The sequence below is a fragment of the Phyllostomus discolor genome, chromosome 9 (genome assembly GCF_004126475.2).
Source record: "Phyllostomus discolor isolate MPI-MPIP mPhyDis1 chromosome 9, mPhyDis1.pri.v3, whole genome shotgun sequence".
Lineage (NCBI taxonomy): Eukaryota > Metazoa > Chordata > Mammalia > Chiroptera > Phyllostomidae > Phyllostomus > Phyllostomus discolor.
In genome coordinates, this window is record NC_040911.2 from 61,204,913 (window position 1) to 61,277,001 (window position 72,089).

Genomic DNA, 72,089 nt, shown 5'->3' on the forward strand with positions numbered 1-72,089 from the left:
GCCCTTGCTGCCTGAATTCGGGGTAAGGAGGAGTTTCTTAGCAAAAGCAAAGTCTCATAGCATTCTAGGTATAAAGCAAGCCTGATTCCCATGGAAAAAACCTCTCCATGGGCGTAGTCCTGTATGCACACCTCACCCAACTGGTTTTCCACATGAGAGATGAGATACGGTTCCATGCCATGTGAGTAGTTTCCCTATACTCCACCTCTTTATCAAAGTTGCTTTAGTAAGCTAATTTATGTATTATTATTATTTTACTTACTCTCTTTAGATAATTTCTAAGCATACTGTGGATAAAAAGTGTTTTTTATATTTTTATTGAACTCCGTGGAGTTACATTGGTTAATAAATTATGTAGGTTTCAAATACACAATTCTATAATACACCATTCATATATTGTATTGCATTCACCACCCAAAGTCAAGTCTCCTTCCAACACCATTTATCCTCCCTTTACCCCCTTCTATCTGTCCCATCTCTCTTCCCTCTGATAATCACCATACTATTGTTTTGTGCCTGAGTTTTATATTTTGCTTAATCCCTTCACCTATTTCACCCACCACCTAACCTCTCTCCCTTCTGATACCTGTCAGTCTGTTATCTGTATCTATGAATCTGTTTTTGTTTGTTGTTTTGTTCATTAGTTCTCACATATAAGTAAAATGATATGGCATCCATCTTTCTCTGACTGACTTATTTTACTTATCATGATACTCTCCATGCTCCATTCATGCTGTCATAAAAGATAAGAATTCTTTCTTTTTTCTGGGCTAGTGAAAGTTACTACAGCTGCCTTGTCTACAAATGGGCTGATGGGCATCTGAGTTGCTTCCAAACCTTGGCTATTGTAAATAGTGCTGCAAGGAACATAGGGGTACATATATAGTTCTTGAATCAGTGTTTTGTGCTTCCTTGGATATATTCTCAGAAGTAGAATTGCTGGATTAAAAGGCATTTCCACTTTTAATTTTTTTGAGGAAACTCCATACTGATTTCCACAGTGGCCGTACCAATCTACATTCCCAACCAATAGTGCACAAGGGTTCTCTTTATCCACATCCTTGCCAACACTTGTTTGTTGAATTACTGATGGTATCTATTCTGACATGTGTGAGGTGATAGCTAATTGTGGTTTTCATTTTCATTTCTCTAATGATTAGTGATGTTGAGTATCTTTAATATATCTGTTGATTATCTGTATATCCTCTTTGGAGAAGTGTCTTATTCAAATCATTTCCTACATTTAATTGTTTTTTGGGGGGTATGAGTTGTATAATTTACTTATAAGTTTCGGTATTAATCTCTTATCAGATGTGTCATTGGTAAATATGTTCTCCCATTCAGTGGGCTGTCTTTTGATTTTATTGTTTTCTTTTTCTGTGCAAAACCATTTTTAATTTGTTGTAGATCTATTTGTTTATTTCTTTTTTATTTGTTTGTTTCCCTTGCTCTAGGAGATACATCAGGAAAAAGATTGCTATGAAGATCTCCAAGATTTTACTGATTATGTTTTCATCTAGGATTTTTATTATTTTAAGTCTTTATGTTTAAGTCTTTAATACATTTTGAGTTTATTCTTTTATATGGTGTAACAGGTGATTAATTTGCACGTATCTGTCCAATTTTTCTTAATGTCATTTATTGAGTAGACTGTCTTTAACCCATTATGTTCTTTCCTCCTTTGTAAAACATTAATTTATCATAAAGGTATTGGTTCATTTCTGGACTCCATTTCATTCATCTCGTACCTATTTTTCATGCTAGTACCATGCTATTTTTGATTACTATGACTTTGTAGTATGGTGTGATATCAGATATTGTGATAACTCCAATTTTGATCTTTATTCTCAAGATTGCTGAAGCTATTTAGTGTCTTTTGTGGTTTTGTTTACATTTTTGGAAGGTTTGTTCTAGTTCTGTGAAGTATGCCACTGGTATTTTGATAGTAATTGTGTTGCAATCTGTAGATTGTTTGGGGTAGTAGGGACATTTTAATGATATTAATTCTTCTTTTTGATAAGCATGGTATATGCTCCTAATGATTTGTGTCTTCCTCAATTTCTCTCTTTAGTATCTTATAATTTTCAAAGTACAGGTCTTTACCTTCTTGGTTAAATTTATCCCTAGGTGTACCTAATTTTCATAGTTGGAGGTCTAAATGGGATTGTTTTCTTAGTCTCTCTTTTAGAGATAAAATTATTTTTCATACAATTCTACTGTGATTTTAAAATTAGACTGTGTTGTAACATTTTGTAACTGCATGATAATCCATCATATGAATTTATAATAATTGAATTTGTATGTATTTTTCCATTGTTACCAACAATGCAGAAATCTTTCTACATAAATCTTTCACAGTTTTGTATTTTATGTTCCTTAGACATTTCTAGAAGTAGAATCACTATTGCTAGGTCAAAAGTTATCAGCATTTATTTTGTCAGCAAGAGTTAAGCTAATTGATAATATGTATTTGGGGGAAATTTAATTCCAGAATATGCCCTCAAGACAGTATGATATTTACCTTATCTGTATCACAGTGTACTGCTGTGATATGATATTATGAAAATCCATATATAAAACAGTCCTTCATGGATTCAATATAATCATTATGTATTCAATATTGTTCACTGTGGGTCAAGGCAAAAAAATGAACTCATTCATTTAGAAATAATCCCTACCTAATAAGTGGGAACAGATAAAATTTTCTGATATTCCTTTCTCAGGAAGCACAGAGTCAGAGAGTGGTATCTGTATTCCTATTTTGTTATTTATTGGCCCTACAGCTAAGGGAGAGGTTTGTGTGGCCCTCTGTATATCAGTTGCCTTTATCTCAAATAAATGAGGTTATGTCAATTACCAAAGAATCATAGTTTTCTTTTTACCTTTGAGAGGCCATTAATCTACCAGAAACTATGATTTTCAAAATCACTGCATTTCATTTCTTATTTCTTAATTATATGCTTATTTCTTAACCACCCTAGGAATTCCACTATTAGGCATTTACTCCTCACCTCCAAATGAAAGAATATATCCACAAGAAGCTTTGTACAAAAATCTTCAATGTAGCTTTACATGATAGCCTGTGGGTTACCAACAGGTTATATTTATGGACTTCTACTCAACATTTAAAAGGAATGAACTACTGATATATCCAACAGCATGAATAAATATAATGGAGATGCTGAGTGAGATAAAACAAACACATATTGTATGATTCCATTTATACAAAAGTATATAACTGGCAAAATGAATCCATTGGTGCTAGAAGTCAGACTGGGATTACCTTGATTTGGGGCAGAGGTGCTTGACTGAAGAAAATTTCTGGTAACTGTCTGGGGTGGTGTGAAAGTTCTATATTTCATACTAAGTGATGATTGTACACACGTGTATACAACTGACAAAAATCATTGAATCAATACTGAAGAATTCTGTATTTCATTGTATGTAAATTTTATCCTCCCAAAATAATTTTTTTAATCACACCCCTTACCTAATGAGTCCAAAAACAGAATTAAAGAGTGTTTTGGATATTTTGGGGCAGGCTTCCCTTACTTGGAAGCACATATTTGGAGTTGTGAGTTACACTCTTGCATGGGAACATGGCTGTGTGCCTCAAAGTCCTCAGGCCAGTTTCTGAGCAGGACCCAGGCCCAGGCCTTCCCGTGTGTTTTAGCAAGCTACTCTCCAGCCTCAGGAGCCTCCCAGATCACTGTGAATGTGTAGGTGAAATGTAAACATGATCTCAGGACTGCAAAGCAGGCTGGCTGAGATGCTTTATAAACCCCAGGTGAGGAATTTGAAGACTTTTTAGAGAAAATGCCAAATGCACTTGCAGAATAGATGTAGCAGTTTAGTCTCACTGAAGTCAAGGCTTAGCTGTTGGCTTGCAGAAGTCCCAAAACTGCCAATGTGCTTTATTGCAATTTTGCAAGTGCTGGAATTTAAAGCCAAGAACAATCCTTTATGAGGATGAGAAACACATGTTTCCTAACAGTGGGACCAAAACATATGACCTTTGGGGAGAAGTATCACAGCTGCATGATTGGGTAATTATATGGGTAATTCCCCACAGGGAAGGAGATATGGAGGCAGGAGGTATAATTCTAAACAAATAAATACCAATTTGAGTAATTCAAGTATTCTGAAAATCCATGGTTTTTCTAAATTTTTTTGCTTGGGAAGCAAGAAATCTACCTGGAAATAGTGCTGTGTGTTTCTGTTGGCTCTCTGTCAAAGAGGATGAGAAGTACATCAGTACCACTGGCTCATACTGAGAGAAGAGGGTCCCCTTATCATTGACAGTATGCTAAAATATAAAAAGATAGTGCTGGGAAAGTTTGAGTGTGAGCCTGTTCTCTCCATTGTGTCCATTGTACAGGGCACAAGGAGCTGGTTCCAGAACCTCCACCAGTGGAGGTTGTTAGTATCATGTTTTGAAATTCACTCCTGAGCTATGTTATGTGGCTTGTGTTTGTTTTACTAACAGTTTTCTAATTTTAAGACTGATTTGTGCTCAATATATTAAACTCAAGAAATAGAATGGCTCAAATGTTTTAAAAATAACAAAACTTCAAAATCTCATTGTTCAGGGAGGACTTGGGTTAATATTTCAATGTAGGCCTTTCATATCCTTATAAATGTATACTACAAAGATATCACCATAGTATTATTACTATTTTGTAGCTCACATTTCCCTCTGTAAAAATATCATGTCAATAATATTCTCCTGCCCTGGCTGGCGTAGCTCAGTAGATTGAGCACGGGCTGGGAACCAAAGTGTCCCAGGTTCAATTCCCAGCCAGGGGTACATTCCTGGGTTGCAGGCCATAACCCCCAGCAACCACACATTGATGTTTCTCTCCCTCTCTCTCTCTCTCTCTCTCTCTCTCTCTCTCCCTCCCTTCCCTCTCTGAAAAAAAATAAATAAATAAAATGTTAAAAAAAAGAAAAAAAAAGAAATGGGAAAAAAAAAAATAATATTCTCCTATAAGATGATTTTTATTGGTAGCATAGTATTCCATAACAATGTATCACAAGTTACCCGATTAATCATCTACAATTAAAACTTAGATTCAGCACAAATTGTTTTGAAAAACTAGATTTGATATTTTCGAATGAAAAGTTCTTTTAAGCACTGGTTAAAAATCAATTTAGAGTAACACTTCTAACATTTTACTAGTTTTTTCACAGAAACTTCTGAGTAAAGATAGGAGTAAAAACAGATTTTAAAATTTTCCTCCTTCTGAAACTTAATGTCATCATCAAATCATCACAAAGCACCAGCACTTATCAAATTAAAAAAGAGGAACTTTGCTTCAAATATATATTTCCCATAATATTCCCAAAGTATAAGCCATTGAAAGAGTAAAAGATTTCATGAGTCTGTGTGCTCAACAGGTGTGTGCTGTGGTTCACACTGCCTCTGACATTACTCTTCAGAGAAGCCATAATGGTAGAGGAAAAATTGTTGACCAAATACATTTTTATCTTCACCTGAGGACATTTTTCACTGCTTTTAGAAAGGAAAGGAGAGAGAGAGAGATAGAGAGAGAGAAACATTGACATGAGAGAGAAACATCAGTCAGTTGCCTTCTCATATGTTCCCTGACCAAGGATTGAGCCCACAACCTGGATATGTGCCCTGACTGGGAATCTAACCCACAACCTTTTAGTCTACTGGATGAAGCTCCAACTAATTGAGCCACACTGGCCAGAGCAATATTCTTGACAAGAAATAAAAAAAGAGAGAGAGTACATGGAAACCATCTGTAAAACAGAGTTCCCACCCAGCAAGCTTGTTGAAAAGTCTCTGAAAGGCACATTTTGCTTTTTTTGAGATTGGGTGGGATAGGAGGAAACTATAAATAATCAGAGATAAGATTCTTCTGTCATAAATAGTACATTAGCAAAACAAAATGCCAAGAGAAACTATATCAGGCAACATCCTTAGAAGGAGCAGGGGAATCCAGGGAGTAACAATAACAATCAGCCTCTCCCCTGAGCACTAGTAGTTCAGATGTTTGCACAAAGAGGCTGGCATAGTAAGTAAAAAGTAGAAAAGTAAACAGCAGGTACAGGATCCCCCCCTGCTGGGTGTGCAGGGCTTCACCCTAGACCAGGAAGCAATCTGAAGCACAAGGGAACCTCCCATGAAACTAGAATATGCATTCTTGTAAGTTGAGGGAACCCCATTTCAAGGCTTCTGATAAAAAGCAAAGAGAAAGCAGAGACCAGGGCTCCTAACAACAAAGCTGTGTGCCATGGGACAGACACAGCTTTAACACTTGAAGGGCCCCAGTCACATGCAGAACACATGCCTTCCTTCTTAAAAGATATAAAGCAATAATTAGTCACTACATCATTAAATATTTTCCATCATCTACATTGACTAATATACATTGACTACTAAAGGCAAAATCAAAGGTATCAGTATGCATTCAACATTTGTAAGTCTGAAACTGGCAAATCTAGAAGATGCTTGAATAATTATAAGTATCTGAGTGTTAGGTTAGTGATGTTTAAAGTGTAATAGTCGGGAATTGTAACCCATCCCATCATTCATCTGATATTGTTTCTGTTAGTATTGACTCTGACTAATATGTAGCTTGTGTATAAACAGCATGTTTGTTTAAGAATCCTAGTACTAACTTTACAATACAGGCTCTGACCTTCAGGCATCCCAGCTTCAGAAGATTTGCTGATCTTCAGCTGTACAGCCAGAATGACATAAAGTTCTGGATGATGTGAATCCAGGATGAGTAAACCAGGATGTTGTACACCAGACCATCATTTACCTTATCAGGACAGATTGTGCTCATCTGCATGTAGAGAACTTTTCAACCTCCTCCCTTGATGTCTTTGTTCTGTTCCCGTCTCCTGTTACAGATTGGACTTGGGTGGGGGGACAAGATACTGTTATTGAGTAGACTCCATCTCCCAGGCTCCCCTTGTACTAAATTCTCCTTGCCCACCACCCTTAGGAATCATGGCTTTCAATGCCAGAGTTTGGTGAAAAGGAAAGGAACTATCTATGAAGAATGGGGGGAACATGGGAAAGGTTCATCAAAGAACATGTATAAAAGACCCATGGACAAAGCCAAAGTGGGTGGCATTGAGGGTGGGAGTTGAGCATGTGTGGGGCAGGGGGAAAGTGGAAATAACTGTACTTGGAAAACAGTAAAAAATAAAAATAAGTAAAAACCAAAATATTTTCCATAAAAAAGTTATATAGGCTTAGGATAATGACTTAATGTCTGTTAAAATCTGAAAGTCCCTTAAAACACCCACAAACACACATAGTCCTTCCTCCACACCTTTGCCCAGTCAGGGGTACTGTATCACAGGAAAAAAAAATTGAAGTCTGTGGCTCAACTAGCCCCTGATCCTTCCCAGTAATCCATGCTCAGTTGGCAGGTCTCACGTAGTTCTCAGCAACATCAGCTGTGTCACCGGGATCTCCAGTTCTTAATCTAAACCCATGTGGCACCTTCTCATGGCCCATCAGCATGAGTCCTTTCATCCCTTTCCTTCCCACAGCATCTCCTGCATTCTTCCAAACTGCTAAAGAAAGAGCTCTACATGGCCGCTACATCTTGCTTTCCTGCTTCCTAAGCCCTGTGGCTTTAAGGAAGCCCCAAAACCATGTGGTTCCCACCCAAAACCATGTGGTCTGCTCCACATGGCTATCCTGCCTGGTTTTAAATCCTGGTGGTTATCTTCCTCTGAACCCCCATTTCTGACTCCTCCTACAATTGGCCACAGCTGCCAGCATTCCAGTATTTTTCCAGATTTTCTGGGCTGCTGTAGTAAGTCCAGGAACATGTGACCCTGATGCAGACCCCAGCTTGTGGGGTTCACCACATTGTGGATGGGGGAGAGACATTCACATGGATTACCAAGTCAGGTGGAGGAAAAGGGTGGGCAGCTTCCCTTCCCAAGGGGAGCCAAAAGCCGCGGCCTCTGCCATGACAGGCCTTTATTTGGTTTCTCAGCACAGTACTTGATGGTCCTCATTTACTATGCACAGGTTTGCTTTACGCAGTTACCTTTTACAGAAAACATAGGAGCCAATGTCACTAATCACATCACAGAAGAAGGATATTTGCAAATGAAAAGGGAAAAGTAGTTGAATTGGTTACACTCCATACTGGGGAGCTTTAGCATGGAATTTAGGAAGTTACTTTGCAGTAAATGTTTGCTGCAAATCAGGGTGAGGGAGTTTTAGTAAAAGCAAGACTCAACGCGGCCTAGGCACATTGCAGGCCTGATTCCCCATGGGAGAACCTATCCATGGGCATGGGTCCTGTGCATCTCTGAGTGGGAGTGGGCCCATGCCACACAGAACAGTCTCCTACATGACCCCATGGCATGGCAAACTATCTCCAAGCTCTCACACAAGTGTATCAAGGGGAATTTGCCTCCCAGTTACATCCTGAGTCACAGTCTCCCCCATATCCTTGGCTCAAAGTGTGGCCACACTACTTAACATATCTATGAAATTAGGCAGCTGTTACAGACATGGGTTCTTTTTCTTTTTCTTTCTTTTTTTTTTTTTTTTTTGCTTTTTTATTGATGTTTGAATACAGTTGTCTCCATTTTCCCACCATCAATTTCATCCACCCTACCCACACCCACCTCCCACCCTCAACCCCACCCCCCACCCCTTGGCTCCATCTATTGGTCCTTCACATATGTCCATTCATATCCCTTTACCTTCTTTCCTACATATTTCCAACTCTCCTGCCCCCTGGTTACTGTCAGTTTGTTGTTGATTTCAATGTCTCTGGCTACATTTTACTTGCCAGTTTGTTTTGTTAATTAGGCTCCACTTGTAGGTGAGATGATATAGTATTTATTATTCACTGCCTGGCTTACTTCACTTAGCATAATAGAGCTGTCCAGTTCTATCCATGTTGTTCAGAAGGGTAGGAGCTCCTTTCTCTCTGCTGTGTAGTTATACATTGTGTAAATGTACCACAATTTTTTGATTTATTCATTTACCAATGGGCACCTAGGCTGCTTCCAGCACTTGGCTATTATAAATCGTGCGGCTATGAACACTGGGGTGCATAGGTTTTTTGAATTAGTGTTTCAGGATTCTTAGGGTATAATCCCAGCCATGGAGTGGCTGGTCAAAAGGCAATTCCATTTTTAGTTTCTTGAGGAAATCCCATACTGTTTGAGGCTACACCAGTTTACATTCCCACCAGCAATGCACTAGGGTTCCTTTTTCTCCACAACGCAACCAGACTTACTGTTTCTTGATTTATTGATGATAGCCATTTTGACCAGTGTGAAGTGGTATCTCACTGTGGTTTTAATTTGCAGTTCTCTGATGGCTAGTGATGCTGAGCATGCTTTCATATGTCTCTGCGCCCTCTGCATACACACTCCTTGGAGAAGTGTCTGTTCAGGTCATTTGCCCATTTATTAATTGGATTGTTTTTCTTCCTGGTGTAGAATCATGTGAGTTCTTTATATATTTTGCTGATCAAACCCTTGTCCAAGATATCATTGGCAAATATAGCTCCCCATGCAGTTGGTTCCCTTTTCATTTTGCTAATATTTTCTTTAGTCATGCAGAAGCTTTTTATTTGGATGGAGTCCCATTTGTTTATACTTTCCTTTATGTCTCTTGCTTTAGGGGACATATCAGTGAAAACATTGCTGGGTGGAATATCAGATTTTCTTGCCTATATTCTCATCTATAACTTTTATGGTATCATGACTTATACTTAAGTCTTTTACCCATTTTGAGTTTATTTTGCTGTATGGTGTAAGTTGGCGATCAAGTTTCATTTTTTGCATGTAGTTGTCCAGATCTCCCAACACCATTTGTTGAAGAGGCTATTTTGAAACAATTTTATGTTTCTGCCCCCTTTGTCAAATATTAATTGACTGTAGCTACTTGGGTTTATTTCTGGGTGCTCTATTGTGTTCCATTAGTCTATGTGTCTGTTATAATGACAGTACCAGACTGTTTTGATTACTGTGGCCTTGTGATATAGTTTGATGACAGGTATAGTGATCCCACCTACTTTGACCTACTTTCTCAAAATTGCTGCCACTTCTTGGGGTTGTTTATGGTTCCATATAAATTTTTGAAGCATTTGTCATATCTGTGAAATCTGTCATTGGTATTTTAATAGGGATTGCATTGAATCTATAAATTGCATTGGGTAGTATAGACATTTTAATGATGTTAATTCTTCCAATCCATGAACATGGTATATGCTTCCATGCATTTGTGTTTTTCTTAATTACTCTCTTCAGTGTTGTGTAGTTTTCTGAATATAGGTCTTTTACACCCTTGGTTAGGTTTATTTCTAGGTACTTTATATTTCTTGTTGCTTTACAAATGGGATTTTTTTTTCCTGATTTCTCTTTCTAATATTTCATTGTTGGTGTACAAAAATGCCTTTGATTTCTGAATATTGACTTTTTATCCCACCATTTTGCCAAATTCACTTATTAGATCAAGAAGTGTTTTGATGGAGTCTCCAGGGTTTTCTCTACACACTATCATGTCATCTACAAACAATGACAGTTTTGTTTCCTTGTTCCATAAATTTGGATGCCATTTATTTATTATTCTTATGTGATTGCTGTGTCTAGGACTTCCAATACTATGTTGAATAGAAGTGGTGAGGGCAGACACCCTTGTCTTGTTCCTGATCTTAGTGGAAAAGCTTTCAGTTTTTGATGATGTTGGCTGTAGATCTCTCATATATAACCTGTATTATGTTGAGGAATGCTCCCTCTACTCCCACTTTGCTGAGTGTTTTTATCATAAATGGGTGCTGTATCTTGTGAAATGCTTTTTCTGCATCTATTACCATGATCATGTGATTTTGTTTTTTTTTGTTTTGATTATGTGGTGTATTATGTTTATTGATTTGCAAATATTGTACCATCCTTGCATCCCTGTGATGAATTCCACTTGATCATGGTGTATGATCCTTTTAATGTATTGCCAGGTGCAGTTTGCCAATAGTTTTTGATGATTTTAGCATCTATATTCATCAGCAATATTGGCCTGAAGGTTTCTTTCTTTGCTTTATATTTATCTTTTGAGACTAGGATGATGCTGTCTACATAAAAAGAGTTTGGAAGTCTTCCCTCCCCTTGATTTTTTGGGAAAGTCTGTGAAGGAAAGGGGTTAGCTCTTCCTTAAATGTTTTGTAAAATTCTGTGAAACTGAGGAGTTCATGGTTTTTATGTGCAGGGAGTTTTTTCATTACTGCTTTGATTTCATCAGTTGTTTTGGTCTGTTCAGGCTTTCTGCTTCTTCTTCACTTAGTTTTGGAATATTATATTTTTCTAGAAATTTGTCCATTTCACCTAGGTTTTCAAATCTGTTGGCATATAGCTCTGTTTAGTAATTTCTTGCAACCTTTGTATTTCTGTGGTATCAGCTGTAATCTCTCATCTTTTGTTTCTGATTGTGTTTATTGGGCTCCTGTCTCTTTTTTTCTTGATGAGTCTGCTTAAAGTCTTGTCAATTTTGTTTATCTTTTCAAAGAATTAGTTCCTGGATTTATTGATCCATAGAATTGTTTCTATAGTCTCTGTGTTGTTCAATTCTTCTCTGACCTTGGTTATTTCCTTCTTTCCACTTTCTCTGGGTTGTCTTTGTTGTTGTTCCTTCAGTTCTTGTAGATGCAGTGTTAGGTTGTTTGTTTGAAATGTTTATGTTTTTTTTTGGTTTTTTTTTTTGGTATGCTTGTATAGTTATGAACTTCCCTTGCAAGACTGCTTCCACTGTGTCCCAAAAGTTTTGGACTGTTGTGAGTTCATTTTGATTTGTTTCCAGGACCTTTTTTATTTTTTCCTTGATATCATTCTTGACCCATTCATTCATTGTTTAATATCATGCTATTAAATCTCAGTGAGTTTGAGGGTTTTTGAATTTTTATTTGTAGTTGGTTTCTTTTTTCAGGCCCTTAACTTCTGACAAGATGCTTTCTATGATTTCAGTTTTGTATTGTGTCCTATCATGAGGTCTATCTTTGAAATTTTTCCTTGTGCATATGAAAAGGGTGTATATTTTGCTTCTTCAAGATGAAAGATTCTATATATATATGTATATATATATAATCAGTTAACTCCATTTGTCCTAGACAATAACCAGAGGTGTCAAACTCATTTTCACTGGGGCCCAAATCATTCTCACGGTTGCCTTCAAAGGGCCAAAGTAATTTTAGGAGTATATAGTTGTAAGTACTCATAATTGTTAAGGAGCTGAAATTACATCCTGCCCTTTGAAGGCAACCTCGAGGCTGATATGGCCTCTGGTGAAAATGAGTTTGATACCCATGCCCTAGGGCATTGTTCAATGCCGAAACATCCTTGTTGATATTTTTGTTTAGAATATGTATTTATTTTTGACAGTGAGATGTTAAAGTCCTGTAGTATAACTGTGTTGCTGTCTGTATCTTTCCCCAAGTCCTACAAGATTTTCCATATGTATTTGAGAGCTCCTATGTTGGGTGCAAATATGTTTGTAATGTTTATGTCTTCTTGATGGATTCTTCCCTTAAGTATTATAAAGTGACCTCAGTCTCTTTTTATGGACTTTGTTTAGAAGTCTATTTTTTCAAATGTAAGTATTGCTACCCCCATTTTTTTCCTGTCCATTTGCATGTAATATTTTCTCCAGCCTTTCACTTTCAGTCTGTGTAGGTCTTTTGTTCTGAGGTGAGTCTCTTTTAGGCAGCATATGTTTGGTTCATGTTTTCTTATCCATTTTGCTACCCTGTATCTTTTTTTTTATTTTAATCATTGTTCGAATACAGTTTTCTGTCCTTTAATCCCATCCCAGCCCACCCACTCTTCCCTCGCCACCTCCCTCCCATTTTCATCCCTCCCTAGTTTTTGTCTATGTGTCATTTATATTTGTTCCTTTAAAGGCTTCCCATTCTCCCCTGATAATCCCCCCAATTCCCTCTCCTCTCCCTGCTGAACTCTGTGAGCCTGTTCTCTATTTCAGTGTCTTTGGCTGTATTTTGCTTATTTCTTTGTTTTGTGGATTAGGTTCCTGTTAAAGGTGAGATCATATGGTACTTGAATTTCACTGCCTGTCTTATTTTGCTTAGCATAATGCTTTCCAGCTCCAGCCATGCTGTCGCAATTGGTAGGAGCTCTTTTTTTCTTTCTGCTGCATAGAATTCTATTGTGTAAACATATCATTGTTTTTTGGTCCATTCATTTATCAATGGGCACCTAGGTGGCTTCCAACATTTGGCTATTGTAAATTGTGCTGCTATGAACATTGGGGTGCATAGGTTCCTTTGGACTGGTGTTTCGGGGTTCTTAGGATATAATCCAAGCAGTGGAATTGCTGGGTCAAAAAGCAGATCCATTTTTAGTTTTCTGAGAAAATTCCATACTGTTTTCCACAGTGGTTGTACCAGTCTGCAGTGCCACCAAAAGTGCAGTAGGGTCCCTATAAGGAGTAGGGATAAACTTAGACCATGAGGAAATAGGAACCTAGCTAGTTAGAGCCAGGAGATTACTATAAGGAGTAGGGATAAACTTAGACCATGAGGAAATAGGAACCTAGCTAGTTAGAGCCAGGAGATTACTATAAGGAGTAGGGATAAACTTAGACCATGAGGAAATAGGAACCTAGCTAGTTAGAACCAGGAGATTACTAGGTTACTAAACAAACATCCTGCCTTCCCCCCTACTGTAAGAATGCTTGGTTTGAAATTCCCGCGCGAGGTCTCTGTAAGCAAATAGCTGACCACGGCATCAGTTTTTTTTTTTTTATGGAATGCTTGCTTTCTCACGCCAAAACCCCTATATAAGGACCTGGATATGAATATTGGCATGCCACTCTCTTTTGTGTTCCTCTGTGGGCACTGTGTCACTCGACACAGAGTTTGCCCCTGCACAGGTTAAACTTGGCCAATAAAGTAACATCTTTGATGCCCTAAAGGCTCCGATATCTGTATTTGCATCCGCTGGGTGCTACATTCTGGAGGCCCCAGCGAGATTATGGATGGATTTTCAGTTCGGAGACCGGAAGGCCAGCTCAAGCTAAGTAAGTGCTGAGGATCCTCTTTTGGTTTCTGGTTTCTGGGCTCTGGAGCAAATGATCCTGAGGTAGAGGTGGGACGCCACTGATAATCTACCCAGGAACTTCCAGAGGCGGGACACCACCCCTGGAATTTGGTTTTGGAAATTAAGTAGTGACCGGTCACTTCAGGTTCCCTCCCCTTTTGCGCTGCGCCCCGCGCTGCGATTGAAATATTTGTGTGACTGAACGAGCTTGTGAATGACTGTGTTTGTAGCTCCACGGGGAAACCTACGGGGCATGAGAGGGCCCTAACCTGCGGATCCTGTGTCAGATCAATACGCCATGAGGATTGGCAATCTAACCCAGACTCTGATCAGGCAACTTTAGCTAAGACCAGCATCACCTCGCAAGAGGGCAGGCCAGGCAGGCGAGCGACTGAGCTCTGTACCTTGTTTGTCTGTGTGGTGTGTTGATTGCTTTCTTAACTTAAGCCCTCCCAGGATGGGGCAGCGAGAATCGGCGCCCAGCTCCCCACTTGATTGTCTATTAAAGAATTTTTCTGATTTCCAGAGGCGAGCCCGAGATTATGGTGGACTACCACCGGACCCTGAGTTCCTGCGGACACTAAGCCAATTGGAATGGCCCACCTTCCATGTGGGATGGCCTGCTGAGGGCACTTTTAATCTGCCTATCTTGTTTGCAGTACGGGCCACAGTCTATCAGATTCCTCATCCCGACCAGTTAGTTTATATTGATGTTTGGGTAGACATTGCAACAGAAAGGCCTGCAAACATAAAGAAGTACCTGGGTGGGGGCCACTGGGGAAGGCGGGCGATTTTCCTGGCCACACCTAAAAGTGGGGGGAAGGGAAAAGACACAGCGCCCGCCCCTGAACCTCCCCGAGCTCAGCCTAGGTTGTACCCAGTTTTGTCCAGTCCACCAGAGGACCATGTAGACCCAGTAAATGCACCTCCTCCCTACCCTCGTAGGGAGGAGGAGCCAGATTCCTCTCTGCCTGGGATCGACGGACTTATGAGCCCGCCACACACTTGGGGAGGTGCCGTTTACGCGGCGCGAAAAGCCGCCATTTTGGCTGGGGAAGGGGGTGGGGCTCTTTTGCCCATGGCAGGAAAAGACGCCATTTTGGCTGGGGAAGGGGGTGGGGTGCTTTTGCCTGCAGCGAGAGGGGCTACAGTCTTACCTCTTCGCGAGGTGCCTTTAGCACCAGATGCTCTGCTGCAGGCACCCGCGCGGCTGATCTATGTACCCTTCTTGACTAGTGATTTATATAATTGGGAGCACCAGAATCCCCCGTTTTCTGAGAAACCCCAAGGATTGATTTCCCTCCTAGAGACTATTTTCAGGACTCACCAGCCAACTTGGGATGATTGTCAGCAGATTTTGCAGACTCTCTTCACGTCAGAAGAAAGAGACCGTATTGTGAGAGAGGCTGCAAAAGCTATATTCGGAGAGGAGGGAGAAACTATGGCTGGTAGAAGGGAGATCGAGGACATTCTCCCCTCTCAACCCCCTGCTTGGGACCCCAACACTACTGGGGGAAGGGATGTGCTCCTCCAGTATCGCCGGGCTCTACTCAGGGGGCTCAAGGCAGCAGCTAGGAAACCTACAAATTTTAGTAAGGTTGGCAAGGTTATTCAAGGCAGAGAAGAATCCCCTGCTGCATTCTTAGAAAGGCTCATGGAGGCATATAGGGTATATACTCCCCTGGACCCCAAGGCAGAGGAAAATCGAAGGCTGGTGAACATAACTTTTGTGACACAGGCTGCCTCAGACATTAAAAGAAAGTTACAGAAAATAGAAGGATTTGAAGGAGAGAATAGAAGTAAGTCGCTAGAAATAGCTCAAAAGGTTTATGTGAATAGAGATGACCCAGAAGTCGGAAGAGCAAAAGAAGTTGCCAAAATCCTACTGACAGCACAGCAGGCCCCAACTAAGGGCAAAGGAAGAGGAGGGGGCCCACAGAGAAGTCAGAGGCGGCAAGTGGGAAAAGATGAGTGTGCGTATTGTAGAGGGAAGGGACATTGGAAGTGGGACTGCCCCAAGTTATTGGTAGAAGGATCAAAGCAGAAAAAGAGCCCCGAGGTGTTGCTCCAAACCCTAGACTGACTAAGCCAGGGCTCCATTCCAGTTGGCTCCCAGGAACCCCTGGTGACTTTGAAAGTCGAAGGGAAGCCTATAGACTTCCTGGTCGACATGGAAGCCACCTATTCAGTTTTAAAGCAACCTCAAGGAAACATACAAAAGGCAACTACCAGAATAGTAGGGGCTACGGGCAAGGCAGAAGCATATCCGTGGGCCACTGCACGAGTAACTGACCTAGGAAAAGGAACAATTATTCATTCTTTCCTAGTCATTCCGGATTGCCCCTATCCATTGCTCAGGAGGGATCTATTGCAGAAGCTTTGGGCTACCATTACCTTCAGGCAAGTAGAGGATTCCTCAGAAAGCCAGGAAGCCGGAGTCAACCTAGACATAACTGTTCCGCTGTCTGAGGAATACTTATTGGCCACCATCCAAGAAGGTAAGGAGGAGACAGTCCCGAACGATCTCTTAACAAAGATACCTGGCATATGGGCAGAGACCAATCCACCTGGACTGGCGGCTCACCAATCACCCGTCCTGGTGCAATTGTTGAGCACTGCCAGCCCGGTTAGAATTCAGCAGTATCCGGTCCCAGCACGAGCCAAGCAGGAGATCGCGTGGCACTTGCAATGCTTACTCAAAGCAGGGATACTCCGACAGTGCCAGTCAGCCTGGAACACCCTTCTACTCCCAGTCCAGAAGCCGGGGACACTTGACTACTGCACCATGCAGGATTTACGGGAGGTGAATGCGAGGGTAGAGACAATCCATCCTACAGTGCCCAACCCGTATACCCTGCTAAGCTCGTTGCCTCCAACACACACCTATTATTCGGTCCTAGACTTGAAGGATGCCTTTTTCTGTATCCCACTGGCACCCCAGAGCCAAGACATCTTTGCCTTTGAGTGGAATGATCCTGAGAACGGGTTAGTGGGCCAGTTCACCTGGACTCGGCTGCCACAAGGGTTCAAGAATTCCCCCACCATTTTTAATGGGGCCCTAAGTAAGGACTTGCGGGCCTTTCGGTCGTCACACCCGTCAGTTGTGGTATTGCAGTATGTTGATGACATCCTCATAGCCGCGAGAAGCAAGAAAGACTGTGAAATGGCCACTACAAACTTACTGCAGGATCTCGAACAGATGGGGTATCAAGTCTCTGCTAAGAAAGCCCAAATAGTGACTCAAACTGTAAGTTACTTGGGGTATAATTTGCAGGGTGGCCAGAGAACCTTGTCCAGCTGGCGGATCCAGACGGTCCTGCAAATCCCGGAGCCCACCAACAAACGACAGGTGCGTGAATTCTTAGGAGCGGTAGGATATTGCCGACTCTGGATCCTGGGTTTCGCAGAATTGGCCAGACCCTTACACGAATTGACCCGGGGAAAGGAAGAATCATTCACATGGACCGATAAGGAGAGGCAGGCATTCCAAGCCCTTAAGGAAGCATTAGTGGCTGCCCCGGCCCTGGCTCTGCCTGATCCGGCTAAGCCCTTCCAGCTATTTGTGGCCCAGAAGGGAGGGATTGCACTAGGAGTACTCAGCCAGGAACTCGGGCCGTGGAAGAGACCAGTGGCCTATCTATCCAAGAAGTTAGACCCAGTAGCCTCTGGGTGGCCCACTTGCCTGAGGGCACTTGCCGCCACGTCAGTCCTAGTCAAAGAGGCAGGCAAATTGACTTTGGGCCAGGACATACAGGTGATCAGTGAACACTATGTTGAACAGGTCCTCAGGGCACCTCCCGATTGGTGGCTGTCTAACGCCCGGCTAACGCACTACCAGGCACAGCTGCTTAATCTGCCATCGGTTCATTTCCTGAAGACCATGGCTCTCAATCCAGCTACCCTTCTGCCTGTGCCGGACTCTACTATAGCCCATGATTGCAAACAGATTCTTGACACAGTGACTGGCTCCCGTCCAGATTTGAAAGACCAGGCATATGAAAAGGTTGATTTGACTTTGTTTACGGATGGTAGCAGTTTTGTCACGGACGGGTTAAGGCATGCAGGGGCAGCAGTGACCACTGAAGATGAAATATTATGGCAGAAGGCCCTGCCTGCAGGAACCTCTGCACAGCGGGCTGAGCTAATTGGGCTAACCCAAGCCCTGCAGATGGTGGAGGGAAAAACTGCTAATATTTATACTGACAGCCGATATGCTTTTGCCACTGCCCACATACATGGGGCCATATATAAGGAACGAGGCCTCCTAACTGCAGGAGGCAAAGACATTAAAAATAAGGATGAAATCCTCGCTCTATTAGATGCTATATGGTTACCAACTAAGGTTGCCATTATCCACTGCAAGGGACATCAAAAAGGAGATTCACCAGTTGAAAAGGGGAATTGGCTAGCGGACTCAGCTGCGAGGGAGGCCACGTATGGCTCCCCAGAGACTGTACTCCCTCTCCTGCCTCAGCCTAGGCTACCCCCTCACCCCAACTATACACATGAAGAAGAGCAAGATGGAAAGAGACTAGGGGGAATGCAGAATCAGCAAGGATGGATAGAGTTACCAGACTCAAGGCTCTACCTGCCCCAAGGACTTCTAAGGCAAATTATTAAGGACATTCATACCAGCACGCATCTAGGACAGACCAAGGTAGAGCAGCTAATATGCCAGTACTATTATAGCCCAGGAATGAAAAGTACCATTGAGTCAGTTGTCTCCAGATGTAGCACGTGTGCTAGAGTGAACCCACCAAGTAAGAAATTGCCTCCCTTGGTCAGGTATAGAGGAAGTACACCAGGGGAACTATGGGAAATAGACTTTACTGAAATGACCCCTGGAAAGTATGGCTATAGGTATCTATTAGTTTTAGTAGATACCTTCTCTGGGTGGCTAGAAGCATTCCCCACTCGAGGAGAAACAGCATCCACGGTGTGCAAGATTCTACTACGGGAGATTGTACCCAGGTATGGCATACCCCTTGCCCTAGGCTCAGACAATGGGCTGGCTTTTATATCTGCCATATCACAAGAGTTAGCCACGAAATTAGGTATCAAGTGGAAGTTACATTGTATATATAGACCACAAAGCTCAGGACAAGTAGAAAGAATGAATAGGACTCTTAAAGAAACCATAATTAAGTTAAGAGAGGAGACCGGCGAAAACTGGGTCGAGCTACTCCCTTTTGCCCTTTTTAGGACACGGTGTTCCCCTTACCAGAGGAAATGGACACCATATGAAATCATGTTTGGGCAGCTGGTACCACTTGTACCCCAACTGACCACTGAAGAACTGGAAATGTCTAATCATAACTTCTTAAAGTCCTTACAGGCACTGCAGCATATTCGACGTGAGGTGCGGACCCTCCGACAGGCTATCCAGGCAGAGAAGGCTGAAGGTGCCAAACTACCGGAAGCACCAGAACCTGGGCAGTGGGTGTGGATCCTGAACCATAGGAGGGGCAACCTAGAGCCTCGGTGGACTGGACCCTTTCAAGTACTGCTAAGTACCCCCTCTGCAGTTCGGGTGGCTGAGAAGCCCTACTGGATCCATCTCTCCCACACCAAGCCAGCCCAGCCGCCCGGGGATAGCCAGCAAAAATTGCAGGTCAAGCAAAAGCCAGGAGAGCCCTTGAAACTCACCTTCTCCTCTGTCTAGGGCTGGCAGTATCCTGGTGTTTGGCCTGCTCAGGGTGAGAGAGACAGGAATGGGTCTTAATTAGAATGGCAGATGGGACTGCACTTGCTGAGAATTATACTTGGGGAGGGGAAGACACACTAAACCTGACTATTGATCTGTCTAAACTTTTTGGAGACAGTCTGTGGGACTCATCACTCTCTGACAGATTGGGAAGCAGTAATCTGTATACCTCTTCCGGAATTGTGGGTGGAGGAGTGCCGTCAAGGCCATTAGTGAAAGATGAAGAAGAATTCCTGCACAAACAACTAAGTCGAACAACAGCATATGGGTGTCCCACTCCAGACAGGAAACAGGCTTTTATTGTAAAAGCTGGGGTTGTGAAACAATAGTAAGCCCATTAGAATGGACCCCCGGAGGAGGAAGTGATTCACATATTAAGCTTACCAGACACAAGGAAAACACTGCTCTATGTAAAATAAAAAATTGTAACCCAATAAGTATAATGGTTCTACATCCAACTGACCCAGAGTGGGTTAAGGGTCGTACGTGGGGAATTAGATTGTATACATCGGGAACTGACCCAGGAACATTTTTTACTGTGAGAAAATTACCCACTAAATATAAGCCTCCATTTAGAGGAGCTGGGGGCAGACTACTCCCACGACTACCTCCTATGGTTCCCCCGACGGAGCCTCCTAGACGAATAGCCGAAAACTCAATTAGTCCAGAAGACCTTAGTCCAACTCCCACAGAGCCCGAGATAGCCAAGCAATGGCTGCCTGATATAGGCCGTACTCCTAACCCCTTCCTGGAGAGACTGCATCATCAAGATAATTTAGTCTTAGGGCTTTTAGATAAGGTATTCCCTTTCTTTAACAGTACACAGCCAAGTGTAACTGAATCCTGTTGGTTATGTTTAAGCCCTAGACCTCCATTTTATATTGGGTTAGGAGCAAATACTTCCCGAGGGGGAGAACTAGCCCCAGATATTACAATATTACGAGGGAGCCCAAGTAAGGAACACATGGAAGAAATTGATGCATGTATTATGGGGGGAGGGCTAACTCTAGCTGAATTCCACGGAAGAGGGACTTGTTATTTGTTGGCCAATTTTGTATTAACCTCTAATTATAGTGACTATTGTATAGATCTACAAAATATATCCCTTGCAAGGGAAGTGCCTCAGGTTATGTGGGCACCAGAAGGTATATGGTTTGTATGTACACAAGGTATCTACAAGTGTCTAATGCCAATTAGCCCAGAATTATGTGTGAGTGCCTACATAATACCACAAGTGTATTTATATGGTGGAAATCCTAACTTCCTCTTAGGGCTCCCTCGACGGGTCACTCGTGCACCACTATTAGTTCCTATAGTAGCTACCATAGGTATAGTAGGTTCAACAGCATTAGGAGCAGCATCTTTGATACAAGGAGAACTAAGCCTAAGAAGATTATCCCAAATGTTTACCAAGGACATCTCTCTCCTCTCCGATCAGGTAATATATCTAGAACGTCAAGTAGACTCCCTAGCAGAAGTAGCTCTCCAAAAGAGACGAGGATTAGATCTCGTATTCCTAAAGCAGGGAGGACTTTGTGCTGCCTTAGAAGAATGCTGTTTTTATGCCAATCATTCAGGGGTAATAAGAGAGAATATCAAGACTTTAACCAAAAGACTCAAAGAGAGAGACAATGAAGAAGAAAACTCTAATTGGTATGCTTCCATATTTAATACTTCCCCATGGCTAACCACCCTTTTATCTGCACTTGCAGGACCCCTTCTTTTGCTTCTGTTATTAGTTACTATAGGACCCTGTATTCTAAATAAAGTCATAGCCTTTATTAAAGAAAGAATAGAAGTAGTAAAGCTAATGGTTCTATCTCAACCCTATACTATTATTCCCAATGATGAACAGTCAAGGGTTTGACAAACCCCTTCAAGAGAAAACGGGGGAATGTAAGGAGTAGGGATAAACTTAGACCATGAGGAAATAGGAACCTAGCTAGTTAGAGCCAGGAGATTACTAGGTTACTAAACAAACATCCTGCCTTCCCCCCTACTGTAAGAATGCTTGGTTTGAAATTCCCGCGCGAGGTCTCTGTAAGCAAATAGCTGACCACGGCATCAGTTTTTTTTTTTTTATGGAATGCTTGCTTTCTCACGCCAAAACCCATATATAAGGACCTGGATATGAATATTGGCATGCCACTCTCTTTCGTGCTCCTCTGTGGGCACTGTGTCACTCGACACAGAGTTTGCCCCTGCACAGGTTAAACTTGGCCAATAAAGTAACATCTTTGATGCCCTAAAGGCTCCGATATCTGTATTTGCGTCCACTGGGTGCTACAGTCCCCTTTTCTCCACAACCTCTCCAACACTTGTTTGTTGCTTTGTTGATGATAGCCATTCTGACCGGTGTGAAATGGTAGCTCATTGTGGTTTTAATTTGCATCTCACTGATAGCTAGCAATACTGAGCATCTTTTCATGTGTCTCTGGATCATTTGTATGTCCTCCATGGGGAAGTGTCTATTCAAGTCCTTTTCTCATTTTTTAATGGGTTGCTTGTCTTCTTAGAGTGGAGTTGTGTAAGTGCTTTATATATTTTGGAGGTGAAACCCTTGTCTGAGGTATCATTGGCAAATATGTTTTTCCATACAGTTGGTTCCCTTTTTATTTTAATACTATTTTCTTTAGCCGTGCAGAAGCTTTTTATTTTGATGAGATTTCATTTGTTTATTCTTTCCTTAATGTCTTTTGCTGTAGGTTACATATCAGTAAAAATGCTGGTGCAGGAAATAAGTGAGATATTCCTGCCTATGTTCTCCTCTAGGACTTTAATGATGTCACAGTTAATATTTAAGGCTTTTATCCACCTTGAATTTATTTTTCTGTATGATTTAAGTTGGTACTCATGTTTCATTTTTTTTGCATGTAGCTGTCCAGTTTTCCCAACACCATTTGTGATGCGCGTGGGTCACTGGCCAGCAGTGATCACGGAATGCTGTGGATGGCTCGCCGAAAAACACGCAAGAAAAAAACATGCACAGAGACAAGACTAGTTTCTGTGGGGAAGTAGGGACGAAATGGCCACCCCCCCAGTGGGGAGCGCTCCGATTTACTGTCCATACCTGCTTTTATTGGGCTCATTATGCATAATCATTCAGGTAAAGTACAGTACTCATTAGGGGGAAGTAAGGAACTATAGTAAACAAGGAACTCTGCCAGTCTATTGAGTCGGGGTCAAAGAGCTGTAAGCCTTTGAGGAACAAACTAACTTCCTCCTTGGACCCTTCTCATTCAACTGAGAGTTTTCTAAACAAAGAGGTTTCACAGTAATTTACATATTCTTTCTTAGGCCTGATCACCTGGGGAATCCGCCCTTTTCAGCACAGAGCTGCACCACCCTGTCATTGTTTCAGGCTTAGGTGGAGCAGGGGAACTAAGGCAACCAAGAGATAAGGAGTTTTTCTCCCAGAGGATGAGAACTCAGGCTATGTCAAAGCCGAGGAACGAGGGTCCATCACCCCCTTTTGCTGCAGCCCCCCAAGTCCTTCTTTTGGGGTTCAGTTATGAATAAAGCAGCAGAAGCAGCATTCCTGCCAGGGAGATAAGCTTTTGTCTCCTTGCTGGCTTACAGTTCCAAGGGCGTTCCCTTAGCCTTAGCCTAGGCGGGGGTTTCAGCTTCTAATACCAGTCAGGGCGGTTCCCAACACATTTGTTGAAGAGACTGTTTTTACTCCATTTTATGTTGCTGCCCCCTTTGTCAAATATTAATTGAATGTAGAAGCCTGGGTTTATTTCTGGGCTCTCTGTTTGTTCCATTGGTCCATGTCCCTGGTTTTATGCCAGTACCAGACTCTTCTGATTACAGTGGCCTTGTAATACAGTTTAGTGTCAGGTATTGTGACCTCACCTACTTTGCTCTTCTCTCAAAATTGCAGCAGCTATTCGGGGTTGTTTATGGTTCCATATAAATTTTTGAAGTGTTTGTTCTATGTCTGTGAAATAAGCCATTGGTACTTTAATAGGTATTGCATTGAATCTATAAATTGCTTTGGGTAGTATGGACATTTCGATGATGTCAATTCTTCCAATCCAAGAACACAGTATATGCTTCCATTTTTTTGTGTCTTCCTTGATTCCTTTCTGCAGCTTTATGTAGTTTTCTGAATACAGGTCTTTCACCTCTTTGGTTAGGTTTATTCCTAGGTATTTTATTTTCTTTTTGCTATATCAAATGGGATTTTTTTCATGATTTATGCTTCTTATGTGTCATTGTTGGTATACAAAAATGCCTTTGATTTCTGGATATTGACTTTGTATCCTGCTGTTTTTCCAAATTCATTTATTAGGTCAAGCAGTTTTTTGGTGAAGTCTATAGGATTTTCTATGTACACTATCATGTCATCTGCAGAAAGTGACAGTTTTGTTTCCTCCTTTCTTATTTGAATATCTTTTACTTCCTTTTCCTGTCTGACTGCCGTGGCTAAAACTTCCATTACTATATTGAATAGGAGTGATGAAATTAAACACCTCTGTCTTGTTCCTTATCTTAATGGAAAAGATTTTAATTTTTGCCCATTGAGTATTATGTTGGCTGTAGGTCTCTCATGTATGGCCTTTATTATGTTGAGGAATGCTCCCTCTATTCCCACTTTGCTGAGTGTTTTTATCATAAATGGGTGCTGTACCTTATCAAATACTTTTTCTGCATCTATTGATATGATCATGTGATTTTTGTCTTTGTTTTTGTTTATGTGGTGTATTACATTTACTGGTCTCTGAATATTGAACCATCCTTGTATCCCTGGTATGAATTGCACCTGATCATGGTGTATGATCTTTTTAATGTATTGTTGGATGCAGTTTGCCAATATTTTGTTGAGGATTTTAGCATCTATGTTCATCAGCGATATTTGTCTGAATTTTTCTTTCTTTTTTGTGTCTTTGTCTGGTTTTGGGATTAGGATGATGCTGGCTTCATAAAAAGAGATTAGGAGTCTTCCATCATTTTGGCCTTTTGGAATAGTCTGTGAAGGAAAGGGGTTAGCTCTTCCTTGAATGCTTTGTAGAATTCCCTGAGAAACCATCTGGACCTGGGCTTTTCTTTGCTGAGAGTTTTTTGATTATAGCTCTATTTCATTTCCCCTTATTGGTCTATTCAGGCTTTCTGCTTCATCATTGAGTTTTGGAAGATTATATTTTCTAGAAATTTGTCCATTTCATCTAGGTTTTCAAATTTCTTGGCATACAGTTCTTCATAGTAATTTCTTACAATCCTTTGTATTTCTGTGGTGTCAGTTATAATCTCTCCCCTTTCATTTCTGATTGTCTTTATTTGGATCCTCTGTCTTTTTTTCTTGATCAGTCTGCTTAAAGGCTTGTCAATTTTGTTTATCTGTTCAAAGAACCAGCTCCTGGATTCATTGATCCTTAGAATTGTGCTTTTAGTCTCTATGTCATTTAATTCTGCTGTGATCTTGGTTATTTCCTTCCTTCTGCTTGCTCTGTGCTGTCTTTGTTGTTTTTCCTCCAGTTCTTGTAGACATAGGGTTAGGCTGTTTGTTTGAAATGTTTCTATTTTTTTTTTAGATGGGCCTGTATCGCTATGCACTTCCCTCTCAGGACTGCCTTGGCTGTGTCCCATAAGTTTTGGGTTGTTGTGAATTCATTGTCATTTGTTTCCAGAAACTTTTTGATTTCTTTCCTAATTTCATTCTGGGCCCATTCATTGTTTAATAGCATGCTATTTAATCTCCATGATTTTGAGTGTTTTGGTTTTTTTTTTTTTTTTTTTTACCTTAAAGTTGGTTTCCAGTTTCAGTCCCTTGTGTTCCGAGAAAATGCTTGGTATGGTTTCAATTTTCTTTAATTTGTTGAGACTTTTTTGTGTCCTATGACGTAGTCTATCTTTGAAAATGTTCCATGTACATTTGAAAAAAAATATGTATTTAGCTTCTTTGGGATGGAGGATTCTGTTTATATCAGTTAAGTCCATTTCATCAAGGGTATTGTTCAATGCCACAGTATCTTTGTTAATATTTTGTTTGTAAGATCTGTCCATTTTTGACAGTGGGGTATTAAGGTCCCCCACTATAATTGTGTTGCTGTCAATATCTTTCTTGAAGTCCTCTAGGATGTTCTTTATGTATGTGGTGCTCCTATGTTGGGTGCATATATATTTACAATGTTTATGTCTTTTTGGTGGATTCTTCCCTTGAGTATCATAAAGTGACCTTCTGGGTCCCTTTTTATGGTCCTTTTTTGTAAGCCTAATTTGTCTGATATGAGTATTGCTACCATGGCTTTTTTTTTCCCTGTCCATTTGCTTGTAAAATTTGTTTCCATCCCTTCACTTTCAGCCTGTGTGGGTCTTTCATCCTGAGGTGGGTCTCTTGTAGGCAGCATATCTGTGGGTCATTCCTTCTTATCCATTCAGTTATTCTATGTCTTTTGATTGGAGCATTTAATCCATTTACATTTAAGGTTATTATTGATAGGTACTTATTCATTGCCATTTTCGTACCTGTGTTCCTCTCTCTCTCTCTTTCTCTCTTGTCCTTCCTTTCCTTAAAGCAGTCCTTTTAGTATCTCTAGCAGAGCTGGTTTGGTGGAATCGTATTCTTTTAGCCTTCCTTTGTCAGGGAAACTCCTTATTTGGCCTTGTGCCTTGATTGAGAGCCTTGCTGGGTAAATTAGCCTTGGTTGCAGACCTCTGGTTCTCATTACTTGGAATATTTTTTGCCATTCTATTTTGGCTTGGTGTGTTTCCATTGAAAAGTCAGCTGCTAACCTTATTGAACCTCCCTTGTATGTTACTTCCTGTTTCTCCCTTGCTGCCTTTAATAGTCTCTCTGTGTCTTGAAATTTTGCCATTTTAATTATGATGTGTCTTGAGGTGGGCCTCCTTGGGTTCCTCTTGATTGGGACTCTGTGTTTCCTGGATTTGTGTGAATTTTTCTCTCATCAAATTAGGGAAGTTTTCCATCATTACTTTTTCAAATAGGTTTTCTATCCCTTGCTCTTCTTCTTCTCCTTCTGGTATCCCTATTATACGGATATTATTACATTTCATATTTTCTTTCATTTATCTTAGTCCCTCTTCATTCTTTCTGATCCTCTTTTCCTTTTCTTGCTCTTTCTGGGTGTTTTTTTCTACTTTGTCCTCCAATTTACTGATCTGATCTTCTGCTTCATCAATCCTGCTTTTCATTCCTTCTACTGTTTTCTTCAGTTCAGAAATTGTATTCTTCACTTCCTCTTGGCCCTTGTTGATAGTTTCTATTTCTTTTTTCATGTTTATGTAGTTTTCAGTGTATTTGTTGTAGCTTCCCTATAGTTTCTGCTAGCTCATTGTGAGCTCGTTCAGCTTCTTGATAATCATTTCTTTGAACTCAATATCTGATAGTTTAGTTGCCTAAACTAAACTGTATTTCATTTAGCATTCTTTCTGAGGCTTCCTCCTTTCCCTTCATTTGAGGATTGTTGTTTTTTTTGTCTTCTCATTTTTCATGAGACTATTCTGGTTAGATGCTGTTTCTTAAATTGATCTGCTTTGGCTCCCTGGGTTTATGGGTGAACTCCTGTGGTAGAATACCTGTGTGATTCAGTGGTGCAGTTTCCTTCAGGTATTCTGGAGTTCACAGCTTCCCCCTACTGTTTTTTTGTGATCAGTTGGAGTACTAAGGCAAAATGGTTTAAGACAGCAAGAGAGTATTCTATGATAGTTACACTAGCAGCCAGTAGAGGAGAAATAGGACATCCTTTGGCTATGTATAGTGTTAACCATGATATTCCACCCATTAGCCACTTTTTAGAAAGGATGGAGAGAAGATAAGAGTCTTGTTTGGAAGGTAAGGTTTTTGAGTTGGATCTAGAAAGCAGTGAGCTTTTGGGAGGTCAGATTCTGAGGTAGGGTGAGAGTAAAGAATAGTAAATAGGTGTAGTGTGAGAGAGAATAGAGTTAACCACTATAGTAATAGACTTCAGAAAACCATGAAGTTCACTAAGATCTGGGAGGGGTGTTGTGTAGTATTTACAATTGTCTGGAACAGCTATTATTTACAGTAGTATTAGAGTAGCAATCATATGATGGAGTCTATGAGATCTAGATAACAAGAATAGGTAGTATAGGACCTTGAGTATAGGACACTTGAGTGCTAATGGCACACAAGTGACGTGAACAACAGTAAATTAGCAACACACGATGAATGAGATAACAAAGGAAACCTGTCAAATGGTACAATATAACCAGCCAAACAAAGAAGTCTATACAGAAAGAAGGGGAATACCAAAATACCATTAACATTTTAAAAATGAGTAAATAATTAAAAAATGATAATACAAATATTTTATAACTTGCTGGTTCCAAAAAAGAAAAACAGAAGGCAATAAAGCAGAAGATGGAAGGAAGAAGAGACACATTTGGAAAGAAAGGAAGAAGGAATAACACTAGAAAGAAGGAAAGAAGCATAAGTAATTGAGATGTATAAAAATAATAAAAATTAAAAAATAATAAGTTATTAAAAAATAAAAAGACAAAATAACAAAAAGCCTCTTGTTGGTTTCGCACTAGCCAAACCATTTTTTTCTGGTCTTGTTGGCTTCAGCAGGCTGAAGGGGTGGTTGGTATCTCATTTTTCCCTTCCTGTTCAGAACTCAGTCAGCCTCTCGAGTACTCTCCCCAGGGCTAGTTGCACATTCTCCCCAGAGCCAGTCTGGTGCCTCTCCAAAGGGCCCTGTGTGTGGGATCTGGGTCATCCTAAGCACACTCTCTGGAGCTCCTGGCAATTGGCTCCCTGGATCCTGCAGAGTGCGGAGTGCGCTCGCCTTCCCCATGTTCATGGTTGTGTGCTCTGGGGATCCTGTGGAGCTCCTGTGCCTCTTCCGTGTTCACGTGTGTGGGCTCGGGGATCATGAGGGGCGCATACTTCTCCCGAGTTCACGGCCATGGGCACCGTGGATCCTGCTGAGCACCCGTGCCTTTTCCTCGCTCATGGCGGTGGGCTCCAGGTCTTGCACAAAACCACATTCTCTCCAGGTTGTGGGTGCTGGCACGGCGTGCGGCAAGACCACTCTCGGTGGCACAGGCTCTGGCACACACTCTTCCCAGGGCTATGCATGGGTGCTCACAGCCCCTGTGTGATTGCCACTCAGTCTTCACTCCCCTCTTTGCCTTCAAGCAACCAGGCCTCCCCTGCTGCTGCTAAGTCCTTGTTTGGCCGGGGAGTGAGAGGTTGACCCAGTGCCAGGAGCACTGGGCCTGGGGCTGCAACCTGGCCCTGGCGCTGATCTCTGGGCCCTTATTATCCTGAAGCACTCTCCTTTACTGTCTGATTTTTCAATGTCCACTACAATTTTTGATCTCCAATTCTCATATGTGTTGGGATACTGTTGGCTGTTCGCTCTGTTCCTCCCCTGATCGGCTAGGTTTTTCTTCCATGTGTAGGGGAAGTGGAACCTGCTCCCTCTTACCACAACACCATCTTGTCTCCCCTATATCTTTTGATTGTAGCATCTTTATACACTTACAATTAAGGTTATTATTGATAGGTATCTATCATTGCAATTTACTCCCTTTGTACCTTTGCTTCTTTCTCTCTCTGTTCTTATTCATCTTCTTAAAGCAGGCCCTTTACCACATGTTGCAGTGCTGCTTTTGTGAAAGTGTATTCTTTTAGCCTTCTTTTGTCTGAGAATCCCCTTATTTGGCCTTCCATTTTAATTGAGAGCCTTGCTGGACAGAGTAGTCTTGGTTGCAGAACTTTGTTTTTCATTACTTGGATTATTTCTTGCTATTCCCTTCTGCCTTGTAATGTTTCTACTGAGAAGTCAGCTGCTAGCCTTATTGGGCTCCCTTGTATGTTACTTCCTGTTTCTCCCCTTGCTGCCTAAGATTCTCTCTTCGTCTTTAAATTTTGCCATTTTGATTATGATGTATCTCGCAGTGGACCTCTTTGGGTCCTCTTGATTGGGGCCCTCTCTGCTTTATGGACTCATGTGGCTTCTTCTCTCATCAGATTAGGGAAGTTTCCATCATTCCTTTTTAAATCAGGTTTTCTATCACTTTCTCCTCTTCTTCTCCTCCTTCTGGTATCCCTATCATATGGATATTATTTTATTTCACATTGCCATGAATTACCCCTCTTCATTTTCAGTCTTTTTTTGTTTTGCTTGATCTTTTCAATATATTTTTTTTTATATTTTGTCTTCCATCTCACTGAGCTGGATCCTTTTGCTTATTGAGCCTGCTTTTGATTCCTTGTACTGTGTTCTTTAATTCAGAAATTGTATTCTTCATCTCTTTCTGACCTTGTTTGATGATTTTCTTTGTCCTTTTTTTTATGCTGATATAGTTTGTAGTAAGTTCCTTGTAATTCCCCAGTAGTTTTTGGTAGTTTTCACTGAGTTCATTGAACTTCCTTACAACAATTGTTTTGAAACTCAGTATCTGATAGTTGACCGCTTCTATCTCATTTAGCATTCATTCTGAAGATTCTTTCTTTCCTTTAGATTGGGGGTTTGTTCTTTGTCTTCCTATTGTTTGTGGGACTCTTCTTGATAGCTTCAGCTTTTTAAATTGCTCTTTTTTTACTTCTGACTTTGAGGGATGTGAAATTCTATGGTGGGAGGCTGGCCTGTGAGATACAGTAGTGCAGTCTCCTTGATCACCTCAACTTGATATTCTTGGGATTGTCCATTATGCCTTTTATGTTGGTTTCTGGATATAATTGGATTTGATTGTTGTTGGGTCATTCTTCCATGGGTTCTTCCCTGCTGCTGGTTGACTGAGGGTTACTTCACCCACAACATCTTTTGTGCTGTTGTACAAGGGCCGCCTGAACAAAACCAGAGCCCAAGAAATAAACCTACACCCAAAAATATAACTTTCCCCCACAATCCCACTATCAATAGTAAATGAACCAGTATTAACACTAGTGTAGTAAGAGTAAGACTGTTATAAGAAAAGAGAATAAATATGAGATGACCTACTGAAAAAGAAATGATTTTGAGAAGGTAGAGGGAAGAGCACTAATAAGAGTTTGGGAGTTAGAGCAATGGAAGGAGAGAAGGTAAAGTTTACCTCATGAATAAATAAAGGGAATGAAGAATGTGAAATGGAGTATTAGAAGGGAAGGGTTAAATATTAGGTTTAAATAGAAATGAAAATAGTGTAAAGTAAAATAAAGTGAGAGAGAGAAAGAAAAAGGAAGGAAAATATTAAATAATTAATAAAAATATAGGGGCCAAATTAGAGAGAAAGATCCACCAGAGTACTACCAAGAACAAATGAGCTAAAATGCATATAGGTGGTATGGGAATAATAGGGTAAAAAGAAAGAAAAATCTAAGTGATATTTAGAGGAATGGGATTGATTTTGTAATGATAGAGGGAGAGGGGATACTAAGAGTGAGGAATATAAAAACTAGACTGAGGGAAAAAATTGTATTTGGTATGTAAAGGAAAAGAAAAAAAGGAGAATAAATAAAATGGGAGGATGAAAGAGAAATAGAAGACAAAAAAGAAAAGAAAACAACAGGATACAACAGCATAATAACAATTTTAGTTAAAAAAAATAGTAGGAAAGTGGTCCAGTAAAATTTTTTATTTGAAATACAGAATTAGTGAAGCTCTAAAGATAACCTTTAAAAACAATGCAACAAAAACTACCCTACCAACCACCAACTAGCAAATTTTGTGACAGGTGTACAGGGAACATGGGTATTTTAATAGCTGGACAAAAGGATGTGAAATGACACTTGACAAGAGAATTCATTTTAAATATTTGGACAGAGGAGAAATAGTAAGAGTGTGGAATGGAAATAAGTTGTAGCTAGAGAGAAACCAAATTTGAAATGAGAATATTGCAAGGAAGGTAAGATGGGCTTAAGGGAAGGGAGAGGCAAAATATGTGAATTGAAATACACTGTAGTATAAAATCTTGTGACATATATACAAATTTGCTGTACAAGAAATGAATGTTATAAAAGCTATGCAGGAAAAGAAATATCACAAATTATGAAGAAGACCACAGTGGCTTTCATGTTGGTAGCCTCTTGTATTTATCAGGTTTTTTTTTCTTTCTGGATCTGCCTCTGGCGATGTCATATGTTAACCCCGTCTGATCTTAGGCAACCTATTTGATGTGTTCAGGGATCTGCTGTCACTAGCTGTCTTCAATTATTAATATTGTCCCTGAGCACTCAGCAGTCAGGTTTAAGCACTGCAGGGCCTTCTGAATCCCTCCTGTGGAGGGGGCTATTGTTTCCCCTCAGGTAGCTGCTGCTCAGAGGAGAGTGATCTACCTGAGAAAGATGATTGCTCTGTGTGCGTGGGCTGATTGGCTCAGCACCGGATCCAGGCAGCTACTTTCAGTTCTCTCCCAAAAGCCTCTGTCCCCAGCCTTTCTTCAAGTCTCTCTAGTCCAATCTGCCCCACCTTTGCCAGTGATCTACTATCTCTGGCTGTCTGCTGCAGTTGTTTATCTGGTCACTAAGACTCAGCAGTCAGGGTTAAGCACCAAAGGGCCAGGGCAGAGACCCTCCTGGGTCAGGACTATTGTTTCCCTCAGTCTACTGATACTCAGAGCAGAGTGGTCTGCCTGAGCACAAAGGCTGCTTCTGTCTGGGAGATGACTCAGCACCAGGATCCTGGTAGTTACAATCTCAGTTCTCTCCCCAAGGCTTCTGTCTCCAGTCTCTCCTCAGATGTCTCCAGCCCACTCTGTACCTGCCCTTGCCTGAGCCCCAGATAGGTGACTACAAATGAAGATTTGTGTGTTGGACCTTTAAATGGTCCTTGCGTCTCCATCTGCATGTCTCTGGCAGAAAGCAAAGCTGATGCTCTTTCCACTGGTTGGTATCTGTGTACTTTTAGGGCTTCTAGGCTGGGAATCCTAGCTTAGGGTTTAGACTCCAGTCCTCTTTGGGAACTCTAATTGGCTGCTTAATTATCTCTCCTGCACTGACACCTGTGGGCACCCAGCCAGACTTCTTGTGTCTCCACCACACTCCTTACCACACTGGTTGTTTTGAAGCTGGTTCTATATATCCAAAGTTATATGCTTCTCTCTGGCTATTGTTCAATTTTTTTTTGTTCCAGGTGGTTTCTCCACAATTGAGTTGTAATTCTAGGTTGGTGCTGGAGAAGATAAGTGGGCTCCCATTCAGTCCTCTACCAATCTTCCTTCTCCCCCAGTATGTGTGTGTGTGTGTGTATAAAATAATCATTTTTGCATATCAGGTGTGAAGCTAGCCAACTACTGATATTCAAAATAACTCTTAATGACCCTGCTCTATCTGTCCCATCCCCCAGTCCAGACTTGTGGGGTTGAGGACATCTACATATTTTTAATATTCCCTGGACACCCTGAGTTCTGGACCTGGTTACAAATTCCTCTTTTGAGGTGGGGGGTCCTGGCTGCATCCTTTTACATTCCCTCCTTATAAAAACCTATGCCTCCACTGAGATGTGGAGATGGGCTTCCCCATCTTCCAGATAGATAGCATCTGAATACATGACTTTCCTTTACATCAGCACCTGCCTCTACAGTTTTGGCTTTTGAAGTGGCAGGTAGCTGGACCTGCATTTGGTTAGAAGGATTCAAGATTTTAAAGACTACAAATAAAATTTAATTGGATTAAAGTTTTAATGACCAAAATATTAATATATTTTTATCAAAAGTATAACTTGAAGTAATGTTTAAAAATTTTAATTTAAATTTAAAATAGAGTAATATAAGTAATAATCAGTAAATATAAAGTTTTCAATAAAATTTAGAATAATAAAAATATAGTGTATTTACTCATAAATAAACATTTTTGTAAGTCAACCTAATTGTGTGTCCATTATCCATGGGCCATCTAAGTACTGATGTAACTGTTTTCTCATGTCATACAAACCATGCATGCACAAACTGAAGGTAATGATAATTGTCTCAAATTGCAGGGGCAATAGTTGCAAGAGCCATGTCTACTTATGAATGCTCCCAGAACCACACACTAGAACATAAGAAGAAGTGGAACAATGGCTGCTGGTGCTATTGGAGCCCCACTCATTATGCCAGGCACCAGTGGGTTCTGGCTATCTGAAAGAAGGACTTGACAACTCCCCCAGTTCATTTTCCTTTCGCTATGCTCCCCCTTCTACAAGAAATGAATGTTTGTGCTCAGGCAGACCACTCTGCTCTGAGTATCAGTAGACTGAGGGAAACAATAGTCCTGACCCAGGAGGGTCTCTGCCCTGGCCCTTTGGTGCTTAACCCTGACTGCTGAGTCTTGGCCTATGCTCCCCCTGATCAGGTCCTTGAATCCAAAGGAGTGTCCATCTCTAACAGTGTCCAGAACATAGACAACAAATCCACCCTCTCTAAAATATTTACCTCTTAACTTTGATCAAAAGGGCAAATATTTTATTTTTTTATTTTATTTTTAACATTTTTTATTGTTGTTGGAATACAGTTTTCTGCTTCCCCCCCCCCTTTCCAATATGCCAGCCCTCCTCACCTCCCCTATTTCCACCCCCCTTGTTATTGTGCATATGTCCTTTGTAATTGTTCCTGTAAACCCTTCACACTTTTCCCCATTATCCCCTCCCCTCTCCCCTCTGGTCACTGTCAGCCTGTTCTCAATTTCAATGTCTTTGGCTATACTTTGCTTGCTTGTTTGTTTTGTTGATTAGGGTCCTGTTAATGGTGAGATCATATGGTATTAGTCTTTCACTGCCTGGCTTGTTTCACTCAGCATAAGGCTCTCCAGTCCCATCCATGTTGTTACAACGGGTAGGGGCTCCTTCTTTGTTTCTGCTGCATAGAATTCCATTGTGTAAATGTACAACAGTTTTTGATCCATTCATTTACTAGCTAGTGGGATTGCAGACTGGTGCAACGCTATGGCAAACAGTTTGGAATTTCCTTAGAAAACTAAAAATGAAACTGCCTTTTGACCCGGAAATTCCACTGCTTGGATTATACCCTAAGAACTCTGAAACACCAATCCAAAAGAACCTATGCATCCCAATGTTCATAATAGGGCAAATATTTTAAACATGATCACCAATCACCTAAATCTGGATTTATCTCTTCATCTTTGATTTTAGAAACTTCTTTCTCATTCCATTCTCATTTCCTTGTTACTTTTGTATTGAACTGAACATACACACATACATACAGAAAAGTAAAGGCACACATGCATGTACACACCTATGCTCACAATGATACAACATAGCCCCACATGCAGAACTGTATGTGGGTTTGTTTGTTGTAGGGAAGAGAGTTTTCTGATACCATGCTGATTACTTACAGCTGGCTGCCATTGTCCACAACTACCTCACTGCCTTGGGGATGAATATTTTTACCTGCTGATAGATACAACTCATTTTATGGTGCTTCCCTTTAATTGTGCTTCACAGATTTTCATTTGTTTGTTTTACAAAACGAATGCAAAATCCTACACCTGCAAAAAGATTACATCTCCTTTATTGCAGAGGTCTAATATCAAACGCCAACTGCCTCTGAGATATGTCTCTATGTTCCTTTTCCAGTAGTCATATCCTAAACTTTAAAAATGCATTACCACTTATGCAAAGTTGACACAGATTAAATTCTCAAATTTAAAAGGGTTCTGTGAAGAAAGTATTAGGTCCTCCATTTTCTGTGTAAAAAAAGTTTCAGAACACCAAAGTTAGGCACTAGAATGTGGCCAATCACCTGCTTATCTTTTGAACACTACAGATTTAATATGTCCAAAGATAGCTTGTCATTACCATCCAGTGGCTCACTACCCTCCAGTGTTTCTGATTCACCAGAATTTTTCTAGTTGCTTCGACCAAAACTGGATTGACAGGTTCCTATTCCTCCTCAGGCTCAAGAACCAATACAGAAGCAAACTCCAGGAATTTTCCCTCAAAACATCTTTTCCACCTGCCCTTCTCTTCATTCTGCTGCTTCTATCCAATGTCATGCCTTGCTAGTGAAGTTGCTTTCTAACTGGCCTCCCCACACTCTTCTCTCCATTGTTCTATATACAGCAACAAAATGGATCTTTTCAGACAAAGCATAAAATAGGTTCCACAGTCTCTCTAGCACATTGTTTCCATCCACCCTAGAGGGCTTCAGTTTCCATAAGTTTTATAAGAGCCTTTTGGTGTTCTATTGAGGCATTCTATATTATATCACTTTCCTTGTTTTTTCTTACCCTTCAGATTTCTCTTATTTTCAATAAAACATTACTGGAGTGGTTACCAGAAAATCCTGCTTTAAGTGTGGTAGCCCCCTGGCCTCAGATAAAGGTGGTTGTGTTTGTTCTTCACTTTTGTAAGTTCTCCTGAAATCTTTTATGAGAGGAGATCAAAATATTTCCTTTGATCCAACTTGGATTGTTCATATCCTTGAAAGAATGGATGGAGGTTGGTGTAATTCTGCAAATATTTATCAAATGCTGACTTTGTCTCCTCTTGAAGCAGAGATACACACATTTATATCTCTTATAGGAAGATTCTAGCCTCAATGTTGATAAACTTATTAAAGTAAAATTCAATATTTTATCCTAGAAAAGTGAATGGTATAGTAATATTTGGCAGCTTCCCTTCTGGTCTTCAATCAGACTCCCCTGGTTTCTAGAAGTTTGTATGGCATGACCAAGAAGAGGTTGGGAATCACAGAAGTGAGCCTTACCTAAGCTTGTGACCTGGTTATTCTGTGATCTTAAGCATAATATTGTTAAAATAATTAAACAAGAAAGCCATTGGACTGAACTAGCTCTAAAGCCTTGGTAGCCTGCATAATTAACCAAACTTAAGCCACAGTCATTGCACTTAAGTATGAGAAAATAAAACTCAAGAATAACCACTCACCAGCAGCCAACTAGACTTTCCTAAATAAAAGCAACTGCTTAGGCTACAGCCAATCAATTAGTTTTCTTGCTCGGTTGCCCATTTTCTCCCTAAAATCCTCTGCCCAACCTCCTGTTGTATGGATTGCTTCTAACCATTTCTGGTTTGGTGCTACCTGATTTGAATCAATGTACACTCAAACTCTTGAACATTTCAATGTACATCAGTTTATCTTTTAACAATTCATATACCCATTAAGACTCAGTTTCCTGATCAGTAAAATGCAATATAAAACAGCCTATGTCATAGGCCTATCAGGACATTAAATAACACACAGCATGGCAACCAACCCAGGTCAGCTGTGATTAAACACCACTAACTGAAATCTCTTTACCAACAAAAAAATGGTTTCTGTGATTTTCAGGTAAGTGTTTAATAAATTTCAGTGAATTGTATATTCTATCTGATAAGAACAAAATGTACAATTTGTCTCAATAGATGGTCTGAAAGGAAAAGCATTCTAGAGCTCCTAGGGATACCACTTCTAACAAAAAGTAAGATTTCTCAGACCTGTCTGCCTTTTTCAGCTTTCCTGTGTTGCTGGGAGTTCCACAGACCACTGTTTGAAGGCAATTTTCCTATTTCCTGGCATCTCCAGGATAGTGACTATAGAAGATATAAGCACCATCCCAGGAAATTGCAATTTCCCCATGCTCTAAGAAATTCCTTGGGAGTGATCAGGAGTTGTTTGCTCTTCCCATTCTTTTTATTTTCATTTGGTTTTGCTTGCTATATTCCCCACCTCCAATATACTGTTTGTTGAATTTGCCTATTTTCTTAATGATTAAGAAGATGAGGTTCTCCCATATCACCTGGAAGGGATGGCTCCTTGTCTTTGACCCTCCATTCTGAAGACTTCTTGCCCTTTTAGGGATGTGGGATGTGGGGTATTGTAACAAACACCATGGATTCAGGTTTTTTCCTTGGACTCATTTTCTGGGAGGAAATTTCAATGACTGAAATCCTTATCTTTTGTCATTGTTCATCATGTTCTTCTCTAGTCCACCCATACTAAATTGTATTTGACCATGGCCATTAGAGCCTGTCAAGGTACTAACTTATTGTAGAACAGCTAACATATATATATTTAAAAACAATTAAGATAGTTGGCAAGTTTCATCCTAACTGATGGGAGAAACTGGTTATTGTTTATCTTTTATTTCCATTAGGAAATTTCAATTATTTTATAAGAAAAAATGATTGTCTCCCTTTGTTCAATACTCATTCTTTTTGTTGTTATTGTTTGGAAAAATAAATTTATTTATTTTCTTTTTTAAAAAAGTTCAAGTATACTTGTTTCCATTTTCCTGCCGCAACTTGTCCCACCCCACCCACCCCCATCTCCTACCACCCACCTCCAATCCTTCCCACCTTTGAATTTGTCCATGGGTCCTTTACACATGTTCCCTAATGATCCTTTCCCTTCTTTCCCCATTATTCTCCTCCCCCCTCCACTCTGGTTACTGTCAGTTTGTTCTTTATTTCAATATCTTTGGTTATATTTTACTTACTTGTTTGCTTTGTTGATTAGGTTCCACTTACAGGTGAGGTCATATGGTATTTGTCTTTTACCACCTACCTGGCTTACTTAACTTAGCATGCTGCTTTCCAGTTCCATCCATGCTGTTGCAAAGGGTAGGAACTCCTTCTTTCTATCTTCTGCACAGTATTCCAATGTGTAAAGGAAGAAATAAACACATGGAACTTCATTGAAATAAGAAGCTTCTGCACAGCTAAAGAAAACATCAGCCAAATGAAAAGGGAACCAGGTATATGGGAAAACACATTTGCAAGTGATATCTCTGACAAGGGTTTGATCTCCAAAATATATAAAGAACTCACACAACTCCAGGAAGAAACAACCCAGTTAAGAAAAGGGGAAATGACCTGAACAGACACTTCTCAAAGAACATACAGAAGGCCCAGACACATATGAAATGATATTCAACATCCATAGCCATCACAGAGACACAAATTAAAACCACAATGAGATACCACTTTACACTGGTGGGAATGGCCATCATAAATAAATCAACAAATGGTAAGTGCTGATGAGGTTGTGAAGAAATGGGAACCCTAATGCATTGTTGGTGAGAATACAGACTGTTGCAGCCACTGTGGAAAACACTATGGAATTTCCTTAAAAAAGTAAAAATGGAACAACCTTTTGACCCAGCCATTCTACTGCTGGGATACCTTAAGAATCCTGAAACACTAATTCAAAACAACCTATATGCTACAATGTTCACAGCAGCACAATTTACAATAGTCAAGTAAGGGAAGCAACCTCGGTGCCCATCAGTAAATGAGTGGATCAAAAACTGTGGCACATTTAATATTTATTTATATTTTGGTATAATAAATTGAGAAAATCATCATAAGATCCTCTCTTGTTTTCTAAATGGAAACATATGCAATAGTCAGGGATGTCCAAACTTTTGGCATCTCTGACCCACACTGGAAGAAGAACAGTTGTCTTGGTTCATACACTAAATACATTGTGACATATAATCACAAAAAAATCTCATAATGTTTTAAGTAAATGTACAGTTTTGTGTTGAGATGCATTCATAGACATCCTGGGACACAGTGGCCCACAGGCTGCAGGTTGGGCAGCCCTATAGGAACCTGACCACTTTTGATCACCTGCAGCACATACAGATATAGTCCAATGGTCTCTGGCTACTTGTCATAACTTAACTTTTTAGAGTGCTCTTTTAAAGTTGTTATAAAAGACAAATAATATAAAATTTATTATCATAATCATTTTAAGTGTATATTTCAGTAGTGTTAAGTACATTCACATTATTCTGCAACCAATCCCAGAATTCTTTCCATCTTGAAAAACTGAAACTTAATTAAGAAGCAACTCTCCATTTCCCATTACCCCCAGTTTTTGGAAACCACCGTTCTATTTTCTGACTCTATGAATTTGACTACTCTAGGTACCTCATATAATTGTAATCATATAAGTGCTTGTCCTCTTGTGATTTTTTATTGCACTTAGTATAATTTCCTCATGGGTCATTAGTGTTGTAGCATGTGTCATTTTTTTTCCTTTTTGTTTGAATAACATTCTATTGTGTATATGTACACTACATCTTATTTATTCATCGACCTATGGACACTTGAGTTGCTTTAATCTTCCTATTGTAAATAATGTTGCTGTAAATATGAGTGAACAGATATTTCTTAGACATGATGTTTTTAATTCTTCTTGGCATATACCAAGAAGTGGATATGCTAGATCATATAATGATTATAGTTATTTTATTTTCAGAAGGAAGCACTGTACTGTATTCTATAACAGCCACACCATTTTACATTCTTCCTAACAGTGCACAATGGTTCCAATTTCTCCATATCCTCACTAATACTTGTTTTGTTTTGTTTTTTTATAGTGGACAACCTCATAGGTTTGGGGTGGTATTTTATTGTGATTTTTAAAAATATATTTTTTATTTTAGAGAGAGAGGAAGGGAGAGAGAGATAAACAAACAAACAAACATTGTTTGTGCCCTGACTGGGGATTGAATTTGCAACCTCTTCACGTGCCCTGATCAGGAATCAAACTTCCAACCTTTTGGTGTATAAGATAATGTTTCAAGCAACTGAGCTACACCAGCCAGGTCTTCATTGTGGTTTTGATATACATTTTCCTAATGAATAGTGATATTGAACATTTTTTCATGTCCTTATTGACCATTTGTATATCTTTTTTAAAGAAATGTCTATCCAGGTCTTTTTTCCCATTTTATAACCAAACTATTTGTCTTGTGCTGTTTAACTGTAGGAGTTCTTTATATATTCTGGATATAAATCCCTAATTAGATATACGATTTGTAAATATTTTTTCCTATCCAGTGGGTTGGCTTTCACTCTGTTGAATTTCACCTTTTGATGTACAGAAGTTTTTAATTTTGTTGTAGTCCAATTTATCTATTTTTTTGTCATCTATGCTTTTGTTATCATGTCCAAGAAATCATTACCAAGTCCAATGACAATATATTTTCTGCTAAGTTTTAGCTTTTATGTTTAGGTCTTTGGGCCATTTCAATGATTTTTTTTTTAATATGGTATAAGGTAAGAATCCAACTTCATTCTTTTGCATATGGATATCTAGTTTTCCCAACACCATTTATTTAACAAGTAGAGAGAGTTCCTTAGAAGGATTTTTTTTTTATTCCAAACAACTGTAACCCCCTGCCTCAGGGCTTCTTTGCCTCAGGAGCATGCTTGGCTCATGTTCAGAAGAAGGCAGAGGTGCATTGGAGTAAATGTTACAAATTCATTACTTAACCAATGATGGGTGAGAGTTGATGGGAAATGCTCCAGCCTCCTACCCTCAGAAAGGGAAAACTCTGTGGTATGTTTTCCACCATCTCTCAGAATTCCCTAACAGAATGTAGCTTAAGTTGCCAGAGCAGTAACTTGCTCAATAATGCTCATTTTATTGGTTTGTTTTCCCTTACTGTTCCATTTCCCCACTCCTGTCAAGGTCTTCCTGGGATCACTTCCCAATAAACCATTTGCACTCTAATCCTGATCATCTTAGTATATGCTTCTGAGAGAGCCCAACCAAATGACTCTCACTGAATTAAGATCCCTGGCAGAGGGTCTGGGATTGCACACAGACTGGCACTTAGGAATCACTGTGTGGTGGATGGAACATGGCACAAGATCTGGATATACCTGTGTTCAAATTCCACCTGAGGAATATGCTAGAGTCTTGGTCTGAAGCAAATCATATAATTTCTTAGAGGCACAATAAAATGGGGACAATAAACTCCTCTGCAAGTTGTCTTTTGCATTTGAAAAAATATACAGGGGATTCTGGTACATAGTATTTCCCAATAAATGATAGTCATTGAATTATTATGAAATCCCATAACAAAACACATTATTCTTTAATGATGTGTGAGACTAACAGGTGACCACAGAGGCCACCAGCAGCTCTGAAATTCTGAAACAAGGAGATGACCAGCCATGCACAATAGACTCAATCTTCTGTAAAAATGAATCTTATTGTATATATGCAAGTTGGCTTATTAGTCCAGATAAACAGTCCATTGAAGCCAGTGTTTGGTCCTCAAAAAGGAGCTGGAAAATTTCCAAAAAAAATTATGGCCATCACTTTTTAAAAGTAAGTTTTATTGATTATTGTTGGGTATAGTTCATTGACTATTACAGTTTGTCCCATTTTTTCCCTTTATCACCTCCTCCCTTCACTGCCTTCTGAACCTCCACCATTACCACTCCCCTTAGTTAATGTCCATGGGTTGCACATATAAGTTCTTTGGCTTCTCAATTTCCTACACTATTATTAACCTCCCCTTGTCTATTTTGTATCTACCTATTATGCTTCTTATTCCCTGTACTTTTTTACCCTATTTCCTCCTCCCCACACTGATAACCCTCCATATGATCTCCATTTCTGTGATTCTGTTCCAGTCCTAGTTGTTTCCTTAGTTTTGATTTTTGTTTTTTAGGTTGTTATTTTACTATTCATATTTTTTTACTCCTATTTGTTAGATAAGTACCTTTAACATTTCATATAACAAAGGCTTGTGATGATAAACTTCTTTAACTTTACCTTTTCTGGGAAGCCCTTTATTTGCCCTTTCATTATAAATGATAACTTTGCTGGATAGAGTAATCTTGGATGTAGGTCCTTGCTTTTCATGACTTTGAATACTTCTTTCTAGCCTCTTCTTGCCTTTAAGATTTCTTTTGAGAAATCAGCTGATAGCCTTATGGGAACTCCTTTGTAGGTAACTCTCTCCTTTTGTTGCCATTAAGATTCACTTCTTATCTTTAATCTTCAGTAACTTAATTATGACATGTCTTGGTGTGTTCCTCCTTGGGTCTAATTTCTATGGGACTCTCTGAGCTCTTGGACTACCTGGAAGTCTATTTCTTTTCCCAGATTGGAGTTTTCCTTCACTATATGTTCAAATAAGTTTTCAATGTCTTGTTCTTCCTCTTCTCCTTCCAACACGATTCAGATGTTGGAATGCTAAAAGTTGTCCCGGAGGTTTCTAAGCCTCTCCTCTTCTTTTTGCATTCTTGTTTCTCCATTCTATTCTATTTGGATGCTTATTTCTTCCTTTTGTTCCAAATAGTTGATTTGGTTTCCTTTCCTTCGCTGTTGGTTTCTTGTATATTTTCCTTTCTTCATTTTGTGACTGAGCTCAATCAATTCTGAGCAGCCTGATTACCAGTATTTTGAACTCTACATCAGATAGGTTGTCTATGTCCTCATCACTTAAACCATTCATCCAGCCTGTGCAATGGAAATCAATTGCACAACTCAGCCTGGATGAATGTTTCTTTAATCCCTTGGTTGTTGGACTTTCATGCAAATGATTTTCTGGTGATTCTCATTGCCCTCTGTTTTAAAATTTGTTGTTATCCTTCTTTTGATTGTGCAAGGAAGCAAAGAATTTCTGCCTACACCTGCATTTTGGCTGGAGGCCACTATAAACCTTACCATCTCTTCAAGATATCTTTATTTGCACCCATTCCCCAGCATCCTTTTTTCCCCTATGCAACATTTCCCCCATTTCACAAATGAGGGAGATATGTCATTTTGTTTTAATTATTTTCCCACACTTCATTTAAAACAGCAGCTTCTCTAGGAGCAGTGCCTTAAGCTCTTTCTCTTCTGAAGATTATTCTCACTTTTATTCATCTAGATACTCCTCTTGTAAATGCTGAGTTTCTTCTCAGTTGAACAAAGGCTGTGGGGAAATGAACTCTTTGCCAAGTTCTCTAACTACATTTTCCCATTGCATGACTTTGTGAGCATCAGGGGAAATAGTCACTAGCTGCCAAGGGAAAATTCAGCACTGTATAAGTTAGAAATGACTATGTTGCCCTTCGATAAAGACTCAGTACCCTGCATGATATGTTGTTTCACAATATTATGGTACCATTTAACCCATTTGCCACCATGCCAGAAAAACCTGTCCATACTAATGAAACCACTCTTTTACTTAAGGATAACTGATTTGCCAAATGGTCAGCAAAGCAGCATGTGGGCTTAGTTGGGTATTGAAAGGGACATGTAAGAAAAACAATAAATAATTTTTTAAATCAATGAAATATTTTGAATCCAGAGTTGAATTTACAGAAAATTTTCAGAAAATGAGGGATACTACCAATCATACTGACTCATTTCAGAAAATGAGTGATATTGTTGACATAAGAGAAGAAAAATAGATGACTTCAAATTTAAAGCAAAATGCTGAATTGTGCATTAACCTCATTCCAAACCCAAAATGTCAGATATTTTGAAGCATATTTTGCAAATGATATAAAATTCAAGGATCTTCTTGTCAATAATAAACTGTGGAATCGATCTGAAGAACTAGAATAATAAAAATTGTTGCTGGGTGAACTTGATAGCAAACTTAATACTGTGATTGCAAATGGAGAAGATATAATGTCTTCTGAAGAGGAGAAGGAAGATCAGACTAGAAATGTGAATGTGATCCACTCAGTAACAGAGTTCATGACTCCCAGTTACTATTATAAGGACCTCACAAATTCTGAACTGCTCAATGGCCAAATGAATAGTCAACTGCACAACTCAGTGAATGGTTCACATTCTTATCACAGTGATGAAGATGGTGATGGAAATAGTAGCGAAAATGAAAATGTCCATGATGTTTTAGGGGTTGGAGACAGTTCTATACCTACAATATATTTTGCTTACACTGTTGAACCTAAGAGGATCTGAATAAATATTGGAAAAATATGACTTTAAAATTCAGTGAAAAGAAGGAAGAAGCCAAACAGAAGTGAAAGACCAGCTGTGGTGATGCCCATTCTGCCCAAAAGCTGCCTAAGATCAGGACTCCTGAGGATATCCACAGGGTCTTCGTTGATGTGGTGGACAGACAGTATGTCTCTCAAAAGTCAGTGCTAAAGATGCACCACTGGGAGAACAGCATTTGCAGTGAAGGCAGTGCCGCAGGCTTCAATGAATGCAGTGGGCTTCAGTGACTACCTGAGCTTCTGAGGAGTGTTAGCTGTGAAGAGGCCACTTGTGGTGACACCAGTGATAACCTTTTGGAAGAGGAACAAGAAAATCATAAAAAGAAATTTTCACCCATATCCAGAACACCTGAGACTTTTTCTGGAACTGTAATAACAGGAAAAGTATTTTTATTGCCCTCCTTAACCCCACACCAAGCTGTGGCTCATTCGGTACTGCCCACCATTCCAGAATGAAAAGAAGTTCTGTCAGAAGTATCAGAAGAAATTTCAAATAGGGTTTCAAAGTTCAAAGCTGCCAGATTGCAGCAGAGAAATTAGGTCCAGGCTAGGAAATGGGAGTATATAACATAAAACCTAGTTTTGCATTTGTTGAGAATATGTACCACAATTATGTTACACATAGCTTCAAATAAGGTGTCCTGAGTAAATCTAGCAGTAAGTTATCTTGTTTCTATCAATGGTATTCAAAAATCAGCTCAAACATTTGAGTACTTTAATATTTAACTTTTTTGTTAATTCTCTGAATACTGTTAACACCCTTGTCTAACTTTGTCTTATGATGCTGTAGAAACTTTTCAAATTATTTTTCAAAGAATACTGCTCACATTCATTCTTTTTGTGTTTCAAACTAAATACAGGCAGTGTTGTACTAGTTGTGTTGTATTACATACTACATGGACCATTTTAAAGAAACTTAAAGTTTCAAATAGATTCAACATTTATATTACTTGCTTTATAGCATTTTAGAGACACTTTTGAAAAAAAAAAAAAAAACTTCCTCACTGTTGGTGGGAAGGCAGATTGCCCATCAGTAGATAAATGGATAAAAAAAACTATGGTACATTTACACAATGGAATACTATACAGCAGAAAGAAAGAAGGAGCTCCTGCCCTTTGCCACAGCATGGATGGAACTGGAAAGCATTATGCTAAATGAAATAAGCCAGGTGGTGAGTAACAAATACCATATGATCTCACCTTTAAGTGCAACCTAATCAACAAAACAAACAAGCAAGAAAAATATAAGCAGAGACATTTGAAATTAAGAACAAATGGACAGTAACAAGAGGAGAGATGGGCGGGGATAATGGGGGCTTCAGGAACAACTATAAAAGACACATGGACAAAACCAAGGTGGAGGTGGAATCAGGGGAGGGAGGTGGAGATGGCTCAGGTGTAAGGGAGAAGTGAGGGGGAAAGGCAGAAAACTTTACTTGAACAATAAAAAATTAAAATAAAAATAAATAGTAGGTGAGAATAATCTGAATATTAAACAAATAAAAATATTTAAAAATTCTTTTAGGTTTTACAGCTAGGTGGCTATTTTAAAACCCTCTCCCTTTTGACTGTCGTTTTATAATCTCTGTGACAGAAAGCCATAAGTAGCCAATGGGAAAGTTTCTTTGATTAGAAGAATAGTATTTTGTAAAACATTTTTTTCAAGTAAAAATTTTATTAAACTTGGTAAAAACCAATCTCCTCCCAGATACTTCCTCCATCAGAGCCTCTCACACTCCCACCTAATCTCCTAGACAAATATGTTTCTCTGTCTAGGCCTATGTACACTCCAAAAACAACAACAAAAAAAGATGCTTGGCATAGGTACTTGTGAATTTTGACTGATAGAACAAGTATCTAGCTGTAGGTCATTTACTAATTACTCCCAATTAAAAATATAAAAACACAAAATGGCTCTTCCTCTTCTTTTACCTGTCTATATAAATATTCACTGGTGCCAAACAAAGCTTAACTAGACCTAAAACATTTCTATACAGCAAAGGAGAATAGCTTCTGTCTTCAGTCTTGATCCTCTCTTTTTTGTTTGTTGTTGTTGTTATGTGTGTGTGTTCATTGGTTTGAGATAACAAATAAGAACATAAATACTATCATCTACTCTTTATTAAATCAATCATATTATTATTCTTATATTAAAACATGCACAATGAGAGTTCTGGCCAAGATGGAGGAGTCGGTAGAAATCTTTCACTTCTTTGCACAACAAAAAAGAGGGTAACAACCATTCTAAAATCACTAAACAACCAGAAGTGCCAGAAAACCAAACTGCATAGAACTCCGACAACCAGGGAATTAAAGAAAGAGTTAACCAGACCAACCAGGACAGTAAGACAGGAGGAAAGAGAGAGCCTGTGGTAAGGCGGTGGACCAAATGGGCAGGGATGACGGAATGGGAAACTAAGACTCAGAGCTGACTGTGGACTTCTATATCCCCAAAAGGGATATACGATTATGTTTATTTCAAAGATGAGGACAGCAAATCCTGAGGCAGACTAAATGGCTTCTCCAAGAGTTAGCAAGCTCAAGGATTGATCTTTTGGGGTGCTCTATGCAAAGTAATTTTATTTACTTTCAGCATGTAAAGGAGACATGGGATTCATATCCAAAGCCTTGTCAGCCTGAAAGGAGGTTTAGTCATTGCTTATAGACCCTATTTGGTTAATTACACATTAATTTCTTTTTTGCATTACTGCAATTGTTGAGTTTCTGTCAAGCTTATCCTGTTTACAGCTGTATCTGCCAAATCCTATGCTATATTTTAACATTTAGCAAGAATAGCATTTAGTAAGAACTGCCCAGACTGTGACACCCTTGTCCTATCTAACAAGTACATTTGACTACAATGGTGAGGGGCAGATCTGCACCTTTGTCTCTATCTCACTGTCTCAATGCTGGGTAATCCTTGAAGAGACCATGTGACACCAGTCCTGGCTCAGGGAGTTCCCAGAATTCCCACAAATAGTCTCAGCATCTCTTCCTAACCATCCTCATGGTAGGAGGAAGGGAGGAAGAAAATATGCATTTTCAGAGTTGCATTCCAAATTTTCCTCTTGGTCTAACTTCTGAGTTTTTTTTTAAGTTATTAAATGTGTTTTTCAATTAGAGTTGACATACAATATTATATTAGTTTCAGGCACAACATAGTGATTAGACCATCTTGGCATAACTTTCACAAGGTACCTAATCCTAAGCACCTCCCTTCAGCCTAACACACTCAAGGTTTTAATGTCTTAAAGTACCCTGGGTCTCCTTGGTTCTGTAGAAAGTGTGGAGCCTCTGCAAAGATTAAAAGGAAAATAAGCCCTGACCATGCACTCGTGAGACTCTTGCTCCTCCTGCCAGCAGTCTGTCACTGAAATACAGTGACAAATTGTATCGTCACAGTGACACGAGGCTGGGGAGGAAGTTATGAACACACACTGGATCCCAGTCATGACACTGGAGGGAGACAGATCATTATTTGGCCATGATCTTATTTTAAAGTTGAGGCAAAAATGACCAGGAAGGATGGATACAAATGATATCAGAGGAGGACATGGGTGTCTCACCATCCAGGTCTGCAAACAGGGTTGGGTAACCATGACCTTGAGGTTACAGCAATATTTCTGGGTTTGGCAAAAAAGTGAGCCCCTTTGGGGCCACCTCATTTGGGAACTTCAGCTCTTCAGGATATAAGTATAGAAATGTTGGGGGCAGACCACTACCAATGAGCTAAAAGTGGGACCAGTGACTTCAAGTAACCCCCAGGGAGCACAGAGCCTCCTCTCTCTGTTGAGTTATTATTTCAGGGAGCTGAAGTCTGGGCTTAAGCTCTGGGGAACCATAAACTGTTGGGCAGTTGTCAAAAGGGTGTCCTAAGCACAGCATGTCATGCACCCCTGGCTGCATCCCAGAATGTATAAAGGAGCTGCACAAGCCTATCCTGCTCTTCCTTGTTTGAAAGTATTTTCTTACCTTGTTGTTCTGTTTCCCCTCAACAGAGACCTTAAAATAGTAGCATAGCTGTTATGAGAGACCAGCTAGGTTGGCTGACGAAGAATTTCCTGAAACCACCCAGTATAGGGCACTCATTGCTCAGTCCTCTCCAGCTATCTACCCAGTGCTTCCTGGCTTGTGGCCCTTCCTGCTTCCCATTCACCTCCCCCCACCTTTTGCATTGGGTGGAGGTTTATGGTGAGTGTATACAGGAAGTCAGCACCACTCCCTTCCCTGATCTCCAGGGTGTAGCAGAATGAAAGATCTTCAGAGTAGCCCTTGCAAAAGGAGTGCAAACGTGGGATAGAACAGGGTCTGGGCATCTGTGTGAGGATGGTATCTGAGGTCACAGGCTCAACAACACTTTCCATTTGTGGAATTTTTTTCTTACATTTCACTTTCTAACTTAGAGAACAGGATTCAGAAATTCTCTTAAACTTAATGCTTTTCTAGTGAAATCACTGGCATTGAAATAAAGACATGGAGATAACTCCAGGCACTTCCTAGAGAATCCAGCTGATCCAAATGGCCTTTCACCGGGGCATCATCTTGCCAGCCTAAGAAACTTGTTATTTCAGAATTTCATCTTGTTATTGTTACAGAACACAACAAGGTGGGGCCTGGGACGATATACTATTATTGAAAGAAGGCCCCGGGTCCGTTATGTCTGCCGCCAGAGGAAAGATGTCTCTCAATGCCAGAGATTTGTGAAAAGGAAAGGAAATATTTATTTAATGCTATACTAACTTAAAGTAGTGACCTAATGTCTTTATCAAAAAAATCCTAAAGTCCCTAAAAACACCCACAAACACACAGTCCTTCCTTCCTTCCCCCTTTGCCCAGTCCAGAGTACCGTATCTCAAGAAAGGAAATAGAAGTCCATGGCTCAGGCAGTCCTCTAGTTCTTCTCAGCTAGTAATCCCTCTTGACTGGGAGATCTCCCTGGATTCCCGGCACCCTCAGCTGAGTCACCGGGATCTCTGCCAAAACCAGGTGGTGGTTCCCCCTTCTAAAGCTGTGGGGGTCCCCACTCTGCCAGGCCACGTGGTTCTCTCCTCAGGGCTGCGCATGGTTCTCCTCCAATGGCTGCACATGGCTCTTCTTCTCCGGGCTGCGCATGGCTCTCCTCCTCAATGGCCACCAAATCTGGGTTTTAAATCCCCACGGCCAATCTTCCTCTGCAGCCTCATTTCCAATTCCTCCCACACTGGGCTTCACATGCCAGAACTTGTGTCCTTCCAGCTTTACTGGGCTGCCATCATGAGTTTGGGCAGGCGTGGCCCCATGTCCTGGAGCCAGTCCTCTCTGAGCTCCCACCCAGGTGCTATAACTCAGGGGACCCACCCCCCCCAGTTACATCTGGGTGGGGAAGTTACTTCCATTCCCCTGGCTTAGAGCTGATCACAGCTACTTAACATATCTATGCAACCAGTCAAAGGTTATAGATATGCCAAATGACCATGCCAGAGCTTAGCTGCAAGGCTGTTGCTATGCTAAACAGCTCTCAATGGCCCTGATCCATTTGTCCCTTCCCCCAACCCACACCCTGGGCGGGGAGATGGAGACATCCCGAAATCTCCTGGACACCTTAAGTTCTGGACCCCATTTCAAATGCCTATTTGGGGCCCCCCTCTTGGCTGCACCCTGTAACATTATCACTTGCAGATGTTGGTCCAACTAAAACAAAACATCAACCACACAAAAATCAGACAGATGGACAGGTAAATGCAAAGTCGACAGAAGTGCCAGTTTGTGTGTCAATGAGTTCTTAATCTATAGGAAGAAATATAGTACTTCTAAGGGTATGACAGCATGCAATCTGTCTACTTTCTGCCATTGACAAGCTCAGGAAAAGCCAAGGGCACTCTTTACCCTTAATATTCTCTTAACAGACATTCTCTGAGAATGCCACATGTGCCCAGGCTGGACTAAACACCCAAGACAGCAATATAAAAGACAGGCCTGCTGAGGCCCTTCTGATCAGCAAAGCCTCCTTCACAAGGCCAGCCTTTCCAACCAGCCTATAGTTGTTCTGCATGCAGGCATGGAGACCATCTGGGCTTTCAAGTTATCTTTATAAACAAGCTTCCTGCTCAGTGCTGCTTCCATCATTTACAATGAAAAATCTAGGGATTTTATTTAAAAACTCGAGGGTACCTCAATTTGCCTGCAGAAAATGTTCACTTCCCTTGGTTAACATAGTTTGACAAAACAAAGACTTACACATGAAGGACAGCACTGTCATTGGCAGACCTTCTCCTCTTTAACTCCTGGGCTTTCCTGAACTGAAAGCAGCACACCTGGCTGGCATCTCTCTCTCTCTCTCTTTCTCTCTCTCTCTCCCCCCGCAATGTTATTGGGATACGATTCCCATACCATATAATTCACCTGTTTTATGTGTACCATTCAGTGGGTTTTGTGTGTTCATAAATGGGTCTCTGGTCCATCTCTAATAGATTTCCTGGCTACCTTGACTTTTCACCGCTCCTTCCCCACCCCAGGTGAATTCAGGGCCTGCCATAGTGTCCTTTCTGCCTTCTGGCTATGGTGGGAAGCCCATTAACTAGGAATCAGGTGATCTAAACCTGCTACCCACTGCCCAGGTGACAATCATTTATTTGCCCCAGTTTCTATAGTCATAAATGGCTAAAATGAGATCAAATGGGTTGATGAATGTAAAGACTCTTTAAGGAATAGTAAATCTAGAAATGTAAGGTTATTATCAAACAGGGTCAAAGGCCAACTGTGAAAAGAAACAGTGCTCTAGGGCAGTACTGTTCAGTCCTGGAACCACAGGGGTGGCTACCAAATACTTGACATGTGATATGAATCAAGATGTGCTATATATCATGGACAAAACCAAAGAGGGGTAGGATCAAGGATGGGGAGTGGGAATGGCTGGGGTTGGGGGAGTAGTGGAGGGGGAATAGAGACAACTGTACTTGAACAACAACAACAACAACAACAAAAAGATGTATTGTGTATATAAAACATACACCAGGTTTCAAAGACTTAGTATGAATATATATATGAAAAATATCTCAATAATAATGATTACATTGACCAAAGTTGAACTGATAATATTTTTGCTATAGAGGGTTAAATATAATCTATTATTGAAGTTAATTTTATTTTATTTTATGAGGCATTAGAAAAATTAAAATTATACATGTGTCTGGGTGATATTTCTATTGGAGGGTACTGCTGTAGGAAAAAATAATTTGAATTTGAATGTCCTCTGTCATCTTCCTTCTTTCCTGTCTAGGGAAGAAGCAGCATCTGGAAAGAAGAGAGAGGCTGAGATCTCAGCATCACTCTGGTGCAGGATACCTTTGAGGGACAATAAACAGTTGGGCAGCCCTGTTTGTTTTCATAAACACATGAGGATGAAGTTGCATTTTCTCTGGTAGATGCTAAGTTCTTCAAAGCAGGCATTGAGAGTGTCTACCCTCAGCCTCTAGAAAGTTCTTTAAAACCAACTCCCTTCCTTTGGTTCCCCTCTTATAGGTAGAAACTGTGAAGGATATCAGACTGGCCTTTGGCAGTGAGCTGTCACTGCCATTAGCTATAGCATGCATGGGTCTGTGATTCAGCTAGTGGGTCACCAACAGACTTGGGAGCTCAGCACTGCCAGCTTAAACCATGGGGCACTTATGATCAGAGACTTCTTTACTTTCTTGCTTCCCAGTCAGCTGCTGGGAACTGCCCTGTCTGGTTTCAGAAGCTATAACCCTCCATGGCTAAGGCTGAGTAAAATCACCTTGGGACCATAAACCACCAAGGAGACAAAGTTTATCCTCCCAAAAAGTGTGCAGCCTCTGCCCCCTTTACTTAACACTGCTTGGCCCCAGGAAGATGACTGGTCAGCCAATGACAGGTAGAACTCCTCAAGGGAGAGACAGCCTAAGACAGGCATGGTCATGAAGGGGCCATCAGGGAAGGACTTAGGGGACTATAGAAAAGGGGTGATGGACCCTCACCCCTCAGCTTTGTCATAGCCTGTGTCCTCATTCTATCTGTAAAGTCTTCTAATCTCTTGGCTGCCCGCATGCTCCACCTGACTTAAGCCTGAAACAGTGCCAGAGGCAGGTGGGCCCCTGTGCAGGAATGGGTGGTTTCCAGGGGACAATCAGGCCTAAGAAAGAACATATAAAATCCTGTGAAACTTGCTTTGATAAGAATACCCTCAATTGAAATAAGGGTCCCAACATAAAATGAGTTTGTTTCCCAAAGTTTTATGGCCCTTTGGCATCACTCTATCTATCTGACCCTGACTCAGAATAAGCCCTTATAATTCTTTGAATATCTATTGTTTGATCATTACTACCTCACAATGATTGATGAGCTTTATGTATATGCCCCATATGCCCATGCAAATTAAACCTGCACCCAGTACCAGTGAAACATCAAGCTTGGTCATGACACTTGATTAGGTATCCTCTTTAAATCCGAGAATGTGGCTGAGCTTCTGCAGCTAATTATATGTCAACCCACAGGCATACACACATGCAGACCCACAAATGCACACATGCATGAATCCATCCCACACAACCAGGGACTCCACTCATCTTTCCTGCCACTTTGTTCCTGACAATGTACTGAATAAGGGGATCAAGAGGGAACCCATCTCTTTAAAAAAAAAAAAACAAAACCTTTTGTTCAACATAATGGCAGAATCACCAGGCTCCAGTGAGTGCTTCCATGTCTTCTGCTGCAGATCCTAAATGGGACCATAAACTTTGAGGTGCTCAGGTGGTCTATAAAATGGGGCTACTTTCCCCAGAACCCTGGGCAGCTTTCTCCTGTGAACAATGGAATCCTTCTTCCTCCATCATGGATGTGAAGGCTGAGCCCTCCCAACTGAACTTTGGCCCACTCCTATGACATTCTTGCAAGATTTCCCATTATGTGGTCTCAGCACATGGTCTAATTTTCTGATAAAGACACATAGGCAGGGTTTGGGGCTTGATTTATCTGCCTTTGCATGACCAAAAGCTCATGCAATTCACTCTGTGTAACAAAGGAGAAAACTCTTCCAATAAATATGGATGCAATAAAGAATGGTATTTATTTTCCTAGAAAATTTTTACTTTACCAATGTCCAGACAGGTGCAAAGACCTCTAACTGTGTATATCTGCATTTGCATATGTAGGTATAGGGTTATATCTATCAGACTATTGATTAGCCTATCTATCTATCTAATCATCAATCATCTACTATCATACCTGAGGAGATTTTAGTGGTTAAGAGAATTCATATGGAGTCAGACAGGCTATAGTTTAAATCCAACCTCTCACCACTTACTAGCAGTAGAATAAGTTATTTGCCAGTTATGCACAAATTACTTTATCTTCCTGATCTCAGTTACCTATGTGTAAAACTGACCCTGTTTTATGAGGTTGACAGAATGATTAACTGCACATGTCTCACACATAGGGGGACCTTCACAGTGGTAGCCATTCACAGTGTTACATTTTCTGCTCATATATGCATGCACATACACACACACACACACACACACACACATTATATGTAACATGCGGGTCATTTCCAGCCTGTCTGGTTATCTTAACACTTCTATTCAGATCAGCTTTTAATGGTCTCACCCCTGTAGCCAGTACCTGAGGTTCCTGTAGGACAGCTCTGAGGTGGAACCTGCAGTCTCTAGAGCTCCCTGCAGGGCTGAGCCAGTGCTTCCCTCTTGGGACTGTCCTGGAGATCCTACCCTTGCTTGTCCTGCTTCTCTCTTCAATTCCACTCACTCCTGTTCTGCCAGATACAAACACTTCCAAACCAAATACCCACAAATCCTCGGGCTGTTTCTGGGCAATCTTCTGAGATAGCAAGCACACCCTGGGAATAAAAGTTAGAGCTCAGGATCACATGGAAAAAGTGGAATCTCTTTCTTAAAGTGAAAAATGACCATCAGCCCTGAGCCCTAACCAAATGCTCCTGTTAGAACAATTTCTAAGGAGCATAGAAATTGCCCAAATAGGCAATATTCTGGAGCTGCCTTCCTCCTCTAGATAAGCAGCTTCCCCCAGAAGAGTTAGATTAATACTCAAAATAAAATGTTTCCTATTATTTTTAAAATAAAACATATCTAGGAAGAAAAATAATTTCAAGCAATATTATTCTTACACATTCACATTCAGACTTGAAAAATAGTTATTATTTTTCAAATCTAATAAAGATCCTTTTCACTAGCAGTTTTGAATAGAATATCTTAGAATAAACATTTGAAACTTAGATGATTCCTCTTCTGTAGGATTATCCAGAGTGGAGGAGCAGATGGCTTAGCATGCAGGTTAGCTCTCTCAACTCTCATCCCATCTCCTTCTAGCTCACATTCAGAAAGCCAAATGCTGTATTTCCTAGCATCCCCTGCAGCTAACCCTCCCCATGTGACCTATCACAGACCACAGCAACATGAGGCAAGGTGCAGACCCTGTGCACAGTAATGGAGTAAATGTGCCATGGCTTTAGCTGTCTAGACCCTAATGTCATAGGTGGCAAGTAGAAGGTAGCAGATTTTCTGCTGAGACTGTTAGGAGGTTTTCTTGTACCTCTGTCTGCTCTGCAAGTGTAGCATCCACACCTAATTAAATGGCCTCCCATAGGTCTGTGAGCATCCAATTCCCTTTACTGAACCTCCTTCCATTCGAACTCACTAGAGGGCACACTGTTGTCTACAACAATGATTGGCTAATCAATGACAGTCTAGACATCAATGAGAGCCTGGGCATTACTGCATTTATTGAGCAACTGCATCTTCATTTACCTAAAAGAGATTCATGGAGCTACCATTTCTGAGAGCTTGATTTGTGCTTTACATACATGATTTTATCTGATCCTCAAAAAGACTTCCAAGGTAGATTTTAAAAGTAAATAAGTAAACTGCACCTGGGAGAATATCAGCAACTTGCCCAAATGCCCAGTGGCAGGTGAGGTTTTAACGTAAGTCTATCAGATTACACAGTCCATAAGATTTCTCCTGTCCCACACTTCCCACTTCTGGACATTCTGTCAGATATATACATATGCAGGGTCAGATATATATCAGTGAGGCAAAGGAAGCATTGATTTGTACCCATTTCAGAGATATAAAAACTGGGTCTTACATAGGCTAAGTGACTTGCCTACAACTAAATAAGCTTCTGAGGCCTGAGAAACCAAGGTGGACTTCAAAGCCAGGTTTTCTGACTAGTTTCAGGGTTGGCATTTCTCCCTATACTACACTGCCTGGCCTGCTTTCAAAACAGGTAGCTTACACAGAGCAAAGATGGAGACAGTATCAGGGATTCAAGATGGGACCTTGAGCAAGAAATATGAAAGAAGGCAACTTGATCAGTTTTCATTAAGAAATCATAACCACCATGCCCATTAAATTCAATATATTTCTTGAGTATATACAAGCTGACCATTTTTTCTAAGTACTGTAAATATCTTTTACCAGTTATCTGGAGTTAGAGTCTAAATTCATTAAGGTTTAGGCTGATTGTTACTTGGGAATAGTCTTCAAATTCCAATTTATGTGATAAGGATTTGAGGGTCAAAGTTGGCCCAGTTCCTATCATCCTCCAGTATTCAGCAATGTTGTAGACACTTTATCATTCCACATGTCCTTTTCTTTGTTGTAAAACATTTGCCTTTGGTGTGTAGGATCCATGAAGTGTTGACACTAAGCTGCTCTCATGAACCTCAGTATGAGGGAGAAAGCCCACATGTTTCAACATGGCCAAAGAGCTTGGAGGGGGACTCTCAGGTCTGACTTTCACTTTCTGAGTTAAGAGAAGGATCTGAGGTTAATGGGTTTTCCTTCAATAATTCCAGCAGGTACTGCCCATAGTAAGGAGGAACTTTTATTTTCTGAGCCCTATTCAAAATGTTCATTTTGAAGCTAGTGATGCAATAGATCCTATAACATCAAAAATTGTTTGACATCCTTTGACACACAGACCTTTATTCATCTACATCACTCAAGAACTCCTGATGGTCAGAAAGGTCTTGCCTCCAACATATGTCACAGCTCTCAAAGCCTCCCAGGGTGTATTTCCAGCTCTCTCTCAGCCCTATTCACAGCACTTCCTGAGAACAGGTTTGCAAATGCTTGAATTCATTCTATTCCCTTAGACACCCAGCTTTTTCTTGCCTTTGAGCTTTTACACATGTTGCCTCCTCTCCTGGAACCCACCCTTTTATTTATTCATATTCTATTCCTCCCCATAAATCTGGGTGAGATGGAATTATGCCTGGAAATTATGATTCATTCTATTCTGCTTCTCCCAATTGTAGCATTAGTGGTAGGAAGCCCACCCATAAATTCCAGGCCTTCCCTGTGCCTGATATCTAACAGTCTTAAAACTAGCTTTTGACCAGAGCCAGTGAAGTCCAGATGGTAGTGCTAGAGCAAGAACAATCACCCTGCTTCACACACACACACCCACACACACACACCCACACAGTAGCTCTCCACCAATGACTGATGGCATAGTGAACAAATACCCCAGCTTACTGCCCTTCAGGCAGAATTACTCTGAAAACACATGGTCTACAAGGATTTTCAGAGATTCCCCAGAAAGACTTTGCCCTGACTGTCTACAGTGAGAACTTGTTTGATAACTCACCATGTGCTGGTTGCCTTTCCTTCCTTGTCTTACCCCCTTGGTCACTTGCTAGGGTTTTCTGGGATCATCAAATAAATTTGCTATACTGAAATCCTTGTCTTGGGGTCTACTTCTGTGGGAACTCAAGCTAAGACACCCTGCTAATGCCATAGCTGCCTAACTAAATTGTCTGTACCCATCACCTAATTCTAAAGTTAGGGTGGCCTGGGATGTGGGGGCCTTATTCAGTAGTGTCCCAATGCCTGGCTTACTACCTAGTTCATGATCAGTGTCAAGAAACACTTTCTGAATGCAGAAGACACACTATAGCATATGGAATAGTTTAGCCATCTGGCAGGGAAGACAGACACAAGCATATAAATAATGACTCTGAGAAATAAGGACAACAATTGAGGCAAATCAAAAAGTAACACAGAGGAGGAGTAATTATTTGTATGTAAGGTGTAGACAGAGTCAGAACAATTTGACCTCTGTGTCTTAAATGACTGAATAGACCAGGTAAGAATACAGGAAAGACATTTAAACAGAAACAAGAACAAGGACTAAATACAATGGACACAAAAATGTGTCCCTGATCTTCTTTCAGGGAAGGACTTGCTGTCCAGCAGGCAGTGTGGTTATCAGGGGCCTGCAGCTGCCAGCTCCTTCCTGTTCTGCTCAGGAGCAAAGAGCCATCTTGCCAAGGTCAAGCCATTCCTGGGGTTGTTTGCATTGGAGACTGAGTGAGATGAGAATATAAAACCCTGGCTATTTTAACCTAATTCTGGACATTGTGACAGGTAATAGTTACTCTTGAGCTCACTGTGGGGTTAGTTACTCATTGCCCAGTCCTGCATTCATTCAATTGTGCGTTCTCCTTCTTCCCTTCACTGATATCAATCCCTATTTAGGGTTGCCAAATAACAACACATAGTCCTCAATTAAATTTCAATTTTAAATAATCATTCTATATAAGTATATTCTAAATATTGCATGGGGCATACTTTATTTATTATTTATTTATCTGAAATTCAATTTTACTGTGCATCTTATATTTTATTGGAGAATGTTAGCCCTGATAAATATTTCACCCTAAATTCCAACTCAGTGTCTGCTCTGAAGACCCCAACCTGCAAACACTAAGTATAAGGGAACATGGTGTGATATGGTGCCCCAGATAGCCCTTGCTGCTGAAGCAGGAAAGATGGGGGATTGGAAGAAGAAGCTGTCAGAAGATAAGGTCTTAAATATCTTCATCCTAAAATATTTAAATTTTATCCTCCAGGATGATGATGGAAACCAATGGAAGGCTCTAAGTAGGAAAGAAGATGGCTGGGTTTGCATTTCGGAAAGGCCTCTCATGTGAATGTGTATGTGAGAGGATGGCCAGGAATATGCAAAAATAGAGCTGTCAATCAATCCTAGAGTTTAGTGATTGGCTAAGTTAATAATGGTAAGGGACTGGACTGAGGGGCATGATAATGACAAGGAGACTGGGACTTCTGAGATATTTAGAAGTGGGGAAATTTGCTTGGTAGCAGATGGGTATAAGGAGACAAAAAAAGGAGAAGATTGAATATTTCTCAGTTTTCCAGCTTAAGACATTATGTAAGTGGATGAATTTAGTTTAGTTAAGGAGCACCAAGTCATGCCTTGGACTGCAGTTACTCAGGAAGCTGGGCTAAGCTTACAAACTAGGCTTCATGGGAGATGAATCCTAGGGCAGCACCAGTGACAAAGAACAACTTCTGGCCCAACAGGTGCAACCACCTGGTCTCAAAGCAACCATCAATGGCAGGAAAGGAGAGAAATTTATTTTATGGGCCTTTTCTATTTCTCTCAGTGGTCAGCTTCTGCTCCATGGGGCACTAACACTTCACTCCTCTGGATTATGCCACCTAATATCTCTGTGAAGGCAAGTCCTGTACCTGTGGGTGCAGCCCAAGTCCCTGAGCTCATCAGAGTCCAGAGATGGTAGAGGGAGCCAAGTTCCAGGGGTTCTGAGTGAGCTGGACTTGGGTGGCAAGAGTCTGGAGTTCTGTGGTGGGTGCACAGTGGTTGTGCAAAGCCTATTCCAGGAAAGTCAAAAAGAGCAGTCAATTTTAAATGATAAGTTGATGGTAGATATGGGTTCTGCACTGAACAAGTGGTGAAGGACTGGGGTGAGTGGGAGAAGCAAGGCTCTACAGCCCCGAAATCCACTTGATGCAACCTGTTTGATAACTGGAATAAACAGCTCTGCTCTGAGGGAACTGGGGGACCTCCAAAGGCTGTCCCATAGTTCTGGAGTGTGGTTTTCCAGGGTACGTGGGAGATGTGCTGCTGTACATGTCAACATAAGAGGATTAAGAACCCAGGTAGTGGGGATAATCTGTGGTATGGAAAAAAAGAGACAAGCAATGTGTCAATAAGTTTAATGCCCACAGAGCCAGAAGAACCAACATACAAAGTGTTTGCAATTCAGTGAATAGAAGGGAGAAGGATGATCAAGTGATACGCTTATTTTCACAGAGATGTCTGTTGGTTTCCTTGTCACACAAATGTTTATCTCATGATCTCATTTGGAAATTCTTCCCCAAGTATCCAGACTGGGTAAGAAGCAGGGTTGAGAGTCAGTTCCTAGGTGATAAGTCACCCATATTGACCTAGAAAATAACAAGGATCATTTTCTTAAATTTCTCAGCACATAATGTTGGCATTTTTTTCACATGTAAGAAAAGTAATTTTATTCCAGCTCACATAATTTGATTTGATTTTCTTTTATTTTTAACATTTTTATTGTTGTTCAAGTACAGTTTTCTGCCTTTCCCCCCACCTCTCCCCACAATGCCAGCCCTCCCCACCTCTTTCCCTGTTTCCAACCCCCCTTATTGTCCACGTGTCCTTTATAATTGTTCCTGTAAACCCTTCACCCTTTTCACCCATTACCCCCTCCTTATTCCCCTCTGGTAACTGTCATCCTGTTCTCAATTTCAATGTCTTTGGTTATATTTTGCTTGTTTGTTTGTTTTGTTGATTAGGTTCCTGTTAAATGTGAGATCATATGGTATTTGTCTTTCACCACCTGGCTTATTTCTCATAGGATAATGATTTCCAGCTCCATTCATGCTTTTGCAAAGGGTAGGCACTCCTTCTTTCTTTCTGCTGCATAGAATTCCATTGTGTAAATGTACCCTAGTTGTTTGATTCACTCATTTACTGATGGGCACTTAGGTTGCTTCTGGCACTTGCCTGTTGTAAATTGTGCTGCTATGAACATTGGGATGCATAGGTTCTTTTGGATTGGTGATTCAGGGTTCTTAGGATATAATCCTAGCAGTGGAATTGCTGGGTCAAAAGGCAGTTCCATTTTTAATATTCTGAGGAAATTCCATATTGTTCTTATAAATAATTTGTATTGATTTTTCCACTAAAATTTTCCCCATTATACCCTTTTCCACCTCCACCCATCTTCCTACCTTACAGATCACCACACTGCTGCTCAAGTCCATGAGTTCCTTTCTGTTTTGATTGATTCCCCTATCCCAGCCTGCCCATCCCAGAGCTGTCAGTCTGCTCTCTATCTATGAGTCTCACTTGGTATTGTTCATTAGATTCTACATATGAGTGAAATTGTAAAGCATTTATTTTTCTCTGACTGGCTTATTTCATTTAGCATAATCTTCTCCGTGTCTACCCATAATGCTACAATGGATAAAATTTTCTTCATTTTATGGACTAGTAGTATTTCATTGTCCAAATGCACCACACTTTTTTTTACTGTTTATTCTATTACAGTGTCCACTTTTTCTCCTTCCATGCCCCCTCTACCCAGCCTGACTCCCACTTCCATACCATTATTAATTTAGCCAATCCCCTCACCATTGTCCACTTCAATGTGTCCTTCATATAAGATATTTGACTAATCCCTTTAACTTCTTTCAATCACTCCCTACCTCTTCTGTCTCCACTTGCAACTGTCAGTCTGTTTCATGATCCTCTGGTTCTATTTTGTTCATTAGTTGTTGTTGTTGTTGTTGTTGTTGTTGTTGTTCATTAGATTCTTTTTATAAATAAGATCTTATGGTATTTGTTTTCCACTGACTGGCTTATTTCACTTATCAATAGTCTCCATTTCTGCCCACGCTGCCTCAAAAAGTAGGAATTTCTTCTTACTTTCAGCTGTGTAGTATTCCATTGTTTAGATGTACCACAATTGCTTTTCTTTTTTAATCCACTAATCTGCTGATGAGCATTTAAGCTGTTTCAAAATCTTGACTATAGTAAGCAGTACTACTATGAACATGGGGGTGCATAAATTCTTAGGCATTGGTGTTTTGGGATTCTTTGAGTATATTCTCAGCAGTGGAATCCCTGGGTCAAAATGCAGTTCTAGATTTAGGTTGTTGTTGTTGTTTTGAGGAAATTCCATACTATTTTCATAGTAGCTGCATCAGTCTTAATTTCTTCTAACATTAAACTAAGGTTCCATTTTCTTCATATCCTCAACAGTACTTGCTTTTTGATGATTTATTGATAGTCATGTTGGCAGGTATGAAGTGATATCTTATTGTAGTTTTAATTTCCATCTGTCTGATGATTAGTGACATTGAACATTTTTTCATGTGTTGATGGGCCATTAGTATGTTCTCATTGGAAAAGTGTCTATTCAGGTCCTTTGCCCATCTTTATTTGGGTTATTTGTTTTTTTGCTGTTATTGTTACAGGGTGCAGCCAAGATGGGGGACCTCAAATGGGCATTTAAAATGGGGTCCAGAACTCAAGGTGTCTAGGAGATTTTAGGATGTCTTCACCACCACCCCACCACCCCAGGGTGTGGGTTGGGGGAAGGGACAAATAGAGCAGGGTCTTTGAGAGCTGTTTTGCATAGCAACAGCCTTGTAGCTAACCTCTGGCATGGTCATTTAACATATCTGTAGCCTTGGCTGGTCGCTTAGATATGTTAAATAGCTGTGGCCAGGCTCTGAGCCAGGGGAATGGAAGTAACTACCCCACCAGGGTGTAACTGGGGGGCAGGTCCCCCGAGTTACAGAGCCTGCATGTGAGCTTGGAGATGATTGGCTCCATGACATGGGGTCACACCTGCCCAGACTCATGATGGCAGTCCAGTACGGCAGCCATTGAGGGGGAGAACCACATGGCCTTGACAGAATGGAGACTCCCACAGCCCTGAGAGAGAGAATCACCATGCGGCTTTAGCAGAGAACCGCCACTCGGCTTTGGCAGAGTGGTGACCCAACTCCCGACTTGCAGCCATTGCACAGGGGGAGAAGCATGCAATTTTGGCTGAATGGGGACTCCCATGGCCCTGGGAGAGAGGACCACCTGCCTTTGCCAGAGGGGACCCCCACAGCTTTAGAAGGGGGAACTGTTACAGGGTGCAGCCAAGAGGGGGGCCCCAAATAGGCATTTGAAATGGGGTCCAGAACTTAAGGTGTCCAGGAGATTTGGGGATGTCTCCATCACCCCACCCCCCACCCAGGGTGTGGGTTGGGGGAAGGGACAAATGCAGCAGTGCCTTTGAGAGCTGTTTAGCATAGCAACAGCCTTGCAACTAAGCTTTGGAGTGGTCGTTTGGCATATCTATAACCTTTGACTGGTTGCATAGATATGTTAAGTAGCTGTGATCAGCTCTAAGCCAGGGGAATGGAAGTAACTTCCCCACCCAGATGTAACTGGAGAGGGCGGGTCCCCTGAGTTACAGTGCCTGCGTGGGAGCTCAGAGAGGATTGGCTCCAGGACATGGGGCCACACCTGCCCAAACTCAGGATGGCAGCCCAGTAAAGCTGGAAGGATACGAGTTCTGGCATGTGAAGCTGAGTGTGGGAGGAGTCGGAAATGGGGCTGCAAAAGAAGATTGGCCGCGGGGATTTAAAACCCAGACTTGGCAGGCATTGAGAGGAGGAGAACCTCGCGCAGCCCTGAGGAGAGAACCACATGTCTTTAGCAAAGTGGAGACTCCCGCATCCCAGAGAGAGGGAACCACGCGGCAGCCTTGGAGAAGAGAACCACACAGCCTGGTAGAGTGGGGACCCCCACAGCTTTAGAAGGGGGAACCACCACCTGGTTTTAGCAGAGATCCCGGCGACTCAGCTGAGGGTGCTGGGAACCCAAGGAGGTCTCCCAGTCGAGATGGAGTACTAACTCATACTAAAGTACCTCATGACTTAGCCAGAGGACTGCCTAAGCCATGGACTTCTATTTCCTTTCCTGAGATACGGTACTCTAGACTGGGCAAAGGGGGAAGGAAGGAAGGACTGTGTCTGTTTGTGGGTGTTTTAAGGGACTTTAGGATTTTTTGATAAAGACATTAGGTCACTACTTTAAGTTTATATAGCATTAAATAAACATTTCCTTTCCTTTTCATGAATCTCTGGCATTAAGAGACGTCTTTCCTCTGGCGGCAGACATAACGGACCTGGGGGCTTCTTTCAGTAATAGTATATCATCCCAGGTCCCCCTTGTTGTGCTCTGTAACATTATGTCATGTAAATTCTTTATATATTTTGGAGATTAAACCCTTGTCCAATGTACCATAGGCAAATATGTTCTCCCATACAGTTGATTCCCTTTTTATTTTGATAATGGTTACTTTAGTTGTGCAGAAGCTTTTTAATTTGATATAGCACCATTTGTTTATTTTTTCTTTATTTCCCTTGTCCGAGGAGATATATCAGCAAAATTATTGTTATAGGAGATATCTAAATTTTACTGCTTATGTTGTCCTTTAGGATTTTATGGCATCCTGACATATATTTAAGTCTTTTACCCATCTTGAGTTTATTCTGGTGTATGGTGTAAGCTGTTGGTCTAGTTTCATTTTTTTGCATGTACCAGTCCAGTTCTCCCAGCACCATTTATTAAAAATTTATTTTATTTTATTTTATTTATTGCATACTCTTGCCTATTTTGTCAAATATTAATTGACTATAGAGTATGGTTTTTTTCTGGGGTATCTATTCTATTCCATCAATTTATGTGTTCTTATGCAAGTGCCAGACTCTTTTGATTACAGTGCCCTTGTAGTATAGTTTGATATCAAGTATTGTGAGCCCTCCAATTCTGTTCTTATTTCTCAGGATTGCTGAGGCTGTTTTAGTTTGATACAAAGTTTTGGAATATTTGTTTTAGATCTGTAAAATATGCTATTGGTATCTTAATGGGAATTGCATTAAATCTATAGTCTGCTTTGGGTAGTAAGGACATTTTAATGATGTTAATTCTTCTAATCCAGGGACATAGTGTATGCTTCCACTTATTTATATCTTCCTCAATTTCTTTCTTAAGTGTTTTATAGTTTTTTTAGTGAAGGTCTTTTACCTCCTTGGTTAAATGTATTCCTAGGTATTTCCTTTTTTTGCTGCAGTAGTAAATGGAGTTGTTTTCTTAGTTTCTCTTTCTGATAGTTCATTATTCATGTTTAAAAATGGTATGGATTTCTACTTCTGATTTTATTTCACTGTTGTTCTATTACAATTGTCCCAATTTTACCCCATTGCTCTCCTGTAATCCACCCACTTCCCACTCCCACAATCAATCCCCACCCTATTTTCCATGTCCATGGATCATCCATACATGTTCCTTGACTAGATTCTTCACCTTCTCCTTATCAGCCCTCCTCTCTGGTTACCGTCAGTGTGCTACTTGTTTTCATGCCTATAGTACTATTTTACCTGTGTGTTGTTTTGTTCATTAGGTTCCTGTTATAGGCGAGATCATTGGCTATTTGTCTCTCACTACCTTGCTTATTTTACTTCGCATAATACTGTCCAGGTCCATCCATGCTATCATGAAAAGTAGGAATTCCTGTTTTCTTTCTTCTGTGTAGTATTCTGTTGTGTAAATGTCCCACCAATTTTTGAACCACTCATTTACTGAAGGGCACTCACACTGTTTCCAGCACTTGGCTATTATAAATAACAATGTTATAAATATAGAGGCACATAGGTATTTTGAATTGGAGTTTCAGGATTCTTGGGGTATAATCCCAGTAGTGGAATTGTCAGGTCAAAAGGAAGTTCTATTTTTTGGTTTTGGAGAAAATTCCATACTGTTTTCCGCAGTGGCTGCATCAGTCTACATTCCCACCAACAGTGAGTGAGGGTTCTTTTTCTCCATATATTTGCGAACACATGTTGTTTGTTGATTTGTTAATGATGGCCATTCTGACTGGTGTGAAGTGGTATCTCATTGTGGTTTTAATGTGCATCTCTGTGATGGCTATTGATGTTGAGCATCCTTTCATGTCTGTTAGTCCTCTGTATGTCTTCCTTGGAGAGGTATCTGTTAAAGTCCTTTGCCTACTTTTAAGTGGGTATTTTGTCTTCTTGGTGTTGAGCTATATGAGTTCTTTGTAAATTCTGTAGACCAAACTCTTGTCTGAAGTATCAATGGCAAATATGTTTTCCCATACAGTTGGTACCCTTTTCATTTTGATGATGTTTTGTTTAGATGAGCAGAAGCTTTTTAGTTTTATGTAATCCCATTTATTTATTCTTTATTTTATTTCCCTTGCCCTAGTACTTATATGAATGAAAATATTGCTGTGTAAGGTATCCAAAGTTTTACTGCCTATAGTTTCCTCTAGGATGTTTATGGGTTTCCTGGCTTATTTTTAAGTATTTTATCTATCTTGAGTTTATTCTGGTGTATGGTGTAACTTGATGGCATAGTTTCTTTTTCTTTCTTTCTTTTTTTTTTTTTTTTTGCATCTGCCTGTCCAGATCTCCCACCACAATTTACCAAAGAGGTTATCTTTATGTCATTTTATTCTTATGCCCCATTGTCAAATATTAAGTGACCATAGAGACCTGGGATTATATCTGGTCTGTCTATTCTGCTCCATTGATCTATGTGTGTGTTCTTATGCCAGTACCTCACTGTTTTGATTAGTGTGGTGTTTAGTATAGTTTGGTATCAGGTATTGTGATCCATCCAGGTTTGTTCTTTCTCAAAATCATTGATTCTAGCTAGTCAGGGTTGTTTTTGTTCCATAACATTTTTAAAAATGTTTGTTATAAAGCTGTGAGATATGCCATTTGTATTTTAGTAGGGATTGCATTGAATCTATAGATAGCTTTGGATAGTATGGACATTTTAATGATGTTCCAATGCATGAACATGGATACATTTCCATTTATTTGTATTTTCCTTAATTTCTTTTTCTCAGTGTTCTGCAGTTTTCCAAATAAAGGTATTTTGCTTCCTTAGTTAGGTATATTTCTAGGTACTTTATTTTTCTTGTTGCTATAATAAGTGGGAATTTTTTCTAATTTATGTTTATGGTATTTCATTGCTGGTGGACAAAAGTGCCTTTCATTTTTTAATATTGACCTTGTATCCCAGATTTTGTCACATTCATTTATTAGTTCAAGTAGTTTTTTGGTGGAGCCTGCAGGATTTTCCATGTTCACTATTGTAGGGAACCATTTTGTGTGGTGTGAACATGTAGCTCAGCACTCATATGGAAAACCAATGGGGAGTGAGTTGGCACACAGGGCCATGCCCGTGGAGAGTTTTTCCCATGGGGATCAGGCCTGCATTGCACCTAGGCTGCTATGATACTTGCTTTTGCTAAAACTCCCTCACCCTGAATTGAGGCAGCAAGGGCTTACGGCAGCTTCCTAAAATCTGAGCTAAACCTCCCAAGTATGGAGTGTTACCAGTCCAACCACTTTCCCCTTTACATTTGCAAATATCCTTCTTTGATGTAATTAGCAACATCTTCTCCTTTGTTGTCTGTAAAAGGTAACCACCTAATGCAAACCTGTGCATAGTAAATGAGGACTACCCTCCATGAAGTGTACCCAGGAAAATAATAAAAGCCTGTCCAGGTGGGGTCAGGGCCCTCTCTCTCACTTAGAGAGCAGCTGTGTTGTCCCATTTTTCCACAGGATTTCTGTAGTCCATGTGTATTTGTTCACTAGCAACCACAACATACTCAGATTCTGCAGGACAGGATCCACCTCACACTATCATGTCATCTTCAAACTTCCTTCCCAATTTGGATGCCTTTTATTTATTTTTCTTGTCTGATAACTGTGGCTAGAACTTCCAATACCACATTGAATAAAAGTTGTTAAAGTGAACATCTTTGTCTTGTTGCTAATCATAGGAGAAAACTTTTAGTTTTTTTATTTGAGTATGATGTTAGTTGTAGGTTTCTTGTACACAGCCTTTATCATGTTGAGGCATCCTAAAGCAACTCCCACTTTCTGAGTGTTTTTATTGTGAATGGGTCTTGTACTTTATTGAAAGATTTTTAAGCATCTATTGATATAACCACATGATAATTGTGTATCATTTTATTTATATGGTATATTATGTTTTTCGATATATAGATATTATACCATCCTTGCATACCTGGGATGAATCCCACTTTATCATGATGTATGATTTTCTAAACATATTGCTGGATCTGGGTGCCAATATTTTGTGGAGAATTTTAGCATCTATGCTCATCAGTGATATTGGCTTGTAGTTTTCTTTGTTTGTTGTGTCGTTACCTAGTTTTGGAATTAGGGTAAAAGTAGCCTCATATAAAGAGTTTGAGAGTCTTCCTTCTTCTTGATTTTTTGGACTAGTGTGAGAAGGACAGGTGTTAATTCTTTAAACATTTGCTACTATTCACCTGTGAAGCTGTCCTGTCCAGGACTTTTGTGTGCCGGGAGATTTTTTATTACTGCTTCAATTTCAGTATCTGTTAAGAATCTATTCAGGCTTTTTGCTTCTTCTTAATCCAGTTCTGGAAGATTACATGTTTCTAGAAGTTTGTCCATTATGCCCAGGTTGTCTAATTTCTTGTCATATAGATGTTCATATTAATTTCTTACAATCCATTTTATATCGTTGGTATTGGTTGTAATTTCTCCTCTTTTGTTTCTGATTTCATTTATTTGAGTCCTCCCTCATTTTTTCTTGATGAGTCTGGTTAAAGGCCTGTTGAGTTTGTTTACCTTCACAGAAAACCAGCTCCTGAATTTATTGATCCTTTGAATTGTTCTTTTAGTCTCCATGTCATTTAATTCTGCTCTGATATTGATTATGTCCTTTCTTCTACTTGCTTTGGGCTTTGTTTGTTGTTGTTACTCCAATTCTTGTACATATAAGGATTGTTTTTTTTTATTATTTGAAATATTTCTAAAGCTGTGAAGATGGTGGCAAGATAGGTGGGAGTGGAGTCCACTTCCTCCTGTGCATGGGTGAAACACCTAACTGATTTTCTGAGGAACAGAGTGAACAGCCAACGGTACCCCAGAATATATGAAAATTGGAGGCTAAAAATTGTTGAGTAAATTAAAAAATCAGACACTAAGGAGAGTGTTTCAGGACAATAAGGTCCCTGAGATCAGCATGGGGACCAGGGTGTCTGAAGCCCCAAGCCCAGCATGTGCCAGGTCTGCTGCAAGATTCTAGGGAGAGAGCCAGACTGGATTGTGTGAGAGGCCAGGTGCTTGTTTGGACAAGAGAACTTGAATAGAAGGAATTTTTTCAAAAAAGGAAAATAGAAATATAGAAACTTGGTGGCTGTTTGGGGAATTCTCCGTAGCAACCACCCACCTCCTGCACCCCTACCCCACAGCACCCAGTCAGTGCACACCTGATCTGGGGCCTGGAAGCTGCCAGCCCACATTGACACCTGAAGCACTGGGGATGAAGCACCTCCCACCTGGCCCCTGCACCCAGAGCCCTGCAGGGCCAACTGGCTCTCTAGAAGGAAGGCAGAAATGACTGGCAGAGGGGAGCTTCAGGACTCTGGGAGTCAGCAGTCCCTGAAAAGATTTGACTTAGTGGAGGGGGGCTGAAGTCATCCCTGGGGGGAACTATTTAGTCTTCAGAGAATATGGTGGGAGTGTTTCCCCACCCCCTCCCATACATCTTAGTCTTTCCCAGATCTTTCCAATAATTACAGCATTTAGTGAATTTGCTGACCATTTCCTGTAAGGGTCCAATTTATGTAAAATGGTTAGCTCTTTCCTGCTTGATACAGGCAGCTCCTCTGTCTGAATGCTGAGGCTGGGTGAGGTCCTAAAATCCCTTGTTTTGCCTGTCTCTATTCTTTCTGCTCTACTGGGTTTAGTGTATCAGAGCCCAAGGATGACTATAGCTTGTAGTGTCTAGTTAAGGGCCCTTCCACAGCTTTTTATTATTTTCTCTGTGGAAATATGCCCAGCAGGATGCTTGTCAGCCTGGCCTCTCGGATCTGAAAAGCCTTAATTCTGGAGGTGGGGGTTGGACTCACCTGTCTGTGAGGGCATCTGGCTGGCTGCAGCAAATCTCAGTCATTCAGCTTTTGGCCTTCCAGACCCCAGCTTGCTACTCTCTTGCAGAAGGTTAGGGCCAGAATTCTCCACTCTGAACAGCCCTCTTCTTGCCAGCCATCCTGGGTTGGACCCACAGCTCCTTCAATTTGATTCTCTCTCAGTTCTCTGTTAGCAGAGCTGCTGAATTCATGCACATGTGCCTGTGAGCCCAGTGTCCCTGCTGAGTCTTGAGCATGGCAGTGGCAAATGTAGCCCAGCCCAGATTCAGAAAACCAGTGGGCACAAGGCAACACACAGGAGGCAGGCATGAAAATTGGCTTTCCCATGGGGAACCAGGCCTGCATTTTACCTCAGCTGCTTTGAGGTTTGCTTTTGCTAAAACTCTCTCACCCTGAGTTAAGATTGCAGATGTTTAATTTATATCTCTGAAGCAACTCCCTAAAGTCTCTGCTAAGTCACCCCAAGGATGGAATGTAACCAGATCAATCACTTCAATTATTCCCTTGCATTTGCAACATTCTTTTCTTTGTTATCTGTAAGAAGTAATCACTTAAAGTAAACCTAAGTATAATGAATGAGAACCTTCTTTGATGTAATGGTAATGGAAAGCAATAAAAGCCTGTCCAGGCAAGGGTTGAGGCATTCTCTCTCTCAGAGAGTGGTCATGCCATCCCTTTTCTCCACAGGACTTCTGCAGTCTGTGTGAACTTGTTCATAACATTCACAATACTACAGACACCACTGGTTGGGGTCTGCATCACTTGAGCCTTGACTCTGCTCCCCTTTTTAGAGGGTTTCTGTGTGGTCCACATGCTGCAGCACCAAACCCTGGGGGTCCGTTATTCTCATGCTTCTCCTCCCCCAAAATCACAGAGTCTCTCACAATCAGGGTTGGCCACTTCTTGTCAGAGCCTCCAGAAGTTTTCAATGAAGTTTCTCTCTGAATCTTTCCTGGATGACATTGGGAAAATTTTTGCAGCTATACTATAAAATAGGACAAAGATGATCTCTCTCTCTCTTTCTGCTATAAACTCTCCATGTGTTTGGTCCAATTATTTGTCCATGATCACCAAAAATCTGGTTACCTGTGCCTGCCTGTGACAGTTTTTGGTGAGCCAGCCAGGAGAAGATGCAGGAGTGGTAACCCCCCTTTGCTTCCCTGGTACCCAGGGATGCCCCTTTACATTGCCATCTATTTCATTTTGGTGAGAATGATGTTCTCTGATGGAAAGTCAGCCACTAAACTGCAGGCATGGGTCAGGAAGTTAAAAGTCACAAGGGCATCCGCCACTTGAAGACACCCCTGATAAGATAACCTGAATGCAGAATGGGGTTAGCCTTAGCCCCTTCCAGGTTCAAGAAAATGCCTGCACATCAGTCAGACACTCTGTGAAAACCACAGGACACTGCTCCACCTTACAGCCACTCTCTTATAGGCATAGTTTGACCTTCCATAAAGGATAGCAGTCACCATCTTGCCTGAACTATGACTTCCTTTTTCAGCCCCCTCATCAGACCCACAGATAGCTTTTTATGTTTGTCCTCACCAGCTGACTTTTGGTCTTTATACTTGTACCAGTACCTCACTTTCCTTTTGTGTAGGAAGGGCTCTGGCTGTCTTTGTACCAAGAATATCTATTTCAGAGTCACTAATAGTCCCATCACTAATTATAGTTGCAGGAATGAGTCACTCCCAATTTTAGCATGTATACACTATCATTGCAAACAGCAACATCACCCAGAGCTATTCTTACCCAAGCTATTAAGCTATTAGTTGAATTTGGAATTCTAAGGTAGTTTAATTGCCCTTATTTTAATTTCCCTCTCCATCATTCCTCTATGAGATCCACTTCTAGTATGAAGGGAGGGTCTTTATAAACCTCTTGAGATCCCTTATGGGGAAATTTAAGACTCAGGCAGAGTTTCTTAACGATCTGGAAAAATTAGTTGTAATCACTGAGGGTCTTCTTTGTGACTTGGAAAAGAGTCATTTTAAAATATCATCTTGGTATCTCTCTTGGTGGATCACAGGGACAGAAACTATTTTGCTAGTAAGAAAGTTCCTTTGCACCAGACCTGAGGAAAATGAGGATCTCTGTAGATGGAGAATATGGGGATGGAAACTTACTTAGGCTATCTGGGAAGAGCAGTGGGTCTGGGGTGGTCAGAACTATAGGCAATTGCTTAAGGATGCTGTACAGGTTCTTCCCGAAAAATTCTTTGCAGACTAGACACTCAGTAGGACCATGGATTATGCAAATGGTGTCTAGGCACCTCAGAAGCTCTGAATTAAATATAGAAAAAGAAACAAAACTAGACAGTGGTGATCCTCTCAAGTATTTCAGGTTTCTGTCAGTTGACACTTACTAGGATTTCTTTCACCAGAAACATCTGGTAGGTTGGTAGCATCCTTGAGGATGCCCTGTGGCCCACTGGGAATGCTCCTTAGGCAAAAAATAGGGACACCTCTAGATGACAAAGGAGTATCTTTGTGTTTTTTCCTTCCCTTTAGGATCATCACAGTCAATATGGAAACCACAGTTTCTGGAGAGATAGAAGATGGTGGTGAGATAGTTGGGAGCAGAGTCCATTTCCTCCTGCACATGGGCAAAACACCTTGCCAATCCTCTGAGGAACAGAGCAAACAGCCAACACTATCAAACAGCCAGCATAAATAAAGATTGGACACCAAAAAATTGTAGAGGACATTGAAAAATCAGATGAATAGGTAGAAGCTGTGAACACCAGGGCACCTGCTAGAAAAGGAAACCAAACAACAAAGGAGCCACCAACAGATAACAACAGAAGATGAAGGAGGGAGTGGAAGCCACACTAACTCAAGCCAGG

General features: G+C 40.6%; 1 pseudogene; it reads left to right on the plus strand.

The window, feature by feature from the left end:
• The first annotated feature begins 20,381 nt into the window (after nt 1-20,381).
• LOC114506052 lies at nt 20,382-44,934 on the plus strand (annotated as a pseudogene).
• Nucleotides 44,935-72,089: the final 27,155 nt, after the last annotated feature.